The sequence below is a fragment of the Rattus norvegicus genome, chromosome 17 (assembly GCF_021556685.1).
Source record: "Rattus norvegicus strain SHRSP/BbbUtx chromosome 17, alternate assembly SHRSP_T2T, whole genome shotgun sequence".
NCBI lineage: Eukaryota > Metazoa > Chordata > Mammalia > Rodentia > Muridae > Rattus > Rattus norvegicus.
Genome location: NC_141550.1, coordinates 71,483,564 through 71,555,652, shown reverse-complemented (window position 1 = coordinate 71,555,652; position 72,089 = coordinate 71,483,564). Strand labels below are relative to the sequence as shown.

Here is a 72,089-nt window from a genome sequence, read left to right as displayed (position 1 = left end):
CATCTATGTAAATGGTGAGTTTCCTGGAGTATGGCTGACTCAAAGGCAGCTGTAACACTTTGAAGACTATCTCAGTGAGGGGTGACTATATATATATATACACATTTTAAATGTTATCCCCTTTCCCAATTTCCCCTCCAGAAACTGCCATCCCTTTCCCCCTCCCCTTGCTTATATGTTGGTGCTCCCTCACCCACACACACACCCACTTTCTCTCACCACCCCGACCTGACATCCCCCTATACTGGGGCATTGAGCCCTCACAGGACCAAGGGCCTCTCCTCCCACTGATGCTCAACAAGGCCATCCTCTGCACATGTGCGGTTGGAGCCATAGCTCCATTGTGGCTTAGTTCCTGGGAGCTTTGGGAGGGTCTGGTTTGTTGATACTGTGTTCTTCTTATGAGGTTGCAAACCCCTTCAGCTACTTCACTCCTTTCTCTACTTACTCCATTGAGGATGCTGTTCTCAGTTCAATGATGGGATGACTCTTTAATCTCCTTAGTGATAAAATGCTGATGCTTTTTATCTCCTTCAGAGAGGTCTGCTGCATCTTGTCTGATCCTCATCTTCTTAAGCCTCATGAGTTCCAAGAGGTTCCAAGCCATATGTGTTACAGTTAGCTTCCTGAATCTTGTGGGCATCCCATGTCCCCCAAAGAGAAAATGCTATAGTCAGCCATGCAGCTGGGGCAAAATGTCAGGATCTGAATTAATGAAGCAGAACTCATTTCTGAGGCAAAGTCTTCCCATTTTTCATGTAGTATATCCAGATAAGAAGATGCTATTTACCATGGCCACCAGCCATTTGTTTCACGAAGCTTGTCAGTTCACAACTCAGCTCTGACACTGAGGTTTAAAGTCAAGGAAGGAAGGACATAATGTATAAGAATTTTATAAAATATAACAAGACATAACTTAAATAGAAACAAACACTGGTAATAAACCAGCATCCATACTTGCCACAGTGTTCTTAATTTCAATAAACAAACCCAAAGGTACAATTCAACTCCTACACGTTTTCTGTATTATATCTCTAACTGTATAGTGAGAAGATTATTCACTTCAGCCCCAGGAGTCACAAAGCATTTTTCCAGCAATGATTAGTTGAAGTAGAGCATAGACACACACACACACACACACACACACACACACACAGACACACACACACAGACACACACAGACACACACACAATATATATAATGTATATATATATAATTATATATATAATGTATAATATATACACATATTCATACATACATAAATACATAAATTTGTGGATAAATGAATCCCTGTTCATTTTCTGTCTCAAATAGTGACATAAACCACAAGAGGCTCAGAATAAATATTTTCTGACTCTAGAATAGGTTTCTAGAGGGAATGAGAAGTTTGCCTAGCAAGGGTTTATAAGATTCAGCTGTATAGTTGGATAAATCGAATAATAGTTTCTAATTTTAAGAATAATTACAAAGATCTCTATAATTCCTGAGAACACATAATGCTGTGGAATAGCTTCCATAAATGAAAAACCATTAAGCCTTCGCTAGCGACATACTAACAATTGCCAGGGTCAGATGAGAACACCTTGGTTTGGACAACAAAAATGAGGAAAAGAGTGGTAATTGTCTCCATTATCCTTAACTTGGGGAGAATCTGAGGCTGAATGGCTGAAAGAGAAAATTTGAATACTATAGGATTATCATCCAGTCTATTCCAATTCTAGTAACAATAGCAATTACTTTCTAAAGGCAAAAGTGTAAAATGAGGTGGCTTGGCTGAGCATTTCCTGAGGGAGACAAGCTTTCAGGCACACCAGGAGCCACTGCCGATTCTCTCTGTCCCTGAGCCATTGACAGAAGGCATCTTTGTCTTCAGCTCCATATTCATAACCTCAGAGATAAAATATGCTTCTGAAATTACTTAAAGACCTCTAGTAGAAAGGTGAAGAATGCCACTGACATCTTTATGGAGCTATATATCCGAGGAGTAAAGTCTATAGAGGGAAAGAGAGACATTGCTTAGAAATAAATGGCTTTGAATACAACTGCAAATTAAATGTAAATTAACACTAAATGTAATCACCTTATGTCAGACCCTCCTTAAAAAGCACTTCCCTAGGTGCTTGCACGTGAAGTGCACACATTTTCTGAGAATGCACAATACAAATCTAGAGTTCGTTGTGCATCCTTGTATTTATAAGTTATTGACTTGAAATGCTTCGATGTATTCACAGTGGATTAAGTTATGAAATGTGAAACTGTGGAAATCATGGGTGAGTTATGTTCAAAGCACCTGAGGTCATGTTGAAGAACTGATTCTTTTTTTTTTTCATTTTAAAGACCATAAAACAGAATCCTGGACTTGATCCCTAATGTGAATGAAATCATTGAGACTTCAGTTCAATAACTTGATTTTCATGTCTCTGACACGTACTACTTTCACTGGAAAAAATAATATAGTTTGAATTGACGTTCATTAAAGAGTGTACTGTGACTTCTCTATGCTTGGCCATGTTGTGCTCTCAAAGTCTATGTACACTTTAAGTATTTGAATTTTTTAATAGTAGTAGTTTTGAAATAGATTTCCCAGTGTCTTAACAGGAAAAGGTGTGTTCTACGATTTCTCCCTGTTTCTGAGTGCCTAGAGAGCTTCATCAACAGCTGATGACATAAGGCACACATCAGATTCTGAGAGGAAAAAGTTATCATCGACTCTACTCCTTTATTGGAAGAAAGTATATTCACGTCACACAAGCAGATACACCCAAAACAAAAACAGAGCTCTTATCCATGGCTGTGTGCCAAGCAAGCATGTAACAACATGGTGTCCATGTTAGTATGCAGTTTGGGAATGGTCCATGTGAATCAATCTAGCTAATGCTGTCAGTGGTAATAAGCCTTTCCCACCAGGTCTTACCTAGATTTTAAGCCTAGTACTGGGTAAATTGTCTTCCTTGCTTGAAGTCATTAAGATTAATTGGTAAACAATTATGTGTCACTAGAGAGAGAGGGAGCCTGGCTGCTGCTGTAGAAGATAACTGAGGTGTGAGATCATGACTTTGGAATGATACAGAGCCTTGAGAAGAATTTGAGTGGGATTCTGCAGATTGTCAATGGGGATGTTAATGACGACATGGAGGGCCTCCAAGATAGTGTTAGCAGGAATCTCAGGTCTTAGGACAACTATATTTGACAGATTACAGCTCTTAATGAAGTTAGAAGAAAATGAAGTCTGGTTCTGAAGGACCAGAAAGTTTAATATAGAACTAGATCGATGGCTCAGCTGTTATGAGCTCCTCTTTCAGAGGATTTGAGTTCGGTTCCCACTATCCAGGTTGGACAGATTGCAACTGCTTCTAACTTCAGATCCTTGTGATCTGAAACACTCTTTGTCCTCCATAGACAATTACACTACACACACACACACACACACACACACACACACACACACACACAGGCACAGGCACATGCACACACATACACAAATACAGACATATTGAATTTGAAAGATAAAATTAATCTAAAGAAAATTATGCATATGTTCTACTGCCTGAGATGATATAAAATCCCCAATTTTGCTGTTATAACAATATATTCTGAATTAATTAATCATACAATAAATATATTTTCTCACAATTTAGGCTACATAGACACAAGGCTCGGGTGTCTGTGTGTTCCATTTTTGATGAGGTGACCACATGGCTATGAATGTATAAGGGAGGAAAGAAACTTACTTGTTATAATATTAAGAATCCTGTGAATATTTAACAAACAAAGAGAATTACAGACCAATTTCCCTTACAAACATAAATGCAAAAATACTCAATAAAATATTTGCAAACTGATTTCAAGAAAACATCGAGAACCATCCACCATGATCAAGTAGGCTTCATCCAAGAAATGCAGAGATGAATATATGAATATATGAAAATCAGTAAATATAATCCTCCATATAAAACTGAAAGAAAAGGAAGTGCATGATCATCTTTTTGGATGAAGAAAAGGCTTTAAGAAAGTCCAACACCCTTTTATGATAAAAATCCTAGGGAGCATAGGAATACAAAGAACATGCCTAAACATAATAAAGGCAATTTACATGCAATCAACAGCCAACATCAAATTAAACAGAGAGAAACTCAAAGCAATTTCACTAGAATCAGGAACAAGACACAGTTGTCCACTGTTTCAATAGCTATTCAACGTACTTGAAGTTTTGACAACTGAAGGAGATAAAGGAGGTACAAATTGTAAAGGAAAAAGTCAAAGTATCATTATTCGTTGATGATATGGTAGTGTACATAAGTCACCCTAAAAAAAGTCCACCTGAGACATTTTTCAGCCCACAAACACTTTCAGCAAAGTGGCTGGATACAAGAGTAGCTTTAAAAAATCAATAGCAAATATACAAATGGCAAATGGACTGAGAAAGAAATCAAGGAAAGAACACTTTTCAAAAGAGCCTCAAATAATATATAATATCTCGAAGTAATTTTAACCAAGCAAGTCTAAGATTTCACATCTTTGAAGAAATTGAAGAATATATAAAAAGATGGAAAGAACTCCCATATTTATCAGTAGAATTAACATAGTAAAAGTGGTCACCCTACCAAAAGCAATCTACAGACTCAATGCAATCCCCATAAAACTCCTAATACAAATCCTTACAGATCTTGAAAGGCCAATGCTCATCTTTGCCTAGTAAAACAAAAATGGGCTAAGGTAAGCCTAAACAATAAAAGAACTGCTGGAGGTATCGTCATCCCCTGATTTCAAGCTGTAGTTCAGAGCTGTAGTAACAAAACTGCATTGTATTGGCACAAAAGCAGACACAGTGATCAATGAAATCAAATGTGAAGATCTACACGGAAATCCAAACAAGGGTAGATCCCTGATCTTTTTTATATATAAAGAACCTGATAAAGACAGCATCTTCAACAAATGGTGCTGATCTCACTGATTGGCTGGATGTAGAGGAATGCACATAGATTTATATTTATCACCCTGCACAAAGCACAAGTCCAAGTGTAACAAAGACCTCAACATAAAACCCAGATACACCGAACCCAAGAGAAAACAAAGTGGAGAATAGCCTTGAACTCAAGACACAACTTTCTGAACAGAAAACCAATCATGCAGGCACTAAGGTCAAAATTAATAAATGGGACCTCATGAAATTAAAATTTTCTATCCAAATATATAAAGAATGCAATAAACAAAATATCAAAAATCCAATCTAATTTTAAAAATGGGTAACAGATATAAACAGAATTCTCAGTAAAAGAATTCTAGTGGTTGAGAAACACTTAAAGAATTGTTCAACATCCTTAGCCACTCCAACATTGGAACAACCCTGCATTGCTAGTGGGAGTACAAGCTTGTACAATCACTATACAAGCCAATATGGGAGTTCCTCAGAAATTTGGGGACGGATCTACCTCAAGACCTTGCTGTACCACTCTTGGGCTACACCCAAAAGATGTTCCTTCCTACCAAAAAGACACTTGCTTAACTATATTCATTGCAGCTTTATTCATAGTGGCCAAAAGCTGGAAAAAAATATAGATGCCAGTCAACAGAAGAATAGATTAAAGAGTGATACACTTCCACAATGGAGTCCTATTCAGCTGTGTTTTTTAATGACATCTTGTATTTTGCAGCAAATGAATGGACCTAATGGCAATCATCCTCAGTGAGGTAATCTCGACGGAGAAAGATAAATATGGTATATATTCACTTATAAGGAGATATTAACCATAAAGTAAATGATACCTAAGCTAAAATCCGTATACCCAAAGATGTTAGATAAAGAGGAAGAGATAGAATAAACTTTACAAGTAGACTGGAAGAGGGGGAATCAGGTTCGGGTGAGAAAGGGCAGAGAGGGAAAGTACAGCAAGAGACAGCTAGAATGAGGGCAGCTTTCGGCATGGTGATGTGGACACTTAGTGCAGTGGAAACTTCTTGGTACTTATGAAGGTGACCCTAATGAAGAGTTCTAGTAATAGGGGACACAGAGTCTCAACTGGCCATCACTTGTAGGCAGATGTGGCTTCTAGTAGTAGGACTAAACTATATTCAATTGAGTCATTGGTCAACAGGGTCCCATGGAAATCCCCAAATAACCCAGGCTGTGCACTAAGAGTAATGGTTGCTCTCCACAAACTGACAATGGGTCCCATTGCCAAGGATAATACCCACACAACTCATTAAACATGGAGAAGTTGAGCTGGTGCCTGCATGGACCCTCTAACCCTCTGTTCTAGTCTCTTATGTGGGAAGGTACTTTGCAGTACTGAAAGAGAAATGTGTGTACCAACCCAACCAAAAAAACCTTTGACTAACAGTCTGCCTTACCTACAAAATATGCTAGGGCAATGGAGACAAGGACTTGTGGGAGTAGCCAACCAATGTCTGGTTTGACCAAAGGTCAATCTCCCAAGAAGGAACTCATATCTGACCCTGCTTTGGTAAGCAAGAACCAGAGATTAGACAGCCTAGCAACCTAGAGTAAAACCAAACCCTAATGGTCTTTAGAAAAATCAATAAAATAATTCCTAATTATATTATTCTATATTCAATGGGTCAGTGCCTCATCCAGTTGTCGTAAGAGAGGCTTCCCTCAGCAGCAGATGGGAACAGATACAGAGACCCACAGCCAGGTCTTACAGAAAGAGTCTAAACTGGAGATCTCCAATGAATCCCTCCCCTCGGAGCTCAGGGAATTCTGAGAAAGAGGAGGCAGAATGATTGCAAGAACCTGTGGGGATGGAGGAAACCAGGAGAACAAGGCTCTCTGGATCAACTAAACAAGGCACATATGAGGTCACAGAACCTGAAGCAGCAGGCACAGGGCCTAGAAAGATCTGCACCAGATCATCTGAGTATACATGATAGCTTTTAGCTTAGTGTTTTTATGGGACTCCTGAGTGTGAGAATGAGTGGGCCTTTGACTCTTGTGCCTGTTCCTGGTACCCTTTTCCTCCTGTTGGATTCCTAAATCCAACTTTGATACGATAGATTTTCTTTATCTTACTATAGTTTTGTTATGTTTGGATGTTCTTAGAAGTCTAGGTGTTCTCTTAGGAATCTGTTCTTTTCTAATGAGAAACAGAAATGGAGGGGATCTGAAAGGTAAAGAAAGTGTGGAGAAACTGGGAGGAGAAGAGAGAGGGAAAACTATAATTAGGATATTATATGAGAAAAATAATCTGTTTTCAATAAAAGAAAACATGTGTGCTATGTTGTGTGTGGTATATGAGCTTGTTAATGTGGTAGTGTGTACATATGAGTACACATGTGCTTGTGGAGGTACATAAGAGGAACACATATATACCCCTGCATGTGGAGACAAAAAGCTAACTAGCAGTATTATCTTAGATCAATTTCACCCTTATTTTCTAAGTCAAGGTCTCTCTCTTATCCTGAACTTCAGCAATCTAGATAAGACTATCTTCATGGAGTCACCTCTTCCTGCAACCCCAGTGCCAGGGTTGCAGGAGTATGCAGCCATGCGTGGCTGTTCTACATGGGTGCTGGAGCTGAAAACTCAGATCCTCCTTCTACCAATGGGCTTTTACTACAACTGACCTATCTCCCCAAACACCCTTTGAACATCTTTTACTTTTATTATTTTTGAGAGTTTCATCGATGTATACAATACGATCATACCCCCTTCCCTTTTCCCTCTCCAAATCCCCCCGTGTCTCCCCCAGAACATTTCTGTCCCAAACTCATGTCTTCTGCTTTTAATAACCCATTGAATCCAGTTAAGTCATTCATATGTAAATTAGTATATAACAGTCACTAAAGCCCATGAAAACCTTACCAGCCACCATATCCCCAATAAAGAATAATTCTCCCTTTGAAGCAACGGTCAATAGTTCCTCAGTGTGGGGTGGGCCCCTTCTATGTAGGTATTTGGGTGGCTTGGTCTTGGAGAGGTCTTATGCTGGTAAGTAGAGCTGTTGTGAGCTTGTGAATAGTGTGGTCATCTCATTCAGAAATAGCATTCTCCACCCTGAACCTTGGTGGTGGTGAGGTTAATTTATATGCCCCACTTAGACCTGAGCACTCACTCTCTTATGCCTACCACTTTGACCAATTATGCTTCTCTTTATTGACTGATGCCTACTGTAGAAAAAAGGAGCTACTCGGACCAAGGTTGAGAGTAGCACAGGTTTATTGATAAAACAATAAATATTTAGAAAGCATTTTAATAGCATAATCATTTAGTAAAATAACAATAGCACAGCTATGATTGTATACAAACTTAAATTTAGAATATGAGAGATTACTTTTAAGGGCTGGGAAGGATCATAGAGGAAGCTGCTGTTGTATCTGATGACCTGAGCTCAACCCCTGAGACCCACATGGTAGAAAGAGAAAATGATGTTTTGTAATTTGCCCTCTGGCCTCCACATATATGCTGTAGCAAGCCACACCATTCCCTAAACACATAACAAAGAAATGTGATTTTTTTTAAAGAATAGATTCACAAATAAAGGACATGGTTTATCATCTTCAGATGATAAAATGATTCTCAGCAACAGAAATATCTCAGGTCAAATCAATTCTACTGTGGGATGAAAACAACACTTGTGAAGACCTAAGATAGACTGAAGGCAAAACTTCAGACTGCTTTAGGTAGCTATGCATCCTCAGAAGACATTCCAGGTACATCACTCATTAACCCACAGGACAAGGGCAAGAAGGACTCAATGCACATATCTGTGCTTTGGCTTATGTCTGTTGCTATGAATTCACTGGGACAATCACTGCCCCCTGACCCGAACACCATATGGGAAGAGTCTCACTCCTACTCCTGGCTGGAGTCTAGTTATCAGCTATTTTCCACTCTGACCAAGGACTTGGCTCAAAGACGCTTCTTGGATGCATCAAAGATGGACGCATCCTCAAGGAGCCTCAAAGATGGCTCCTGAACCTCACTGGGCGCACACCCATAGAGACCAATCACAGGCAGGGGAACTTCCTTCTCAGATAGGCTATACCTGGTTCCCAGGTAGGAGATTTGTTTATGCATCAAGGGCCTATTGTTTCTGCCTGGAAAGCCACTATTTTTTTCTTCAGGAACAGCTGTTTCTGCTGCAAGCGTCAAGATCCAGCCTTAATGAGACCTGACAGACAGGAGACCTGCTACCTTCCCTCTGAAAATTCTCAGACTCACACTACAGAGTTTGCCCTTCTCTACAGCTGTGACTACAGCAGCCTTTCCTCAGCTGAGCACCCTGAAGCCTACTAAGAACTTAAAGAGTTGTAACACCACCTAACTATTTCAGCTTATTACCATCATGTTTCTACTTAACTTTTCCATTTAAGTTTCCATGCTTCTATTTAAATTGTTCTTACCTGGCAAATAAAAGATTCACTTGTTTTCTTTTTTGCTTCCTTTTCTTTTCTTTTTCTCCTGTCTTCACTCCATTCTTGAATGGAGAGCAAACAAAGAACCCAGTTGGGGAGTCAACTGTCTTACAGGCACATGTGTTCACCAATCCGTTCCGCAGGTTACTTTTTAAGAAAGAGTCTCTAACTGAACAGAAGTACTAATTCATCTACAGTAGCCAGATAAAAACCCCATAGATCCCCATGTCACATTGCCCAAAGTAAGATTATAGGTACTAAGTTTTTTGGGGTTTGTTATATGTGTACTAAGGATTGAACTCACATTCACATGCTAGCCTGGAAAATGTTGTACTAACTGACCCATCTTTTTGCCCCCCAGAATAACTTTAATTCTCTTGGCTAATTATTAAATAAATAATATGTAGGTTGTATATGTATATTCATTTATTGGAAGCTTATCTGTAATAGCAGTATGTATAGAAAGGCGGAGTACAGTAATAACAATGTCAGGTTTTTAGCTTATTAGAATTTATCAACATTGAGCCTAAAGTTATCAATTCTAAGATCAATACTGCTTTTCTGTATATATCATGGCTTCCAATTTTGTGTTTTTATGGATCACTGAATATGTGAATGAGTGGGTCTTTCCATCTATATCTGGTTTTTTGCCTTTTTTATGGAATCTTTTCCTTTGTTTTTCCTATCCTGTTTCGTTTCTTTTTGTTTTATCTTATTGTTGTATTATTATTATCCTTATATGCCTATTTGTTTTGTAATGAAAGACAGAAAGGGAGTAGATCCAGATGAAAGGGGAGATAGGAAGAAACTGGGAGGAGTGTGAGAGGAGACTCTAATCAGAATATATTGTATTAAAAACAATCTATTTTCAATAAAAGGCAAAGATTAAAAGTAAATAGTCTAATCTCACCATGAACAGTATTGATTTGTCGAGTTTGCCATTTGAAAGGTTTGTTCTACATTGCTTGACCCATTTTGGAAAATATTTTTAGTATCTTTACACAAAAATGGATTTGAAAACATTATGACCAAAACTTCCATTTCTGAGAATAGGACTACTGGGCAATGGGTGAAAGGTCAAGTCTGCCTCATTTCTCACTTGTGGTCATAGAATGATACAAAGTCGATCCAGCCGAGGTTTCTGTCTGTTTGTTTCTCCACTGGGGGTTTTAGTGTATGGTTTCTTAATCCCCTTCTTTTGAGCCTGTGATGAAGCAACACAAGATAACAGTTGTGCCTGGCTCAACCATTTACCACATGGCCAGGCTGAACAAGAGACCAAGAGAGACCAAGAGACCAAGGTCTCATAATCTCTTTCAAGGGCAGGCCACCAAGACAGAGATGACCTGTCACTAGGCCTTCTCTCTGGAAGTCTTTTCTACCTGTCAGTGTCTCTGGGCTAGATACAAGCCTTTAAGATATCCGCAGCAGGAGGACAGATAGAAGAGAATAGCATTTGTTGACTCGAGGCTCCTTTTCCTTGAGATAACCACTACAAGTGAACTGAGTCATCGGTCGTTAATATGTGGGTATGTGACAAACTGTCAGAATGTTTACACGCGGTCAGAGTAGAACTAAACTGTCAGAATCATCAGCCATAGGTCAGCTTGGCCTATAGATTAGGTCACCTCTGAAGTAGATGTCTGTGTTAAAGAAGTTTCCTAACCATCTCTACAACCTACCCTGATTCCTGGGTTTGATGATCAGCACTTCCAATTCTTTAGGCTACAACGTCCACCTAAGCCAGTCCACACAGCCTCCATGTTCTTAAATTTTATTTTATTTTTTACTTATTCACTTTACATCCGGCTCACTGTCCCCCATCTTGGTCATCCCCTCCCACAATCCTTCCCCAGCTCCTCCTCTGAGGGGAGAGAGTCTCCCCTGGATATTCCCCACCCTGGCACTTTAAGTCTCTGCAAAGATAGGCACTTTCTCTCCCACTGAGATCAGACAAGGCAGTCCAGCTAAAAGAACATGCCCCACATACAGGCAACAGCTTTTGGAACAACCCCTGCTTCCGTTGTTTGGGACCCACATGTAGACCAAGCTACATATCTGCTTCATAAGTTCGGGGAGCCTAGGCTAGGGTCCAGGTTAATTGACTTTGTTGGTCTTCCTGTGGAGTCCCTATCCTCTTTGCATTCCCTTCTTCCTATTCTTTCATAAGAGTCCCCAAGTTCAGTCCACTATTTGGCAGACTCCATTTTTAAATTGAAGCCTTCTCAAGTACCTCAGACTAGCTTCTAATTCTGAGGAACTACCTCTTCCTCACCAGTGCCAGAATGGCAGGCATGTAACACACAGTCAGTTTATGGGGTCCTGGGGATCTTATCTACCCTAGGCTTCCTGCGTGCTAAGTAAGCACTCTGATGACTGCACTACACCCAGAAGCTGGGAGTCTTTAAGAAAAATAGGGAGAGGAGGGGAGGTAGAACTTGCAGAGAGCATTCTCACTTGTAATAAGATGCATGACTGTTGGAACGAAGCATGGTGGCAACTCCTTTAATTCCATCCTTTAATTCCTTTAAGGTCAGCCTGGTCTATACAGAGAGTTCCAGGCTGTTACACAGAGAAACTCACTCTGTCTCAAAAAGCAAGCAAACAAACAAAAACAAACAAACAAACAAAAAATGTGGGAAATTTCTTTTTTTAAAATAAAACATATAACCATCCCAAGAAAACACAGGGATTGACCTATGGTTCCAGCCACATATCTAGCAGAGGATGGCCTTGTCAAGCATCAATGGGAGAAGAGGTCATTTGTCCTGTGAAGGCTTGATGCTCCAGTGTAGGGGGATGAAATGGCAGGGAGGTGTGTGAGAGTGGGTGGGTGGGTGAGGGAGCACCCTCATAGAAGCAAGGGGAGGGAGGATGGAATAGTAGGTTTCTGGAGAAGAAACTGGGAAAGGGGATAACATTTAAAAATAAATTTTAAAAAATCCAATAAAAGAAAAGAAAACAGAAAGAAAGCCTATTGAAATGCTGTTGTTCATTGTACTTGGCTAGACAGTATCCTTAATTAAACCTGTGTAGTTTTTTTAAAAAATAAAATATATAAAAAAACAACCCAAACCAACAAAAGTTTACAGGAAATCCAGGTATCATATCATACAGATAGTTCATATTAAGAATGATCTTTTCTTCCTCTGACCCAAATCAATTCTATAAGCTTTGTGCCAAATGCACCCCAAAAGAACCACAATTGGTCAGAAGAAGAGAAGAGGGACAGAGGGAAGAGAACCCAAAGCAGAAGAGAAGGGAATCTGGGAAGAGATTGGTGGGGTTCCACAAGAAGGACGAAAGCAATAGTGGGAGGGGAGCCAGATCATGCAGCTACAGGGGTGATGGCAAGAGGCAGGCTGTCCAAAGGCCCCACTTCACAGAGGATGAGTGGACAGCATGACTGGTTCCAGCTCTTAAGGAAGTGATGCAGCCCAGGTGCTCTCAAGCATGCTTCCCCAGCATGCTTCACTCTGCATTTTCTAATAAACAGTTTCACTCCTTTGCACTACAAAGCCCATCACCCTGGGGTCACAGATGTAAGGGAGCTTACTAGCAAGATTTAATGCTACAGCAATGATTCCATCCCTTCCATTGACAAAAGGCTTAGAGGTTGCCTTTTGTTCTAGAAAGACAAACGCATAAGATTACCTTCACAATCCATAAAATGAGAGGCATGACCCATTTGCTTTTTGCTGCTGGCCTTACTTTTTCTCCCTGTATTTCTTGATTTCATCTCTTATCCTACCACCAGTTTCTCTGGGGTTTGTTAGATGTGGTATGTATCCTGTACAGGATAAAACATCGGGGTAGGAAGACTTGTGAGGGCCCACGCTGAAGGGCAAGTTCAGAAGACAATGTAAGTAATGAGATTTCACCCATAATGCCAGGCTCTGAGGAGCCACAAGAACAGAGCTTCGGCTCTCAGAGGTCAAGAGATGCAGAGTTCACACCAATGCTTCACTCTGTGATCTGCTAAAGGAATCAAAGTGTCCTTTTCTGTCTCGCCTTGATTTCAGATTCCTCTCTAAAACTAGAATGCTGTGTGCTGACAGGAAGCTACACTCTCCACCTTTTTCTTCCTTCCTTTTGCTTTCTTTCCTTTCTTTCTTCTTTCCCTTTCTCTTTTTAAAGATATAGAAATAGATTTGGGGAAAGCAGAGATCATAAAATACTATTTTATCCCTTAATCAGAAAGAAATCCCAGTCCCAGCCTGCCAAAGGTCATATATGTGCAATTCCTTCACCATGGTAAAAAAAGAAAAAAATAAATAAAAGAAACAAAAACCAAAACTCCATAAAACCATAATTTGTATTTGGTAAATTATTCCCGGGTATGCCCTCTTAAAACATTTAACAAGAGACGGTCTTTCAAAAAATCCCTACACTGTCTGAAAGAGAGAACAGCTGGAGACTTTGTGTGTGTGTGTGTGTGTGTGTGTGTGTGTGTGTGTGTGTGCAATTTTGTGTTCCAGGAAATTGCAATAACAATTATAAAAGTTATCATCATTTTAGGAAGAAAACATCACAAACAAAGTTACTTTATAACAGTTCCAAGTGTAGGCTACATTGGTTCAACTATTGCTTTGCTGGAAAGCTGCCTTTCAACATTTAAGACAATTTTTTCAAGTGCTTTTCTTTTAGATTGCTAGTTCCCCGAAATGTTTATGGTGTGTTTTCCCATACACTAATTTCCCAAAAGGTGTTCAGACATTGCAAAAGCAGGACTCGCATGTCAGTATGTGAGCTCTCCAATTGGTCACTCCACTCTCCAAGACAGCAGTAAGAAATTGCTTGCGTGGCATGTGCCTCATGACTCTTTCCAAGTGTTTTAACTTGCATCATCTAGTTTATCCTCCACAGCATACCACAAAGGGAGCAGTGTTTTTAACTTGCCCATGTACAGGTGGGGGAGCTAAGACAGAGAATGTGGCAATCACATCTTGCGGATCACAGACCTTGGACGTGGTCACGATCAAGAACTGCAGTCAGATTCCAAGCTCCAGAGATTGTACACCCATCCTACATGTGCCCTGTTCACTACTCTCCCACTTATTCCTCTGTAAGAAAAAAAATGCTTTCTCCATCTCATGGTCAGGTCCTCAGTCTCTCTCTCTCTCTCTCTCTCTCTCTCTCTCTCTCTCTCTCTCTCTCTCTCTCTCTCCCCCTCTCTTCTCCATAGTCCATAGTGAACCCAAAAGAACTCTTTCAAACAGGAACCCTTTGCTTCAAAGTAAAGGAGTATGTGCAGTATCTTAGTCACATTTTGTGGTTGTGACAACACATCTGAGAAAATGACTAAAGGGGATGTAGAGGTTTGGAAAAGAATAGCCCCAGACCCGAATGCTTAGTTGCCGGGGAATAGAACTATTTGAAAGGATTGGGAGGTGTGTCTTTGTTGGAGGAGGTGTATCACTAGGGTGGGCTTTGAGGATTTAAATCCCATGCCACGCCCAGCATCTCTTTCTGCCCGCAGATCAGAATGTAGTTCTCAGCTAGTACTCCAGCACCATACTCTCGGCTAAGCCTCTGAAACTGTAAGCAAGACTCCCATTACTTATTTTTATAAGGGTTTCCTTGGTCATAGTGGCTCTTCACAGCAATAGAACTGTGATTAAGAGAGGAAAAGAGGTTTATTTTGGCTTACTGCTTCAGAGATTTAGATCATCTGGCCTCGTTGTATATGAAACTCTACACAATGTGGCAGAATATCAGGGTGACTGACATCACGGCAGATAGGACACAAAGAGAAAGACAGAAAGGAATAATATTGACCCTTCAAAGGTATCCTTCCTATTTCCCTATTTCCCTGAACTGTGTTCCTCCACCTCAAAGTGCTTGGTTATATGAAGTCATAGACAGATTACTCCAAGGGAACATTCAATAATGAATTCATCAATGGATCTGCCCATAGAATTCTTCAGGGACACTTTTGGATTCAATCCATCAGTCGTTAGACATTACCCATAGCCGAATATCACAGTACAGTTTTTGAGATTCATTATGTTGGTGCAAATGTCAGTGGTCTCTGGAGCAAATACACTAGCAATGCTCGGCTAAGGAGAGATGCAGAGGGTTGACCACAAATTAGCATAAGATCCCTGAGGTGCCTGAGACAGATCTGGGTGTTGAAAGTAACTAGTGGTAGGTTAAATTCACTTATTTGTTTGTTTGTTTCATTACAAACTATTCCTCAGCAAACAGAATGCAGGAAAGGAAATGGAGAGACACAACTGTTACAACATTTATCCAAAATTACTACACCTTCCTCTTCAGCCCCATTTCCCACAGGTTTCCTGGCTTTGTTCATTTTCTTACTCACCTGAAGGGTTTGCTTACCCTCCAGTGTACCAGATTTTCCTTTTTACTACCTGGAGACTATTACTCTTTCTGCCGTTCAGACCACTGATCCACTTGCCTCATGAAAACTGACTTGTTTAGCTTTTATAGAAAAGAATAGGAGTTTGGATCATCAAAATGACAATGTTACTTCAGTAGATCATTCTCTGTGCCAGAGCTCAGCAGGTTTTGTGGTCAGGGCAGGGGTTTTGTTAGTTTGATGTATGTTTTGTTCTTTTACTAGACTGTTTGGCTAAGCAGTTGTGGATTCACAGAAAAATACAAATTGTCACACTTCTCTCTCTCTCTCTCTCTCTCTCTCTCTCTCACACACACACACACACACACACACACACACACACACACACACACACACCGTGTTTATGCACAGCTTTTCCCAGTATCAGCATCCAGCACCCTTATAAACAGTTTACATTATTCAATGCCACTTTTCCTTTCTAATCTCTGACTCCACAGGGGCAGGAACGTGGCCAGCATTTGTTCTAATGCAGCTCTGTCCCATTCTGCAGGGCAGCTGTTTGTTGAGCCGGTATTTGACACTCAGCCCTTTGGGTTCGCAATTCAACCCTCAATCAAATTCACTTTACAGGTCAGTACATTTCATTCGGACACCTAGTATTCAATATGTGAATAGGTGATTTTATTTGCCAGGAAGAAAAATAGCTGCAAACACGAAAGATTGACAAAGGTAGTAAAAAGTAAGACTGGAGAAATAGAAGCTTTGAAACCTAATATGTTTTTTTCTATATAAAAGTTTTTTTGAAGCTATATTTCAAATATTGGGAGGAAGAGAAGGAGTATGAAGAAGGCAGGGTGTGAGGGAGGGGGAGGTGGAGAAGGAATATGGAGAAGGGAAGGAGGGAAAAGGGGGGATTCTAAATTCTCTTATAAAACAGAAGGTTACAAGTAGCTGCTAACTCCAGCCTCCATTCAGGTCTTTAACTATTTACATTATTCATAGATCCCCTCTTACATATATTATTAGTAAAAGTAATAATCCCTCTTATTTTATATTTCTTTTCAAACTCTTCTATTATGTTATGTAATATAATTTGCCTTAACACTTGATACTCTAGTCCATCCTCTTTTAAAAGTCTTCGTAATCCACTAAATTAATTCACCAATTTAGTGAGCCTTTCATGGGAGAACTCACACAATGCTGAGAGTCAGTTTGTTGAAATAAAACCAACTTCGAACAATAAAGGTTGGTTTGTGGACACTAAGGAAATCAAACAGCCTAGTTTTAATTATGTATGTTTCTATTCTTCAGTGACTTCTTTCTTAGGTAGATCTTATTTCTCCCAAGTTAGACACCATGATGGTAATAGAGACTCAAAATAAATTTCATGAGGAAATACCAGTGAAACCTTCCCCAAAAGTTTCTCTGAAGTTTGATGTTAATCAAAGCAGCACAGGATCTCTGACTTCTGCTCGGAGACAAGGGTCCTTTCGCAGGCAGGAGGATTCAATCACTTTAACCTGAATTATGCATCAGCTTAAAAGCTCTACAATAAGGAAAATACAAATCAGATGTCAGATGAACTACATATTTATGTATCTGTTCTGTTCTCTGTGACCCAGAGTCACTTTTTCTCAAAAGCCACCAACACTGTGACACCATCACACAAGGACATGTGGGTGACCCAACCAATTAATTAAAGACCTAGTCTACACATATATTTGGACACATTATTTGTGGGTCTACATTAGATGGCTACAGACACTGAATGTTTGATTTCACCATCAGCTGTTATAGCAATTATTTTCAACAAGACTTTGCAACCATCTGAAGAATGAGGTTGAAATCATCTGTTTAACTAACCTAAGACTTCTCTTAAGGAATAGAAGTGAGGAGTCTCATATTAATTTTGGGAGGGGAATTAATGAAGTATTTAGAACTCCATAAGTTTCTGCAAAGTGGTTGACTGCATGCATGTGTGATGACATTTTTTTTTCAATTTCATCAGATACTTGTGGACAGACATGAATGTCCAATTCCTTCTCTTTTAAAACAAACAGCAACTTTGAAAAAATGGTTCTATATGCAGCCATTTTTCTGGGCTCACAGAAAGTCCTATAAAGGGCCATGAGTCTATTTATTTCAAATAACCTCTGTAGAAGTTAGGTCTTAGTTCATTCTCCCAGCCCCATGCTCCCAGAAATAAGACAGAAAATATATTTATAAATAACTTGACCATATAAATAGACTCTTCTTGGACTAGACCACAACTTAAATTAACCCATTTATTCTATTCTACATTCTTCCACATGGCTAGTTACCTGCACTCAGGTATCCTGCATCTGCCATGTCACAACTTCCCAGGTGCATCTCCTGCCTGGCACTATCCCAGAATCCTTTCTGCCTCCTGGATGTCCCACCTCCTATTTCCTGCCTAAGCTATAGGGCATCAAATTTACTACTGACAGGTGCCATACTCATACGGACATAAGATTTTCTGTCTATAAACCTTCTGGGACTTGGGATGCTGCTGTTGGAGGATCATCGCTTCAAGAATTAGGCTTAAGGACAAAGTAACTCTGATACTGAGCTTTCAGTTAGGCAATGTCTATTGCCACTTGTCATTTCTCAGGCAATTCCTTTTTGTTCTCCTGTTACTGGCTTAATAAATACATGTATGCTTCTCTGACCTAGAGGTTTTCTCAAGGGCCACTTCCAAAGTGAATGAATGCACATACACAACTGACAAACCAGTCTCCCTCCTCTTGAATGAGGAAATGGAAGTGACTGCTTAGGAAGATCTTCCATTGCATCAATCTTTGCTTTTCACTATACTGGATTAATTGGTATTAGCCAAAAGAAAATACAGAATACCCAAGATACAGTCCACAGAACTCAAAAAGTTCAACAAGCTGAAGGGCCCAAGTGAGGATGCCTCACTTGGGAAGAAGAGAAAAGCAGCCACAAGGGGAAGGGAGAGACAGAGGAAGGAAAGGCAACGGAAGTGGGGGAGAGGGGAGCATAACCTGGTATTGGTGGAAGGGAATGAACTGAAGCCCTGAGGACCAGCAGAAAGAATAGGAACAGGTGACCTAAAGAGGTTAGGAGGTTGGAAGGACCCTCCAGAATGTACCAGAGACCTGGGAGGTGAGAGACTCTCAAGACTCAATGTGGGGACCTTAGATGAAATGCCCTAAAAAAAACTGGTTCTGTCTTCTCAAAAGTAAAACCCTTAAGTTATGTTATGGGCTGAAATGGCTTTAATAAACAGCCTTCTCAGCAACTCGCTGAAATTTTATCCCATAAAGAGATAGCAAGTGGGCCCCACCTGGGGATTCAGCCCATACACATACAGTCACCAAACCCAGAAAATATTGCTAAGGCCAAGAAGTGCATGCTGACAGGAGCCTGACATAGCTGTCTCCTGAGAGGCTTTGCCAGATCATGACAAATACAGAAGCAGATACTAGCAGCCAACCATTGAACTGAGAACAAGGTCCCCATTGGAGAAATTAGAGAAAGGACTGAAGGAGCTGAAGGGGTTTGCAACCCCATAAGAACAACAGTACCAACTAACCAGAGCTCCCAGGGATTAAACCACCATCCAAAGAGTACACATGGACAGACCCATGGCTCCAGCTGTATATGTAGCAGAGGATGGCCTTATTGGGCACCAATGGGAGGAGAAGCTAAGGCTTGATCCCCCAGTGTAGGGGAATGTCAGGGTGGGGAGATGTGAAGGGGTGGGTGGGTAGGTGAGCGAACACCCTCATTGAAGCAGGGGAGAGGGAAACTTCGAAAGGGGATAACATTTGAAATGTAAATTTAAAATTCAATTAAAAAATAGAGACAGCAAGTTGTGAGATCAGGTAGAATCTATAAGGTGAGTGAGGCTCTGTTAGAATATGTTGTCTTTAATGGGTTGGGGGTTAATAAGTTAACCTCATGAGAAGAGCTACTACAGGGTCCCAGCACTTGGAGAAGAAAGTGGACGTGCAAACCACCACTAACCAAAAAGCTTTCTACAGTGGTTACCCACTGGGAAAGGAGAGTAATAGCTCTTAATAGCTAGAAACCATATTTCTACCACGAGGACCCTGTACATCTCTGTTCTGAGTTCAGTCTGCTTGACTACAAAAGTTCAGTTCACTTGCCTGCCTCTCTCTTTCTAAATTAATGCACTTACCTATTTATGATGTCTTGAAGGGTTGATTCCAGGGTCGTGTGTGCATCCTACCACTGGGTCCCATCTACAGTGCTTTGCTCACTTTTCTACTGAGTCAAGGCCTCTTCTTGCTATCCTTGAACTCCCTCAGCAGCCCAGGCAAGCCTCAACTAATGATACACCTAGCTCTGCCTCTACAGTAGCTGAGTTCAGAGGCCAGACGCTGTCTCTCCCATAAAGCACTTCTCACTCTGTGAGATTTCACTAATTTGCCTGATCACTCCTTGCTTCCCAGATGTCTTTGCAGTCTTAATTTCTGTAGAACTTTCAGCCAGAGTTTCTTTCTCATCTTTTCCCCACTCTGACTAAAGGTCCACATGACATGGTATTCAACACGATGCTCTCTCACAGTTCTGACCCTCCAGCCATACCCCTCTGCAAGCCTGCAGGTCTCAGGTGGGCTGCACACCTCAGTCATTCCATTTCTTTATGACGCTTTGATTTTCTTCCTTTCTTGGTTTGCAGTCCTAGAAAGTTTATTTCCCTCACCCTCCCTCCCTTCTTCCTCTCCATGGTCAAATTTCACGAAGTCTTATGAATTCCAAAAACATACAGTAAACAAGCCATACATCTTATCTCTAATTTTGGGCTCTACTCTGAATCACTGATATTTCTCTCTGCTAGACACCAGGGCATGGTTTATATCTGTGTGGTTTTCTGCCTACCTACCTGTTCTTTCTGCTGTCCCTTCCCTAGAAGGGAAATACCTCAGGAGGTGGGCAGGCAGCTCTTTCATACACCAACTGTGATCTTTCCAGCATTTTTGCCTGAAGGGAGGACCTGAGTAAGCTCCTGAAGACCAGCAACAAGTCGGTGAACATTCAAAATGCGTCTACTTTCTCTGAATGTAAAATCCTCTACATTTCCTCATCGAGAAGGCTACAAAATAAAAGCTGGGAAATTGGTCCACATTCAGAGCACAGGAAGGATGTCTAGGTATGAGGATCTCTGAGCCTTAGGGAAGTCATGGAGAAAGAGCCAGGCAGTAAGAGCCACGAAGCACAAGCAGCGGAGTGGGGCAAAGTGCCCTCGGCATGGCCAGTCATGTGTGTGCTGTTAGTAAATGAATGCTACGAGGGACAGATACCCAATGCTGGGACCGGGGCCTTAAATTTATTGTCTGCTTTCATGTGCCTTCACGCTATTTGGCATTTGAAATTCATGGGCATTCATTTGTTTTATTTTTATAAACATGTTTATTACATGCACTACCCTTGTAAATGCATTAAGCAGTTTCTATCTTTAGAGTCTAAAGCTTTCAAAACTGTGCTGGGCCTTTTTATGGCTGTGAACTCTGTTCAAAGTCAATATTAGAAAAGAAATCGGCATGAGTTAATCACATTGTCTCTTTTATTTAACTTGTATTTGATGTATGAAATCTCTCCAGATGAATGGTAACATTTTGTTTTATTAGAGATCAGCTTCCACGTCTGTTTTCAGAGAACTTTCCGGCTGGATTCTGTCTGCAGGAACTTGCTTTTAAATCAGCCCCAGAGACTTCAGACTCTGAGGAGCTCAGAAAAGGGCACACGAAGCATCTGTTTGTTGCTGCCGGAATCAGACTTCCCCTTTTGAAGTCCTCCTGTTATTGGACATGGGCAGCAGCCACCCCAGTACCTCCACAGCTGGTTCTAATGGAGCAGAATCATACTGTGAGAAAGAGCAGAAAAAAAAATGGAGAGATCGTTCCTTGTTAAAAACAACAGATCTCCTTGCCAGTGACAGCAGCATCTTTAGGCTTTGAGGACATTCTATCCAACACTCAATCATCTTGGCAAATTTTCTAGCAGTCTTCACACTCCACTGAAGTTAAAGGAGACCAGGCCAGCTTCAAAGTTGCAATTCTCCCGTATCCATCCATCTGATGCTGGGGTTACAAGGTTAAAATATTGACACACCCTGCTCTAAAAGATATTTGTAATTTTTTTTTGTTTTTCTTCATTATTGGGATAAGCGTAATAAAAATTATACACAGTCCAGGTGTGCAATGTGGTGTAAATGTGTATATATACACTCATGAAATGATTGCCACAATCATGCCAATTAATCCATCTCTTGTTTTATATTATTAACTTTGTGCATGTGTGTGTAGAAGAAGACCACTTCAAATCCAGCCTTTAAGCAAACTTCAAGGACATCACACACTATTTCTTAAATTTTTATTAGTAGCAGGGTATGGCGCGTGTGTATGAGTGTGAACATGCTTATGTATGAGTGTGTATGAGTGTGAGGACAACTTTTTTTTTTTTGGTTCTTTTTTTTCGGAGCTGGGGACCGAACCCCGGGCCTTGCGCTTCCTAGGTAAGCGCTCTACCACTGAGCTAAATCCCCAGCCCCTTGAGGACAACTTTTGAGACTATGTTCTCTGTTCCCACTGTGGGATGTGGGGATTGAACTAATGTCGTCATCAGACTTGTACAACAAGAGCTTTACCCACTGAGCCACCTCATTGCCTCCCGCACCACTATTATTAACCAGGGTCAGTATCTCAAACATGATTTCTCTGCAACATACTCGTCCTATAACTGAAGGGTCTACTTCTGACCAACATCTCCCCATCGTGCACCCCCAAGTTTTACCAACCACCATTCTACCTTCTGCATCCATGGATTCAGCTTCTAAAGAGTTAAATTCTCCATACGAGTAAGATCCATTATTGGCCCGTTTCTCTCGAGGGGTATATTCGAGATGCTCCAGAGTTATCAGAGATGACAAACTTCCCTTCATTTGTAAAGCTGAGCAATATTTTACTGTGTGTAGACATGACAATAAGAAAATATTTTTAAGTGTTACCCAAGCATAAACTTCAAAGGTTTTATATGTAAGAATCATTTTGCGTATTAGAAAGGTTGGAAAATAGATGAAAATATTGATTTTTATAGTTTCTGTTATGAGCCTAGCCTTTAGCAACTACACCATTTCTCCAGTCAGAGGATACTGATCAAATAAACAAACAAACAAACAAGGACCAGCATAAATGGAAATTGAATACTTTTCTTTTTACATGTGAGGTTATCTGCTCTCCAGTGACCACTCCATGCTGTGGAATGCCTATGAAATGATTTCTAGGGTTGAAATACTTCACTAATCCCACAGCAGGTCAGAGCCAGCATGGACGTACAAGCTGTCTCAAAGATTCCCTCATTGTGCAGATGAGGAAATTGGAATTCCCAGCAGCGAGTGCTGGGCACTGCACACTTTCCGTAACGACAGCTGTTCTGGTATCTGGGCATTCTCACAACATTTGTCTGCTGGGTTGCCACCTTGCTAATGCCCAGTTCTATTTCGTCTTTATTACAGAACTGCTGGGAAAGTATCCTATAATCTGTCCCTATATTATGTAAACCCCAAGCATTCAAACAGGAAGACTGTCTATCAGTCTGGGCAGAATAAGCAGTGCCATGCCTCTCACAGCTCTCTTGGTCCCTTCACTGTTAGCACTCAAGGGCAAGGCAGTTACTTCCATGACTCTGCAAGGAAGGGCAGTTGAGCTTCCAAATATCAGACCCTTTCTGTTTCATTTTCCTTACACTGTGCCATATTTAACAACAAAGTAGACTGCTCCCACATTCTCACACAGGACACCTGGAGTCCATTCTGCCGATTATGAGTAAGGCTCCAATTTGAACAAGAAGGGTCACCGCACTGGACAGCAGGCATCTTTCAATGAATGTGATGGCTGAATAGTTGAAATTGAAAGGCAAAAGCTGATCCTGTTTTTTCCAGTGTGAAAATCCCCAGGTGGCAAAGAATAAAATGGCCAGGATTTTTTTTCTATGGAGATTAACTGAAGCCTAGAGACATGACCCTATGGTAAGAACTGTGAGTCCAGATGAAGCTGCGAGGAGGAGAAGCCTTAATCTTGGTGGTTGGTGGAGCCTAAAGTAGAGGCAATAGCTTGCTCACGGTATGTGAGGAGAGGCAGCCCACGAAGCCCTGATCAGCCGCTGGAAAGAGCAGAAGAGTGAGCCCGTGCCTCTTGACATATAAGGCTGGAGGCAACATCGAGTTGCACACTATCTGGTATCTGGGACCCAGGACCAGGAACTAGAACCCAAGAACAGCACCCCAAAACAGGGACAGAAACAGGACACTGGGTCAAAAGTATGACCAGAACACAAGGCCAGCATCTGCACCAAGACACAAACCAGAAGCAAGAATGGGACACAAGACAAGGAGCTGAACCAGAATACAGCTCCAAGGATAGGACCAGAACACATGGCCAGGGTCTAGACTAAGATATAGGGCCAGCACCAGCTAGGCCAAGACGAGAGGCCAGGAACAGGAGCTGATGCACGGCCAGGCACAGAACCAGGGTTGAGAACCAGCCAGGTCACTGGACTAGGACACAGGACCAGGCCTCCAAAACAGGCTTTGAATACAGGACCAGGTTATTGTAAACAGGACCAGAGCCACCAACTCAGGAGCTATGAACCAGGTCTCAGGACTTAAAACCCAGGAAGGATTTAGAGATGAAGACTTTACAAAGAGAAGTCGATGTCCCTGCTCAATCCTGGAGGCTGATTAGAAGCCTGGGCCTCACTCCAAGGGAAAAACTACTTATACAGAATCATAAACAAGGTTCCGAGGCAATGAAGCAATCAGTGAGTAGAGTACTTCCCTCAAGCATGAAGACCGGAATTAGATATCCAGAATTCACATAAAAACTCAAGCACAGTGGCTGCTGCACTAGGAACGTCTGCTTCCAGGTCCAGTGAAAGATCTGTCTCCAAAGAGTAAGGGGAACATGGTGAGGGAACACAGCCTTCTAGACACCTAATCTCCACATGCTTACATGGGCAAATGTACTGGCACAAATGTGTGCAAACATCCAAACACACACGCACACACACACACACACACACACACACGCACACACACACACCTATATATATATATATATATATATATATATATATATATATACATATATATATACACACATACACATGGCACTCTCACCCATAAACACATGTACACACAGACACACATACCACACACACACATACACACATATATACACATACACACCACACACTACACACACACACACATGTGTACACACACACACACACATACACACACACACATATATATATATATATACACACACATACACATGGCACTCTCACCCATAAACACATGTACACACAGACACACATACACACATATATACACATACACACCACACACTACACACACACACATGTGTACACACACACACACACACACACACACACACACACACACACAGAATAAATAGAATCCTAACAAGGAAAATGGTGCCTCACCTTATAGCAACTGAATATGTCATCATTTTGGTTGAAATTCCTGGGAGGGGTGCCCTCTTCTAAAGGGAAATGGAGAAGTAGATCTGAAAGAGGGGAAGGAAAGGAAAATTGGAAGGAGAGGAGGGAGGGGAAACTTGAATCAGGATGAAATATATGAGAGAATAGTAATGATAATAGCTAATAATAATAATAATAAAGAAATATTCTCCTTTGGGATTTATAAACAACATGCAGCAGAGCACAGCATACTCAAAGAAAATGTAGGCATGGATGGGTATCTTTGAATTTATTTTAAGAGAGCCTATTGATTCTTTCATAAGCTCTCTGGCCAGTACTTATACCCAGACCATGGGATCTGAAATGTGAAGGCTCTTCTCTCCTCTCCTCCTTAGAGTTTCCATTCAGAAACAAAAACAAACAAACAAACAACAAACCACTGGGCCACACAAAAGCTGGTCCTTTAAATTTAGCACTGGGCTTCTCTGAAGCAGTGCAAAGGAAACCAATAAGATGCCTAAGTGGGGTTAATGGGATGTTAGCAGTCAAACCCATCATTTGTGTTTCCTCCATGTTACAGAGGGTGGAGAGAGCACTTCATAGTTGGCTGATTTTCCCCTTCTGTTCCTGTTAGAATTTTGTTCGTAGAGTAAACTTACTCCCATCCCCTGGTGCCCCAGCTCAGGTTGTCTTGGCCTTTTCCTTACGGGTCATGTTTACCAAAGGTTTACAACTTGGCTGCAAACACCAGTTGGCACCAAACCTGGGAAGTTGGGCAGGAGGAGTTTGGCATAAACATTGCCCGGAAGCACTTTTTTCTTTCTAAATCTGAGAAAAACAGGCTAGGGTCATTTTCCAGCTATTTATGTTATTCATGCATAAATAAGACCAAGGCCTGACAGCATCAAACAGTTGCTGGCTTTTGCATGCCTCAAAAATAGATTTGATCCAAGAAAAGTAACATTTGGTAAACAAATACGCAGTGACAGGCTGTTAAAAAAAATGAAGGGGGGGGGAAGGTGGCATGGGATGGATTAAATAGAAAGGCAAGAGAGAATGTTTCAAGAATCATTTTTTATATCAGAGAGCAGAGCCAAGAAAGTTATTGTTAAATGACTACAAACATTTAGAAATTTCTACAGACTCAAGATTATAAATAAGCAAAATGCAAGCTTTCCAGTAGATTTTTATTAAGATCTAGAAGGCACCTCAATCAAGCACTCAAAGAAAAGAATATAGAATGATCTCGGGAGGATAGGAACAAATGATGTGTTCTGAAAACAATGGTGTTTAAAGCATTTTAAAACTCGAGGAGAGAAGGAGGGGGAGCGAGTCATGAATTAACACATGTTGATGTTATAGGTCTTTTAAAATAGTTGTCAGTGTTCAAAGCCTCCCCTTGTCTCCCCTCTTATTAAATTGTTTAGAAACGCAGTTTGTAAACTGTAAACATCGGCAGCCTGTGGCTGTATTCTAAAGAGAGAAAGTGATGGTGTCAACTGTTCCCTAAAGAACGTCTTTCTGGCAAACTTAAAAGTCAGCCTTGACGTCAAGTGACTCTGGACAAGAGTCCGCATTGAGTTCTACGGAAGAGTGGGCAGAAAGGACTTTCACTCTGGAAACCCTACCAGGGAGGAAGCACTGAGAGACCAGTTTAGAGAAAAATAAAAGCAAGCCAACTCAAACAGAAAGTAAAAATAAGTCAGTGGGGAAAGAATGTCAACTGCAGAAGAATGTAGCTTGTCTGCCACAGCTCGCGTTCTGGAACACGTGCTCTTCAGGCAAGAAAGGGTTTTCCTAAGCTTGTTTTGTTTGCTCTTTTCAAAGGAGGTTTGAGCTATTGTTAACTGCTCAAGTCAGGGGCAGTTACATCTGGTGGCCAAAAATGTATGCTACCTTCTACATTTTTTTTCTTTTTTTTCAGAGCTGGGGACCGAACCCAGGGCCTTGTGCTTGCTAGGCAAGCGCTCTACCACTGAGCTAAATCCCCAAACCCTCCCTTCTACATCTTAGCCACACCAGGCAGAGAAATAGAATTGTGCCAGTCGATGAGAAAATTAACCTGATTGAAAGACCGTAGACATAATCCAAGGCATCTAATCAGTATACTCCAATGCCGATTCGAGCTTTTCAGGGACTCGTTTCAAATGTTTGGCTCCCTGGAACTACCTAGGTCAACTTCATCTACAACTGGGTCTAGAATATGATACATGTTCCTGGTGTGCGCTACTTCAGACAGAGTCTATAAATCAGTCTATTTACCCTACTATCAAAACTGTTGCCATGACGATGTTGTGGCTCTGAGGATAGCAAATCACATGGTCTGCAGATAAATGTTTACATCACAGAGCCACAGAGTGCCTTTGCCGACACTGAAAAGCACAAATATACACACAGGATAATCCCTTGGAGACTGTTACTGTCTGTGAAGAAAAAGCCCTAGAGAATGTGGTCTGGACACCAGAGACCAGAGAAGAAACATGCTCATCAGATAACAGGCTTCTTGGAAAGTGGCCTAGGCAGCCTTCAGTATTCTCAGAACTGGCAATTAGTTCTTATTATATTTGAAAGACATATATTTTACCTCAACTGACTAATCATGTGGCTTCTTCAAGAACCTGAATAGATTTTTTTTTTTTTTGATTCTCAATTCCTAGCACTCTGCCTGATATTTTCCAGAGCTTCAGCAGGCATCTGTCAAAGGAATAGTCAACATGAGAAGCTAGGATATAACATCCTTAGTCACACACTGATGCTATGAAATTGCAAGTGTCTGCACACTAAGAGAGGGGTCCTTGATTTGGCTTTGTTTAAGGTTTTTGTTGGTTTTGTGTGATTTGTTTTTATTATTTTAAAGGGGTCTTACATGGCCCTTTGAACTTGATAGTCTAGGATCACCTTGAATGTCTGATTCTTCCAACTACTAGAATCAGGTCTGTGCCACAATGCTTGGCTTTCTAGAGTCCTAGGGTTTGAACTCAGGACTGTATGCATGCTAGGCAAGTACTCTACCAACCAAGCTATGTTCTTTGCCTCTTGGCTTTTAATTTTGGCAGACTTTGGAGAAGTGGTTAGAGACTAAAAGGAAACTTACACCAATCATAAATAAATACGTTGTTTTAAAATGCTCTTTTGTTATATCATTTTCATACAAATCAATATGAACATATAAATATGAATGCACTGATTGATGATGAGTAAAAACTGATAAATGATAGATCAATTTATCAATATATGTTGATAGATGTGAGGATAGATCTATTGATTAATCAGTAGATAATAGTTGACAGATGATTGGTACATAATAAAATGATTGGTAAATAGATGAGAAACAATGATGATAAATAGATATATAATAAAAGATAGAGAATAAATGCTTGGTAGATAGGTGACTGGTAGAGAGTAAAGAGAGGGTAGATAATAGATGTTTGATAGGCAAGTAGATGATAGATAATAGGCAGACAAACTGAAAGACAGACAAATGCATAAATAGTCCTCAATTTGCTTAATGAAGAAATTTTTGGAAATCATTATTAGACAACACTAGTAATTTGACTACTTCTAAGGCAGTGTGCTTCCCAACTAAACATTTTAAAACCACAAATAATTCTGCCTGCTTCAGTGCTGATATGGTGAGGGTGTCCATTTGAAGCTGAACTCTAAGAATGTAAAGTTGAGCAAAAGCGAAGCAAGGTCTGTAGAACATCAAAGGCTAGAGCGTGGCATCTGGAAGTAGCCTGCAGGATGCAGTCTGTGATTTGTTCCCCTAAGCTACGGGCCTGCAAGCACGTGTCTTGACTCTGGTACCTATATTTATATTCGCTGTGTCTAACTCCAGAGCAAGGAACCACAGAGAATTTGGCTGGCCCAAGATCAAAGATACAAAGGGATGGTTTAGCACTTTTCTTAGTGGTTCCTCAGTGTTACACAGCATGTCTTGGGAAATGAAAGAGAAAGCTCTCTGCAATGTAAGAATTGAGACAAACCTGAAAATGAAGAGAAGTTCCACCGAGACAGAGCTTAGATTTGGGAATCTGAGAAGCCTGGGTTCATGTACTTCTATATTTGCAAGACATTACTTTGAGCAGATTGCAAAGTCCATGTGACCCTCCAAAATCTCAGCTGTCAAATGAGCCTCTTTATACCAACTCCTAGACAATTCACACAATACCTGTAGTCTAAAATTTGTCATGAGTCCCCATGTCTTTTATACTACCTATCCAACCCATTTGTAAATGTGTCAGGTTCTATTTCCCAATATATCTAGACTCTGTGTTACACAACAACCCTTGTTCTTCCTTCTAACAGTTGTTTCTTGCCTTGACTGGGTTCCTAGCCCTTCCCCCTACTTCCTCTCTTGCTTCTCTACAAGACCAATGTGAGTACTGAGATCATTGTGTGTGTGTGTGTGTGTGTGTGTGTGTGTGTGTGTGTGTGGTGCGTTCACATTTGTGTGAGGGTGCTCTAGCTCATGTGTGCACATGAAAAGGCCAATCAATGTTCACTACCTTCTTTCATCATGCTCAACCTTACAGCCTTCACACCGTACATGGAGCTTGACATTTTAGCTAAAATGACTTGCTCAGATGACCCCCCAGGCTCTTCTGTTACCTCTCTCTCCTCACCAAGCTCCAGGACTACAGATGTATGCTTCCATGCTCTGCTTTTACATGGATCCTGGTGACCCAAACATTAGATCTCACATTAATACCGCACATATTCTTTCCACAGAGTCACAGCCCTACTTTCTTAAACTTTCAGGAATGCTGGTTACTTTTTCTTTCTGTAAGAGAGCAGAACCTCACAGGTTTCTGGAACCTTACCTTCCCAGGCAAGTGGGCCTGTCTTAGCTTTTGTCTGTAGGTTAGTGCTGAGGGCTATGAAACTTCTGGAAAACCATTTGATCTGTGAGCTTGTAATTTCAAAATAGTCATATCCTTCTACTGTAAATTATAATAGCATGCTAGCTTAGACAGAGGAAAGATGTGGAGTAAAGAATGAGCTCTTGAGTTCAACAGTAGCTCCAATGTTAGGCTTAGATCATTGTAAGGCAGGGACCAGCACAAACCAATGACAGTGATTTGTGGACAGTTTCAGCAAGGCTCCAGCGAGGCTGTATTTTCACAGCTTTATAAATTACTTTCTTCCTTTTGGATAAAAGCATTAATGATGTGAAGAGGTCACTTACATTTTATTGCATTTTAGGTGGAAATTATATATTACAATTGAATTTGCAAAGTTGGGTATTTTCAAAGGTCATAGAATGCATGCCAACAGATGTGAGAGAGCATTATGAAGCAGGTGTTTTATTGGCTGTCTAAAGGATGAATTTTTGTCTATTATCTACCTTTGATTTAATTCCCAGACTTCATATGTAGCCTGCCTCCCTTCCTCTTATTGCCTTTACGGCCTTTGATAAAGATGGAGACAATGAACATTTCAAAAGTACAATCTCAGTTGCAACGTGCCACCTCGACCTGAGCAGGAGGCCAGAGAACAATACTGACCCTTCAGGAGTGACTCACTTTCATACGATAAAATACAAGAGGGGAAAGAAGTGTGCACTGAGCTGGAACCAATGTCCCAGGGATTCAATCTGTTGCATACAGAACCCCTTAAATCTTGTTTCCTGGCAACCTGGTCAAGTCTTAGTTTCCAGTGGATACCTATTATATAATGGCTACCTTTCCAGAGAGGTCCTGTTGATATGCACCCAGTTTCCCAATAGTCTATGAGGGCATAGTTTCCTTTAAATAGATCAAGGAAATTCCAGCTCATAGAGTAGTTATGGTAAGTCTCAAGGCAGGCCTACAATTATCTATGTCAGTGATGTATTGATAAAAAAAGTTAATGGATATTCACTGGACACTGTCTATATACCCTTGACACATGAGTCAAAACATCAGCACTATAGGGTAGACACAATTGTTATACCAATTGTACAGTGAAATGCTACCACTTGCAGAGTTTAAATTCAGTGTACTTACTTCAAGTCTAAATCCTGGGCAGTTCCGGGTAGCAGATAACTCCAGAGTCACAGCATTGCCACCATGGGCCAGATCCAATTCCTCAGGATGCTGGAAAAAAAGAAAAAAGCATGAAAATGACTCTAATTAAGGTTTTTGTATAGAAGAGAGTATAACCTCCATCTCAGAGAAGAATTTCTTAAGATAGGAGCTTGTTGGCCTTTTGCTAAGAGCTGAGCCAATGAAAAACAGGTATGCTCAGCCATACCTTTCTTTTTCTAAAGAAAAAGTTCTGAATGGGTTATTGAAATGTCTCTACTGTTAAACCCAAGATCTTCCCCACCTCATCTCCCAGCAGCAATGTCTATGTCTGCTTCATAATTCACGCCTCCATTGACTTCAGATAGCTTCTCATCAATCTTCAGCAAAGCATAATTTTGAACCCTTAATCTTTTCTTCTACTTCTCTCTCCAGTTTTTGGGATTTCAGCTGTGTGTTATCAGCATGGCCTGCCCCTTCCCTCAGAGTACCGATGACCTTCACTTGTTGTAAATTCTAAGATACCACTCAAACTTTGGGACTCCAGGGGAGCACATCAGGTTCAACCCAATCCTTCCCAGGCTTTTCTGTGGTGAACGTCTTAATTGACAGGCAAGGGATTTTGACAATATTTGTTCAGTGGTCATTTTTGTCTAATGGCATATATAGCTAGCTACCTTTGGTCCGCATTTTTCTGGTCCGCATTCTCAGGAATAGGAAGTCTTAAGAGTTGTCCCTGGTGCTAAACACTCACCTCATCCCTAGTGTCATAAGACCTGCTTTTCTTCCTTGATTTCTGCAATCATTACCCTTTACCTCGGATATGGTTCACTTGTCTCCTGTCTACTCAGTCATAACTCCTCTGAGGATCAAAATAACCCTTCCCCTTTTCACACTGGGTCCAATGCTGACATTTGGTGCATGAGACTATTCAATGGAAGCTAGCTGAGAAAACATAAAATCAAGTTTGGAAAAACCTCATCCCTTTTCAGATAAAATGATGATGTCTTTCCTGCTTCAAAATGGAAGGATGGTGATAAAATCATCACAACATCAATTGATCAGATATTCAAACATGATAACATATATGTCCCAGATTAAACAAATCAAGTAAGTTTTTTTTTTCATTTTTCAGACACAGTTCCCGCTGTTCTTCTGAAACCTAAAGGGACAATCACACCCTTCAAGGAAAACACATCCACACATGTTGTGGTTTGCCCTGAAGTTACTGTATTTTGATGCCAATTCCACTGCCCCAAGGACAGTGACTAGCTGCCTAGTCAAGGACTCAGAACTCAGGTGACTTCACCAGAACCACCTCTCCATTGAATTTGTAAAGTACTGGTGATGGGCAGGTACAGGATAGAAGGAGGCCTGTCATTGGAGGAGAAGGAAGGATGGGTGGGAGAGAAGTTTGAAGGAAGAGGAGGAGACTAGGGGAGAGAGGAAGAGACAGGAGGGAGAGAGGGATAGAAGCGGTGGTAGGACAAGATGGCAGGTGATGTTAAGATTCTGTTCTGTGTATTTACAGGTCGTTATTAATGTTCTCAAGGGATGGATGGTACTGGGCTTTGTATGTTTAAGTGGGCAATTATATCTTACCAATTGGATCTAATATTATTGTGTTGTGTATTCTTCTATGTGAGGGTTTGAGTGTAGGAAAGTGTGCGGCTGGGATGTGTTTCCGCCAAGATATCTAGCAGATACCTTGGGCACCACGGTACAGACCTAGTGGGGCAAAAGACAACTACTCCTTTTTACACTTATAATTTTACTACAACACACACATCATTTAAAAAATATACCTCTTCCTTGGCTCCCCCTGTTCTTTATTCCAGCATGCTCCCACCTAGCCACTTCGCATGCTAGCAAGCAATCTGTGTACTTTGAAGTCACTTGAAGGAAAGCAGGTCTTTCATATTTATTTGTGAACCTACGGATTGTAAAAACTTATTTTGATGGCTAGCAAGGCGCTCTCGGGATTTATTATTCATGACGGCTATTTTTCTGCAGGTAGCTTTTTATCCACTTAGAATAACATCCTTGAGAATCACAATTTTTTTTTATGTTTAGTCCACAGGACACCTTGCAGAGAAAGCATGAAGAAACAGCAATTGCATTCATTTATTTGGAAGACACTGTAAAAATATCTTTAAAGCATGTGTAATTAGGTGTGACATACATAAGGAGTCTAATTACATTCAAGTCTCTAGGCTGTTATAGAGATAAATTATTAAAAATTGGAAATATGCATGTAGTTATCCTGGTTTTTTTTTTCCTGTCAGGTACTTTGTTAGCTTCTTTCTGACATTTTAAAAACGTAATCACTACTTTAGTCCTTAAAAATGCTGTAAGTTTTACTTATGCTCCCACACATTACTATTCCTTTCATTTTTAACTTATTCAAAAGCATAAAAGAGTTCGGTTTGCCAAAGTAAAATAAACTTTCTGCATTGAATGCAAATAAATAGGTAATGAGAACTAAGGGATAAAAAGGTACCTTGTATGTACCTATTGTATTCCCAGAACTAAATAATTTAAGAATTTTCTACTGGTTTCAGTCACAAGAACTTAGTTTGTCTCATGATATCTTGTCTTCAAACGAGTACTTAAGAAACGTAAAACAGGAGAAGGAAGAGATCCTTTGAATTTCTTAAAAGATTTATGCATATTGTATATATGTATGTATGTATGTATGTATGTATGTATGTATGTACGTACGTATAGGTATGTACACAAGAATGCAGATGACCAAAGAGGCCAGAAGAGGGTATCAGATCCCTGGATCTAGAGTTACAGATGTTTTTGTGAGTACGCAGGGTGTTGGAACTGAGCTCTAATCCTGAATGAGAGCATGCGTACTCACATCTGCTGAGCTGTATCTCCAGCCCCGAGGGTTTGATATTTCTGTTATGTGTTATGCTTTAAAAAAAAAATAAAAACACAGCACACAAATATATCGGGATGTTAACATTTTCAATTTTTCTTAATTTAAACTTACTGATGATCCTTTAGCTATCTGACCTCTTGAGACCCCTTTCTGTGGTTAAGAGGAAGGGCAGTGAACCATCTCATTAATACAGAGTATGGAATTTTGAGATAAAAATTAGAATCTTATACAGCAGCAGAGCCATCCTCTACTCATAGTTCAACCCATAATTCACCTCCCTGAGACACTTGGGCATCAAAACTAGAGAATTCAAGTAGTTCACATAGCAGTCTGAGAGGAAAAACAAAACAGTATTTCCTACAGAGAGCAATAGGCATAATACTAATCTCTTTGCTTCATAATCTGAGACTTAACAGGACTTGAGGGCAGAAGAGACAGTTGTAGGAACAAGTGCAGACAATTCAGACATATTCTGCTACCACATGGTGCTTTGTATGTTCATATTTACAATCATTTCAAACACTTCCTATATTTCTTTTCATTCATGAAGTTTACCAGAAAATCACCTATAGAGATAAGTAAGGGTCAAAAAGCCAGAACAAGAACTTACACCCACTCATAGATAAGAAAAACAAATAAAATATAGTGATGAGTAATTAAAATATATAAAACACCCACTTCATAGGAGAACTACTTGTACAAATTATGATTCAGTTATGATTAGTATTCTAATTCTGAGCACTAAAAAAGCCCTGGAGATATGTAAATGGCCTCAGAATCACTTTTTGCTGTCCTCCTCCTCCACAGAACTCTCTCCCTTCTTTCTCTGCACCACAGCTGTCTGGCTCTGTGTCCCCAGCTCCTGAGTGGCAAGGACCCAGGGCATTCCAGGCACCCTGCTGGGTCCTAACCACCTCCACCCCCACCCTCATCTTAGGTATGAAGACCTTTGTGACTTCTTAAGTATGTGGCCCATCTGGATGCCACATTCTGGAAACTGAAAGCCCCTCTTACTCCTCTGGCTGAGTCCCACCCGGCTCCACGCCCAGATTCTTACAATTCCTTTGGTGTCCACTTCTCAGAGACCCCTATTTATTGTATTTTGTCTCAAAATCTGAAATTGTAGGCCATTTGCACATTCAACAGTGGGAATTAGATTACCGAAAAGCTAATGCTACAATGCTTAGAAGGGAGAATAATTCACACTAAAGAGGAAAATATGAAGGTCAATTTACCCCATCCAATTTCACATTAAAATGTTTCTATTTGGCATTTAGGTCATGCCACTAAGAAAATATGATGCATTCACAGTATTATAGTTTAATATATGACATTAAGAATGTATTTCTGAATAATGTCATGTATTTTACACACACACACACACAGAGAGAGAGAGAGAGAGAGAGAGAGAGAGAATGTCTTGCAGACGAAGACCTTACGAGTTTATTTATAAGATTCATTTCAAAGGATACATATTAATACATTTTTTTTCTTTTTCTAACACCTTAAAATAGACCTATGGCTGGGCATAACAGCACGAATATGTTATGAACCTATAAATCAATAACAACCTTGGGACTTCAAAGTCTTCGCTCCACAGAAAGACAGTTTATTTATAAATTAGCCTTGGTAGATATGCACAATCATCACCGCTGGCGATGGGCGAAGAGATACCTTGTTGGCGGTGGTGTTCTTCTAGCAGTCAGGGCAGAGCAGACATCATTTCTTTGTTCATCCTAGATTGATGCCTGGCTTGGTGTCCAAAGCTATTTTATGACTAGGACATATAAAAATCAAATAGATCAAATCCAGGCAGCGCAGCATGGGAGAAGGAAGTCAGGGAACTGTGTTTTACTGTGGCACACGTTACAAGTGGGAAAAACGTCCACAGACCTGCCCTCAGACCCACAGAGCACTGATCTTTGGATGAATAATTTTGTCTCTTTGTCACGCCTGAGCTGGGTCCTTTTAGAGGCACAATCCTATCTAGATGAAATCTAGTCCATCTGCTTTTTATCTCTTGCTTCAGAAGAAAGAAGAATACAGGGAAGCTAGTGAAGCCAATGTAGTTAGAGGTGGCATGCTCCTTCCTGCTAACACTGGCTGAAGAAGCACGACAAAATGGATTTCTTGGAGGAACAATTGTTGACAATTTATCATTAATATCTGAAGATCAAAAATGGACTATAAGAAGGAAAACAGGCAAAAACAAGACAAAACAAGTATTTACTTGAGCATAGTACAACTCATCAGAGGACAAACATGGGCCTGAGTCCAATGTGCTAAGCAGAAAGAATACACATTCCCAGTAGTCTCTTTCTATATGTTCCTCAAGAACCCAGGATGGATGACTTTGCTGTCTTGAATCTTGGCCAATGCTATCAACTTCTCTTTTTCCTGCTTAGATACAACTCAAAGAGTCCGTAATGGCTGTGTTCTCGCTAAATCCTGAATGAGCAAGCAGAGCAGGGTGATATCAGGGATAAGGTCTATACAAACTGTCACCATGCCAGGTCCCATCTCAGAACAACAATTTCAAGTCACTCCTATAAACAAGTAACAGAACAAAGATGGATGCTAAGTTCCCACGACCTTTAAAACTGACCACTTGTCAACATCTGGGACCTAATCATCTTCTACTTGTTTTAGTAAAAATGGGAAGCAGCTTTGGGTAGATAAAATAAGCTTATGAATCACCATGGCCAGTCACGTGTGTCCTACCCATCTTTCCGTATGGTTATTCAGCCATAACTTCACCTATGACCCACCGTGATGGGATATTAGCTCTACAAGGAGTCAGAATTGGCAAGAAAGTATAAAATACCTTTTTCCTTAAGCATTGGAAGCACAAAGCAATAATCCTTTTAAACTGGTGGAGAAATCCCATTTAACACATATAGTCAGTGTTATGTGGAGTAGCATTCCGTGATTCATACAGATTAAGTCCCAGTAACAGAGCTGACCCTCTGCAGTTTGCTCACTGACTCTGAAGACGGTCCACTGCTAGAATCACCCCATTACAAAGCCCAAACACTTCTCCTTTTGATCTATTCTGGATTAAGTTGCATTTCTATCACAAAGCTCCAAGACCCCCAATTAGCATCCTGTGATTTTTTTTTTTTTATGAAACAGCATGTTGTAGAAATCACATAATAACAAAAACTGCAGGCGATTTTCACAGAAGGTCAATATCAGTCATGCAAAACGGACTTATCCATTTACCACTTCTTAAATTCATGTGCACAGGAAATGAGTAGAGCTCTGTTTTCTGAAACATCTTTGAGTTCTTGTGTAGGTGGGGGGGTCTTCTAATTAAATCATTATACAGTTTAATTAAAATGCCAGAAACACATTGATTTGTCAAGAAGTCAATATGCATTTTAAAGCATTAATTTTTTTAATTAGACTGAAATTCTAGAGAGTTTCCTTTTCTTAATTAAAAAAACTTACCATGGGATCTCCATATTTCTATGGTGGAACTATCGTGTTCTGTGAGTCATGGGTGTCATCTAGACACTTGAATACCATGAGATCCAGAATGGTGTCTGAGGTTTTATTGTTTGTTTATTTGGTGGTTGGTTGTGTTATTTTTATTTTGTTTGGTTGGGTTTTGCTGCTGATGTTTTCATGTTCTGTTTTCATTTTGAGACAGATCTTATGTATGCCCGGCTGGCTTCCAGGTAACTCTGAAACTGACAGTGACACAGAAGCTCAGACACTGAGCCCCTTGCCTGCACCAGCACCAGAGAAATGGCCTCAAGTGTGTGTCCCACCAGGCCCAGGCTCATGTCAACTTTGTGGAGCAGTTTAGCATCACAGAAACAGAAGGTTGTTCCATATAGAAGGGACTTTCAACCAAGTTCAAGTGAAGGTTTGTAAAGTGACATCCCCGAAGGTAAAATCTATTTGGAAGCCCCTAGGAACATCTGGGTAGAAAAGGCTCTGAGCAAAGCTGAAAGATCTCTCACATAGAAGCTAACAAATAGACAGGTAGAGTCAGGAAAGCAAAATGCAGGGATTATGTTAACAGAGGAAAGCAAGGTCTTACATAGATAAGAGAGATGAAAGAGTGTACACATGTGCGCACACACTCACACACATACACACATACACACACACAATGTGTATATATATACATTGTATATATATATATATATCACACATAATATATATACATTGTATATATATACATATATATACACACACACATTGTGTATGTGTGTACGTATGTATGTATGTATGTATGTATGTATGTATGTATGTATGTATGTATGTGTATGGCAGGGTTAGTTAGTTAAAACCATTAGGATTAAATTGTCTATAAATATTGTTCATTGTTGGGCCATTTCATACATCAAGCATGACTCAGTAACCACAACAGATAATTAAGCACATGGAGATATACATATGACCCAGATTCCAAAGAGCGTAAGATGCCTGGAGAAAGGGGAATGGTTACATCTAAAATAGCTCACTGTACAGGGAAGTGTCCAACAAGACAAAAACGGCAAGAAAGGATACAAGAAGGACATTAATTTTGCTTTGTAATCATCTCAGGTAGTAATAAGGAAGTGATTTACTACTTGTTATTAAAACAAAGTAGAATATTGCCACAGGCAATGTCAGGAGACAGAGCTGCATTGCACTTCATAAATACTTTCTTGCCTTCAGAATTCTTTGAGATGAGAAGCCATCTGTGAAAGTGCTTGCAGCTAAGTGGGAGTCTTTAAACAGCTTATCTTTTGATAAGCTTATCCTTTATATTATATATGTATATATGTATCTGTATGTGTGTATATATATGTACATATTCTTGCATATTTAGTTTGAGACGCATAGGATTATAAACAGCATTTCAAAAGAAGAAATGCCGTAATATCTTTGATTAATACACAGTTTCCTTTTCCTAGAACCCCTGAAAAGAATTGAGTTTTGACCAGGAATGGTAGTACACACCTGTAATCCTAGCACTTAGTAAAAAAGGTAGGAGGATCGCTATGCATTTGAGGCCATTCTGAGCGACACTGTAAAACCCAGTGTCAAAACCAAAACATCAGAGGATTAAGTTATGTGCTGTTCCCTATGCCTATTTTCTAATATGTGCATACAGATACGGATAAGCACATGTATTCAGAAAGTTCCTGCCTCACATGTATGCAAAGCAGATTGGTAAGCAGGGTGACTACAAATGTCATTTACATATTCTGTGTGAAACTCCATTCTGGCAGCCTAATAATAGCCGAGCTTCCACAGCTTAAGTATATTCTCGGAGTGACCCAGTTCACTCAATCACTCCCCAGATACAATGAGAGGCTACCGAAGGGTCCCAGACTAGAGCGGATTTGAAGTCTTTGTCCTTATTTCAGGATACCTTTGTTCCAATAACAATAGGTGACATCCCACATAATACAGCGCCATTTGTACAACTGCCGGCTGAAACTTCCTGTTTAGAACGAGGCAGAGGGATTTCTGAAAAGCCCAGGGGAGGTTAGTGAGAAAGAAAGACAAACAATGCTGCTATTTCCAGGATTTTCTCTCGTTGGAAATGAAACTAAATGTTTGGAAGTCGAGGGAAAGGACAGCATTTTCAAAGAAGAAACCAACATTATTAGGACTAAATTTATATAAGTGTGAATTAAGCAGGCTACTCAGAAGATAGTCATGCACACTGAGACAAATTCATCCAAGGAGTCTATGGAGATCACATAGCATCCTGCTTAGTTCTCTTGAGATTGAAAGCTAGGAATAAAAGTGATAGTTTTCCAAAGATCATCATGTATAAAAATAAAAGACAATGTTACCTCAATATTTTGCTGTTCCCCCTGTCCCTCTTTCCCTCCTCCTCTCCCTTCAAAACAGTCCAAGCTGGTTCCTAACTTACTGTATAGTCAAGATTGACATTGAACTCCTGATCTTTCTGTCTATTGCTGAGATGATGGGTGTGTCCCATCCCACCCAGTAGGAGTGCTGCTGGGGTAGCTAAACCCCCAGACAAAATTTTTGAAAATCTAATTTTATACCTTATTTTTAGCTTTTTGAAACTTGTTAGTTAAAGACAGCAAAGCAAATTAAAGTTGTGTGTGTGTGTGTGTGTGTGTGTGAGAGAGAGAGAGAAAGAGAGAGAGAGAGAGAGAGAGAGAGAGAGAGAGAGAGATTTTCTATGTGAATATACAGAAGACTTCACAAATCAGAATAGGAGTATAGGTCCTCTGGAGCTAAAGTTTCAGGTAGTTATGAGCTCTCCAAGGCATTGTGGGTATTGGGAACCAAGTTTAAGTTTTCTGATAGAGGAATAGGTACTGTAAAGAGTGGTTCATTCCTCTAGCCACAATATAGTTTCTTAACAAGTATTGTTAAAGAATAATGCACCAGATCCCAAGAGAGATACAATATACCTAATGATTCCTTAGTCTTTTAGTCTCCTGTCAGGAGGGAACTCAACAGATAATTCCAGGAGATGGATCCAAACAATAACAATTGTTTCATTATTGTATATCCATGAGACACTAAACATGGGATTTTGCTTCATTTTGCTTCCTAATTGGTAGATGGAAGATGGCGTTAGTTGGTAGCTGGTACTTGGAATGTAGAAAGAGGTTAATATATAGGGTATATTATGGTCTGGCCCCTTAAAAGTGAGCAACAGGGGCCAAAGAGTTTTAAGTGTTCACTGAAAGCTGATAAGTTAGTCCTCAAAGCAACAGTGTTTAGGGAATGTGATCTTATTGTGAGGATTTTTCTAACATGGACAGATTAATCCATTTATGGACTCATAACTTAATGGGCATTCATTCTTGGTCTTTTGACTAATATAAAAATATAATTTAATAAACTACTGGTGATGATAGAAACTGAGAAAGTAAAAACTAGTTGGAAAATTTGTATTGATACGGCATACCCTGGATGGTTATATATCGCCTGATTTTCTGGCCTTTTTTCTCTATATCCCTCTCACAGTCCCTTTCTCTTCTGGTTGTCTTGAGATAAACTTCTAAGATATTCAGCCCAACAAAGGCCCAGAAGCAATGAAGTCAGGTGACTTTGGGCTGAAATATGTGAAGGTGACCCAGTTGCATTTTTTTTTCTTCCAACACTTTACATTTTTAAAGCATTTTGTAGTGAAAGTTTGCTAACATGCCCATTTTTATTCTCTTTGGAATCTTGGGTTTTGGTTAAACTTGAAAATACTGGAGTACTTCCGAGATAATTTTCCAGCAGAATCAACAGAATTTTCGAACGGATAAATACTTGTGGATGATAACATGTATCCTACAGCAAAAAAAATGTGACTCTGACGTGGGTCTTGGTTTTATATGGAAAGCAAACAAACCTCAATTGTGGTTAGTTGGTGCAATATAAATAAGTAAAACCATTAATCTGCATCAATTTTATTGTAGGAGAAAATACAGTTAAGATAGTGGCCTAAAAAGACGCCACAGTTACAAAATATGCCCCATCACTCTCTTTAAAAGCTTACATTTATTGAGCAGTTAGTATATGACAATTATTGTCAATATAATTGATCGTTCCCATTCCAGTCCTTGAAGAGACAAACCAACATTATTTTTGTATAGTGAAGGAGAAAGAATGGAAGCTGTCTAGTGGCTGAAATGCTTGCCCCAAACCACTCAGTATAGAATGGAAAATCAGTAATAAAGCACAGACAAGAAAGTCTAACTCTTCCATGCCTTCTTACCATGCTAGACTGCTTCCCAAGAAGGAATTTTCCTCTCAATTGGGATTTCATAAACTGTGGATTCAGAACTTGGAATTAAATCACAGAGCTTACAGGTAAGAGTGAGGATTACATGGATGGCATCTAGGTTTTTCATGAAAGTTCAAAAATCTACGATCTAGACCTATATCAAAGAAAACCAAGTATCATCCCTGGCAACTGCATGGAGATGTACATGTAGGGTTACTCTCTGAATCACAGAATCTCACCTATCAAATTAGAATAATATATTGAAATCCTCTCATGCCTGAGAAGATGAAAATTACCAGTATATAAACTGCTTAATGAATTGCATCAAAAATATAAAATGTTGGGGCTAGAGAGATGGCTCAGCAGTTAAGAGCACCGACTGCTCTTCCAGAGGTCCTGAGTTCAATTCCCAGCAACCACGTGGTGGCTCACAACCATCTGTAATGGGATCCGATGTCCTCTTCTGGTGTATCTGAAGACAGCTGCAGTGTACTTATATATAATAAATGAATAAATCTTTTAAAAATATATATAAAATGTTTGGTACAGATGGTACTCTTGTACCCTCTATATTTCCTAAGTTCCAATAGTGTGGCAATGTTGGATAGCTCAATATATTAGTAACTTTTTACTCATGTAATAGTCTCTAACTATAAAAATGAAATACTTCTTTATGGCATTGGCCATGTTGTGTGGTGTAAACTCTCTTATCAGAACCCACTTGATGCTGCCAATGGCTATTATGGGACAATTAGCACAAGAGAAAGTGGTGAATCATACCAAGTAGAGTTTTCTTATGTTTTTATTCAATGAACCCCTCCATCTATTATTTTTGAGCTAGAAACTCTTCAACCAGTTCATCCATTCATTTGTTTTTAAGTCTACTCCTTATTAGGTGAAAAACACCATTGTTGGCCTTGAGGCTAGACTAGTGTACTAGATAATTGTCCGCCTAAATGAAGTTTCAATTTTGATGGAAGTTCTACGGCTTAAATATAACCCTCCCACCACGCATATGCATGCACGGCACACATTTAAATCGTAGGCCTCAAGTTGAGGGTATATTTGAAGACTGGGGAACCTTTAGGAGATGGAATGAGGCTAGTGGAAGAAGGCACAATGGGCATCTGCAGTTCCCTTCATGTTTCCAGATCTGTTTCATCTCATGGCCACTCTTGCTCTTTCCATCAAGGATCGAGTCTTTCTATTATCCCTTCCCCACTATAAGGCGCTTAAATCCCTGTGAAACCAAAGATCAAGATAAAGCTTTCCCATTTAAGCTGCTATTGTCAGGCATCCGGGCACAGTTCCACAAAAGTCTTAATAGGGTCATAAATAAGCAGATCATGTATAAGTGAACAAATGAATGAATGAATGAATGAATGAATGAATGAATGAATACCAAAGCATTTGCTCATAGAAATGAATCTTGTATTATAGCCTACTTTTAGACTATAAAAGTGAAGTAGACTTTCCTTTAAATTCTACATTTTTAACTAATTATTTTTCAAGTATATGGGTCTTTTGCCATGTAGGCGTGCATGCTAGTTGCCTGTAAATGATAGAAGGGGGTAGGAGGTTAGATTCCAACAGATTGTAGTTCCTGATGGTTGAGAGATACTATCTGGGTGCGAGGAATTGAACCTGGGTCTTCTGAAAGAACATCAATTGCTCCCAGTGATCTTAACTGCTGATCCATGCCTCAAGTCCCCCAGCTTCTGTATTTTTTTTTTGGTTCTTTTTTTTTTTTCGGAGCTGGGGACCGAACCCAGGGCTTTGCGCTTCCTAGGTAAGCGCTCTACCACTGAGCTAAATCCCCAGCCCCGCTTCTGTATTTTTTAAGGCACATATTTTTTTTTATTAACTTGAGTATTTCTTATATACATTTCGAGTGTTATTCCCTTTCCCGGTGTCCGGGCAAACATCCCCCTCCCCCCTCCCCTTCCTTATGGGTGTTCCCCTCCCAACCCTCCCCCCATTGCCGCCCTCCCCCCATAGTCTAGTTCACTGGGGGTTCAGTCTTAGCAGGACCCAGGGCTTCCCCTTCCACTGGTACTCTTACTAGGATATTCATTGCTACCTATGGGGTCAGAGTCCAGGGTCAGTCCATGTATTAAGGCACATATTTTTAAACTTCCTTCTACTCTAATGTGTCTTTCCATTAAACCCAAATCAGGGAATTCATATCTTTCCCCAACAAAATAATATATAAAAACTACAGCATAGTAACCCCACATAAGAAGCTAAGACAAAAGATCTCCTGAGCCTCCATAAATTTCACTGGTGGTTCTGTAGTCAATTAGAAGTAAGTTTATCAACATTTTTATTGTTAGGAATTTGGCTTTCCTGAATGTGTCAGGTCGATTCATTGCTGGAAAAAATCAAAATCAAGCTCATCGGAGGAGTCAGAGAGGCCAGGTTCCTCAGGACTCAGCAGAGGGCAGTAAATGGGCCCATGTTGCATACAATAATGACTGCCCATGTCCAGAGTGTATATCTATATGAAGGAGAAGAAGAGAGGCTACCACGCAGATACTACAGAGTGAGTTGAACCACAGATCAGAAGAGATTGATCATTCCGTTGATTGAGGCTCATTGTTGACTTTAAATTGCAACCAGGGGCCAAACAATAAAGCAATGGTTTATCCCAGTAAGTGACAGAAATTATTTCTGTATGTCTTAGAGAAAGCCCCTTTTATGGACTTCTGGAACCAAACAGCAGACAAAAACAATTTAAGGAAAAGCGAGTTTATTGTGGTTCACAGTCTTAGAATACATGGCCAGCAATGCATAGTGTCAAAGTGAAATAACTGAGCACATTACACCAACAGTCAAAGAGCATGGAAAGACAAATGCTGGTGCTTAGCTCCCTTTCTCCCTTGTATTCAGTCTAGGGCCCCAAATGATTCCATGATGCAAAGAACATTTAGAGTAGGTCCTCCCAACTCAAATAACCTAATCCATGAAATCTCTCACAGACATGCACAGAAGTTTTTTCCACAGTGATCCTGAAGGAATATCATTAAACTGATAGTCAAGATTAACCATCCCTTCCAGGAGACAAAAGTGACAGGGAATCAACTCCAGGAATAGTTAGAGGTCATCAAGTTTCAGAAGAACCTAGTACACAGAAAAGCTCTAAGATAACAATGGATACCATCTAAACAAGAAAAGAAGCCAATACAACAAAACAAAGTAGATTCAAGGCATGACTGTGTGATGAGGTTTATCAGTCAGTAATGAAAATAAAGCTGGACTGAACCATAAAAGTCATGTTTGTGCCTTGTCAGAGCCCATCTGCAGATTCTTCTCAGGGGCTCAATAGGAAAGAAGTCAGAGAGACAGAAGACTTCTCAACATGAGCCTGATTAGAACCATTGTTCTCACATGTGAGAAACTTCTCTGTATTCTTATCCTTAACCTTTTGACTCAGGAACATTGCTCTAGGGGGGAAATCAGTAAAGATTGTCCTTGTGACCGAGGAAACTAAAATCTGAATCAAAAGTTACCAGACACTAGATATTGTCTTAGACAAAAGATGTTGGCTTTGTGCTACCTGTAAGCATTCTAATACACTATTTTAAATATTCTTATTCATATTCAAATTGATATTAGCATTATGCTAACATCACATTCCTAACTTGATAGATAAGGAGCAAACCAATAGTATATATACATTATATAAGCTATATGTGTGTAACAGGTGGATAGAAGTCGAGCTATAGACAGTAAGCTGTAATGGGACTACTTATTTCTTTCTGTTCTTGCAATATCATCACTGTATTTTATATTCTTGTGTAATTACTACAATAATACATCTACATGTGACCTTGAAAAAGTCCTCTGATCTTGACTTTTCTCACTTTTTTTCATATGTATGATGGGATCAATCACCATCATCATAATTATATACATACATACATACATATTAGAACTTTCATTAAGAAGATAAATTAATAAAGATGGTATTTTATACACTTCAGTCAGTATCTGACAGCTGTGTTAAATTCTAGTTAATATACTTATTATGGCATATCACTCCTTATTTTTTATGGCACTCTCTTTTAGGATAAATAATCCCAGACTTTGAGATCTTAAATATACCCAACTCCTGCCCAATTCAAACTTCTGCCCCTAAGGAATTGTTTAGCCAAATGCTCCAGTAGAAACAGTTAAAGATTCCATCTAGAAGCTGTCTAACAATGTTTTCCTGTATGTCTTGCTTCCTGTTGGTTGGTCCTTGATAGAGAGGCAAAGGTCACAGACAATTTAGTCAGCTCAAGGGCAGGATAATCTGACGCTCAAGCTACCCAGCTCTTGTAGTTTATTGCTCAACCACTGTTTGTCATTTTTGCAGATCGCCTTGGGAAAACTCAAGTTTCTGTCCATCTTTCTAGTGGTTAAGAAAGATCAACATCGTATAGTCTTTCTGACTAAGGGAACCTGTTGGGAAAGTCCCACCACTGAGTCTGTGACTGTCTCTTTGGCTCCACCCACATGTGCATTTCTTCCACAAGGCACTTCGTGTCCAACTCCGCTAGCTTCTCCTTTGACCCCCAGTTCTTCTCCCAAGATTTACACCAAGCAAGTTCTTTTCTTGCATTTGCATTTTCGAATATTGACCCAGAGTTCATGTATGCTTATTTCAATGACTTAATCTTTTCCCTTAAAGACAATAAGCCCTCTAAATACTAGAGTGGCTAACGTGATTGACGCTGGGAATACGAACATAAGTCAAATAAAAATCCCTCAGGTTGGTGTGCTCCCTGTGGTAGAGAAATCTTGTAGGCTTGAACAGATCAGGAAAGAGAAAAAAGTCCGAGAAACAGAAAGTACCGTGTAGGAAGCTCTCTTTCTGTGATATAACTGGAGGCACCCACTCTTTTCCCAGAAATCCATGCCTGTCCATGTCTGCCATTGTTCAGGCAAGAAATGGCCCAAATAACATCTCTGTGTTCTCTCTCTGTGTGTGTCTCTGTCTCTGTCCCTGTCTCTGTCTCTGTCTCTGTCTCTCTCTCTCTCTCTCTCTCTCTCTCTCTCTCCCTGTCTCCCTCCCTCCCTTCTTCCCTCCTTCCCTTTCAGCTCTCTCCCTTTTTTTTTCTCTTTAACTTACTTTTATTTCTATTTCTCTCTTCTCTTCTTCTTTTCCTTCCAAGAACTATGGGTTCTTGAGAGGAATGGTAAAGGTATGGGAGGAAAAGTGGATAGAATAAACACATTGCAGGGGAAGCCTTTGGGTACAGCTTCTCCCTGCAGCCAAAGAACCCTGAGAATAAAAGCCAGCTGCAAGCCTTGTCTGGCCTCAGTGGGAAAGGATGTGCCCAGCCTTGCACCGACTTGATGTGCCATGATCGGTGGGGGAGGGGGGGAGGAGGCGTGTGGTGGTGGGGGTGGATACCCACAGGCCTGCTGCCGGCTCAGAGAAGAAGTGGATGGGGGAATGGGGGAGGGATTTGTAGGAGGGGGTCACTGGGGGAGGGGCAGTGAGTGGGACAGACAGTGAATAAGTTTTTTTTTCTTTTTTAAAGCTAGCAGCAGACCTCCAGTTGTGATACTCTCCATTGAAAGTCAAGAAATAAAGAAGCGAGTGCTTTCAACCAAGAGAAGTCAGCTGAGGATCTCCCTGAACTGACACTCAACCCCATCAGACTTCACTCCAATATCTGTTGCCCATATACATAGGCAACAGTGGCAACAACAGAACCCTTAACTCGGATCATCGTCTTTGGTGAGTTAATCGGGAACATTCAGAACCTTTAGGGAAAATAATAGGCAAGATGACCCAGGTCCCCATCTGGATTCCTTTTCTCACTCACAGAAAGAAGGTCATGAATTCACAAGGAGATGCCATGGGTTAATACGGCTTATCTCTTTCAGTTTGAAGCAGTTCTCAGAGTTGGCTGAGAGATTAAAGGCAAACATCATATCACCTGTAAAATATGCTCACTCGTCTTCCTTGCAGCATTTTGTCACAGGCTCTTTGGAAAACAAGGCAATGATAAGGTAGATAATTTTGAAGCAATGGAGATCAAATGAGCTATGAAAATAAAGCTCCAAACAAAGGATGAGACTTACGAATTCAAGAGTTTGTTGAACACAGACACACAGGCTAAATGAAGGGGCTACAACACAAAATGAATAAAATAAAATGCAAGGAAGTACTACTGAATTTTAAAGCCTTTTTTACATTTAGATATTTATCCTTTATGAGAGTGAGGATGGGCGTCTTCATTCCATGAGATAATTCTAAAGATCAAAGGTCAGCTTAGAGGAATTGAGTCTCTCTTGGTATCTTTTCTTCTTGCAGCTTCTAGGGTTTGGCAGAAAGTACCTTTACCCACTGATCTGTCACTCTGATTTTAGAATTAAGCCAGGAGCTGGTCATTCTCCATTTTTGAGCTGGACAAAATTAACCTCAATTGCAACAACTCATTTCCAGTCCTGAAATACACACATGGCTCATTATCACTTATGGGTGTCTCTCTGTCCACAGATAAACTACTCTCTTGGCATCACCCATGCAAAGATCTCATCAGCACGTGGAGGGCATGTGATATAAAGCACGTCCACAAGGGAAGAATTATCTTTTACTGGCAATCTGTGAACACTACGGAAAAAGACTCTTCCGTGATAGAATTATAAATGCTGGCCCATCAAACAAATACCTCATGTCTAAACCCTGGGCGAATATTGAATGCCATTTTTTTTGCTTGGCATTTTGATGTAACTATGCAATAATATCAAATAATTTTGTGTTTACATATGCCAGGTGACAAACTGCATATGCACAATTACAGCGTTTAGTAAGGAATTTTACAGGCGTCTAATGCATAATGAAAATTCTGTATTGAAATATACATTTTCTCCTACAGTTTTATGTGTATAAGACACAGAGTAGACAGGAAAGAGTCTTGCAATATTGGAAGCGCTCGCCAATTCAATTCTTTCATAACTCACTACTGTGCATGAAGCCAAAGGTGGAAGAAATCAGCAGAATATAGAAGGGAAAGCAAGTTTCAAAAAAGAATTATAATAAATACTATTGAAGTGATTTCTGCAGGTGTGAAAATTAATATTTTGGTTAGGGGCTACATTGGATAACAATTTTATATCAATCTGACTACTCAGAAATAAGCTGATTGCCATTTAGAACAAGGTGATAGAACATGACCCAGGGTGTTTAGCCTTTGCCTCCAAAAGTAAAATGAAAATAAGCCGTGGTGTCAAGGAGTCTACTCCGCACCTTGGAACATTGAGAACTAAAGAACAGCTTCGAAATACCAGGTTTGTATCTTACAATTATCCGGATAATTGTCACAGACATCTGAATACCGCATGGTTGATTAATCCTCTTCCTGGGGAGATTTAATTTAATTTATTTGTTGAATATCGACATATGCCTACCACTAAAGGAGGCTTTCTGATAATCAAAAAAAAAATCTCTCCTATCTAATTTTACAAGCACCTAATCTAAGATATCCTTTTCAAAAAAAAAAAAAAAAAGGATCTGTAAACCAATGTAATGTAGTTTTTTTTTATTAACTTGAGTATTTCTTTTTTTTTACAAGACTTAAAAAATCCGTTTAATGAGCTTTTTCCCTGTTTACCAACTCTTTTTTTTTTTTTATTAACTTGAGTATTTCTTATATACATTTCGAGTGTTATTCCCTTTCCCGGTTTCCGGGCAAACATCCCCCTCCCCCCTCCCCTTCCTTATGGGTGTTCCCCTCCCAACCCTCCCCCCATTGCCGCCCTCCCCCCATAGACTAGTTCACTGGGGGTTCAGTCTTAGCAGGACCCAGGGCTTCCCCTTCCACTGGTGCTCTTACTAGGATATTCATTGCTACCTATGGGGTGAGAATCCAGGATCAGTCCATGTATAGTCTTTAGGTAGTGGCTTAGTCCCTGGAAGCTCTGGTTGCTTGGCATTGTTGTACTTTTGGGGTCTCGAGCCCCTTCAAGCTCTTCCAGTTCTTTCTCTGATTCCTTCAATAGAGGACCTATTCTCAGTTCAGTGGTTTGCTGCTGGCATTCGCCTCTGTATTTGCTGTATTCTGGCTGTGTCTCTCAGGAGCGATCTACATCCGGCTCCTGTCGGTCTGCACTTCTTTGCTTCATCCATCTTGTCTAATTGGGTGGCTGTATATGTATGGGCCACATGTGGGGCAGGCTCTGAATGGGTGTTCCTTAAGTCTCTGTTTTAATCTTTGCCTCTCCCTTCCCTGCCAAGGGTATTCATTTTCCTCATTTAAAGAAGGAGTGAAGCATTCACATTTTGATCATCCGTCTTGAGTTTCGTTTGTTCTAGGGATCTAGGGTAATTCAAGCATTTGGGCTAATAGCCACTTATCAATGAGTGCATACCATGTATGTCTTTCTGTGATTGGGTTAGCTCACTCAGGATGATATTTTCCAGTTCCAACCATTTGCCTACGAATTTCATAAACTCGTTGTTTTTGATAGCTGAGTAATATTCCATTGTGTAGATGTACCACATTTTCTGTATCCATTCCTCTGTTGAAGGGCATCTGGGTTCTTTCCATTTTCTGGCTATTATAAATAAGGCTGCGATGAACATAGTGGAGCACTTGTCTCTTTTATATGTTGAGGCATCTTTTGGGTATATGCCCAAGAGAGGTACAGCTGGATCCTCAGGCAGTTCAATGTCCAATTTTCTGAGGAACCTCCAGACTGATTTCCAGAATGGTTTTACCAGTCTGCAATCCCACCAACAATGGAGGAGTGTTCCTCTTTCTCCACATCCTCGCCAGCATCTGCTGTCACCTGAGTTTTTGATCTTAGCCAATCGCACTGGTGTGAGGTGAAATCTCAGGGTTGTTTTGATTTGCATTTCCCTTATGACTAAAGATGTTGAACATTTCTTTAGGTGTTTCTCAGCCATTCGGCATTCCTCAGCTGTGAATTCTTTGTTTAGCTCTGAACCCCATTTTTTAATAGGGTTATTTGTTTCCCTGCGGTCTAACTTCTTGAGTTCTTTGTATATTTTGGATATAAGGCCTCTATCTGTTGTAGGATTGGTAAAGATCTTTTCCCAATCTGTTGGTTGCCGATTTGTCCTAACCACAGTGTCCTTTGCCTTACAGAAGCTTTGCAGTTTTATGAGATCCCATTTGTCGATTCTTGATCTTAGAGCATAAGCCATTGGTGTTTTGTTCAGGAATTTTTTTCCAGTGCCCATGTGTTCCAGATGCTTCCCTAGTTTTTCTTCTATTAGTTTGAGTGTGTCTGGTTTGATGTGGAGGTCCTTGATCCACTTGGACTTAAGCTTTTTACAGGGTGATAAGCATGGATCGATCTGCATTCTTCTACATGTTGCTCTCCAGTTGAACCAGCACCATTTGCTGAAAATGCTATCTTTTTTCCATTGGATGGTTTTGGCTCCTTTGTCAAAAATCAAGTGACCATAGGTGTGTGGGTTCATTTCTGGGTCTTCAATTCTATTCCATTGGTCTATCTGTCTGTCTCTGTACCAATACCATGCAGTTTTTATCACTATTGCTCTGTAATACTGCTTGAGTTCAGGGATAGTGATTCCCCCTGAAGTCCTTTTATTGTTGAGGATAGCTTTAGCTATCCTGGGTTTTTTGTTATTCCAGATGAATTTGCAAATTGTTCTGTCTAACTCTTTGAAGAATTGGATTGGTATTTTGATGGGGATTGCATTGAATCTGTAGATTGCTTTTGGTAAAATGGCCATTTTTACCATATTAATCCTGCCAATCCATGAGCATGGGAGATCTTTCCATCTTCTGAGGTCTTCTTCAATTTCTTTCCTCAGTGTCTTGAAGTTCTTATTGTACAGATCTTTTACTTGCTTGGTTAAAGTCACACCGAGGTACTTTATATTATTTGAGTCTATTATGAAGGGTGTCGTTTCCCTGATTTCTTTCTCGGCTTGTTTCTCTTTTGTATAGAGGAAGGCAACTGATTTATTTGAGTTAATTTTATACCCAGCCACTTTGCTGAAGTTGTTTATCAGCTTTAGTAGTTCTCTGGTGGAACTTTTGGGATCACTTAAATATACTATCATGTCATCTGCAAATAGTGATATTTTGACCTCTTCTTTTCCGATCTGTATCCCTTTGATCTCCTTTTGTTGTCTGATTGCTCTGGCTAGAACATCAAGAACTATATTGAATAAGTAGGGAGAGAGTGGGCAGCCTTGTCTAGTCCCTGATTTTAGTGGGATTGCTTCAAGTTTCTCTCCATTTAGTTTAATGTTAGCAACTGGTTTGCTGTATATGGCTTTTACTATGTTTAGGTATGGGCCTTGAATTCCTATTCTTTCCAGGACTTTTATCATGAAGGGGTGTTGAATTTTGTCAAATGCTTTCTCAGCATCTAATGAAATGATCATGTGGTTCTGTTCTTTCAGTTTATTTATATAATGGATCACGTTGATGGTTTTCCGTATATTAAACCATCCCTGCATGCCTGGGATGAAGCCTACTTGATCATGGTGGATGATTGTTTTGATGTGCTCTTGAATTCGGTTTGCCAGAATTTTATTGAGTATTTTTGCGTCGATATTCATAAGGGAAATTGGTCTGAAGTTCTCTTTCTTTGTTGTGTCTTTGTGTGGTTTAGGTATAAGAGTAATTGTGGCTTCGTAGAAGGAATTTGGTAGGGCTCCATCTGTTTCAATTTTGTGGAATAGTTTGGATAATATTGGTATGAGGTCTTCTATGAAGGTTTGATAGAATTCTGCACTAAACCCGTCTGGACCTGGGCTCTTTTTGGTTGGGAGACCTTTAATGACTGCTTCTATTTCCTTAGGAGTTATGGGGTTGTTTAACTGGTTTATCTGTTCCTGATTTAACTTCGATACCTGGTATCTGTCTAGGAAATTGTCCATTTCCTGAAGATTTTCAAATTTTGTTGAATATAGGTTTTTATAGTAAGATCTGATGATTTTTTGAATTTCCTCTGAATCTGTAGTTATGCCTCCCTTTTCATTTCTGATTTTGTTAATTTGGACGCACTCTCTGTGTCCTCTCGTTAGTCTGGCTAAGGGTTTATCTATCTTGTTGATTTTCTCAAAGAACCAACTTTTGGTTCTGTTGATTCTTTCTATGGTCCTTTTTGTTTCTACTTGGTTGATTTCAGCTCTGAGTTTGATTATTTCCTGCCTTCTACTCCTCCTGGGTGTATTTGCTTCTTTTTGTTCTAGAGCTTTCAGGTGTGCTGTCAAGCTGCTGACATATGCTCTTTCCTGTTTCTTTCTGCAGGCACTCAGCGCTATGAGTTTTCCTCTTAGCACAGCTTTCATTGTGTCCCATAAGTTTGAGTATGTTGTATCTTCATTTTCATTAAATTCTAAAAAGTTTTTAATTTCTTTCTTTATTTCTTCCTTGACCAGGTTATCATTGAGTAGAGCATTGTTCAATTTCCACGTATATGTGGGCATTCTTCCCTTATCGTTATTGAAGACCAGTTTTAGGCCGTGGTGGTCCGATAGCACGCATGGGATTATTTCTATCTTTCTGTACCTGTTGAGGCCCGTTTTTTGACCAATTATATGGTCAATTTTGGAGAAAGTACCATGAGGAGCTGAGAAGAAGGTATATCCTTTTGCTTTAGGATAGAATGTTCTATAAATATCCGTTAAGTCCATTTGGCTCATGACTTCTCTTAGTCTGTCGACATCACTGTTTCATTTCTGTTTCCATGATCTGTCCATTGATGAGAGTGGGGTGTTGAAATCTCCCACTATTATTGTGTGAGGTGCAATGTGTGTTTTGAGCTTTAGTAAGGTTTCTTTTACGTATGTAGGTGCCCTTGTATTTAGGGCATAGATATTTAGGATTGAGAGTTCATCTTGGTGGATTTTTCCTTTGATGAATATGAAGTGTCCTTCCTTATCTTTTTTGATGACTTTTAGTTGGAAATTGATTTTATTTGATATTAGAATGGCTACTCCAGCTTGCTTCTTCTGACCATTTGCTTGGAAAGTTGTTTTCCAGCCTTTCACTCTGAGGTAGTGTCTGTCTTTGTCTCTGAGGTGTGTTTCCTGTAGGCAGCAGAATGCAGGGTCCTCATTGCGTATCCAGTTTGTTAATCTATGTCTTTTTATTGGGGAGTTGAGGCCATTGATATTGAGAGATATTAAGGAATAGTGATTATTGCTTCCCTTTATATTCATATTTGGATGTGAGGTTATGTTTTTTGCTTTCATTCTCTTTGTTTTGTTGCCAAGACGATTAGTTTCTTGCTTCTTCTAGGGTATAGCTCGCCTCCTTATGTTGGGCTTTACCATTTATTATCCTTTGTAGTGCTGGATTTGTAGAAAGATATTGTGTAAATTTGGTTTTGTCATGGAATATCTTGGTTTCTCCATCAATGTTAATTGAGAGTTTTGCTGGATACAGTAACCTGGGCTGGCATTTGTGTTCTCTTAGGGTCTGTATGACATCAGTCCAGGATCTTCTGGCCTTCATAGTTTCTGGCGAGAAGTCTGGTGTGATTCTGATAGGTCTCCCTTTATATGTTACTTGACCTTTTTCCCTTACTGCTTTTAATATTCTTTCTTTATTTTGTGCGTTTGGTGTTTTGACAATTATGTGACGGGAGGTGTTTCTTTTCTGGTCCAATCTATTTGGAGTTCTGTAGGCTTCTTGTATGCCTATGGGTATCTCTTTTTTTAGGTTAGGGAAGTTTTCTTCTATGATTTTGTTGAAGATATTTACTGGTCCTTTGAGCTGGGAGTCTTCACTCTCTTCTATACCTATTATCCTTAGGTTTGATCTTCTCATTGAGTCCTGGATTTCCTGTATGTTTTGGACCAGTAGCTTTTTCCGCTTTACATTATCTTTGACAGTTGAGTCAATGATTTCTATGGAATCTTCTGCTCCTGAGATTCTCTCTTCCATCTCTTGTATTCTGTTGGTGAAGCTTGTATCTACAGCTCCTTGTCTCTTCTTTTGGTTTTCTATATCCAGGGTTGTTTCCATGTGTTCTTTCTTGATTGCTTCTATTTCCATTTTTAATTCCTTCAACTGTTTGATTGTGTTTTCCTGGAATTCTTTCAGGGATTTTTGCGATTCCTCTCTGTAGGCTTCTACTTGTTTATTAATGTTTTCCTGTGTTTCCCTAAGTGTGTTCATGTCTTTTTTGAAGTCCTCCAGCATCATGATCAAATATGATTTTGAAACTAGATCTTGCTTTTCTGGTGTGTTTGGATATTCCATGTTTGTTTTGGTGGGAGAATTGGGCTCCGATGATGGCATGTAGTCTTGGTTTCTGTTGCTTGGGTTCCTGCGCTTGCCTCTCGCCATCAGATTATCTCTAGTGTTACTTTGTTCTGCTATTTCTGACAGTGGCTAGACTGTCCTATAAGCCTGTGTGTCAGGAGAGCTGTAGACCCGTTTTCCTCTCTTTCAGTCAGTTATGGGGACAGAGTGTTCTGCTTTCGGGCGTGTAGTTTTTCCTCTCTACAGGTCTTCAGCTGTTCCTGTGGGCCTGTGTCTTGAGTTCACCAGGCAGCTTTCTTGCAGCAGAAAATTTTGTCTTACCTGTGGTCCCGAGGCTCAAGTTCGCTCGTGGGGTGCTGCCCAGGGGCTCTCTGCAGCGGCAGCAACCAGGAAGACCTGTGCCGCCCCTTCCGGGAGCTTCAGTGCACCAGGGTTCCAGATGGTCTTTGGCTTTTTCCTCTGGCGTCCGAGATGTGTGTGCAGGGAGCAGTCTCTTCTGGTTTCCCAGGCTTGTCTGCCTCTCTGAAGGTTTAGCTCTCCCTCCCACGGGATTTGGGTGCAGAGAACTGTTTATCCGGTCTGTTTCCTTCAGGGTCCGGCGGTGTCTCTGGCAGGTGTCCTGCTGCTCCTGGGCCCTCCCCCACGGGAGCCCAGAGGCCTTATACAGTTTCCTCTTGGGCCAGGGATGTGGGCAGGGGTGAGCAGTGTTGGTGGTCTCTTCCGCTCTGCAGCCTCAGGAGTGCCCACCTGACCAGGCGGTTGGGTCTCTCTCTCACCGGGTCTGGGAGCAGAGAGCGGCTGCGGGCCGGGATCCGCGGGTCTATTAAGCTCATTAAATATTATCATGCTATTTATTTATTATTACATTCCTTTTTCACTATGTGGGTCTCAGAAAGCAAAATCAGGTCATTCAGTTTGGTCACAAGCACCTTTACTCTACGAGCTATCTTGTCAACCTATACAACGTGTCCAAAATCCTTGACAGCTCAAGTGCACTGTGGCTTTTTTCATGACTTATCTAATAGAGTTAATTTAGGGTTAATATTTGAAAGTGGGTTTAAAGAATGGTGTGTTTTCATTTGCTCATGCTATTCCCCAAAGGATTTCAGGCTTGATCAAAACTGGCCAGTGAGTCTATATTGCCTTCATTCGTCTTGATTACCATTGAGATTTATATCTGTTCATTTTCAGTCCTCAATTTATGGAATTAAAGAAAATCAGAAGATAGAAATTGTTTAACATAGTAATCAGAAAATATACGAAGGGAAAACCGCACTAACCTTCTAGATTCTAATGAAAACAGCAAAGTCAAGGTATAAGTGAACTTTCATATTCCACGTCTTCAGATGATTATAATCTATGTTATCTTTTTTAATTTTTTATTCATTCTGTGTGAATTTCACACCATGCACCCAATCCCACTCCTCTCCCCTTCCTCTCATATCCGCCAACCACCCTTGCAACTTCCCCTTCCAAAAGACAACATTGCTGTGGAAGCTGTAGTATTGCAGTATCGTCCACAGTATCCCGCTTTGTCCACACTTCCTTGTTTGCAATGTTCATTGTAATAAGGCACTGGTCTGGTATGAGGACTCTGGCTTCTGCTAGTCTATCAATAATGGACCCTTACTGGGATACCTCCTGGATATCCTATTGTTTCCCTGTGTCATGGGCAGCTTGAAGTTCTGGACCTGTAGGACCAGCCCGTTTATGTGCTCCAGTAGTTCATCAATGGAGTAGATGTTGGGATGGGCCAATTCCGAACCCTGGATCTGGAGATGAGAGATATCTGAGCTGGTCATCTCACTGACTCTCCTGTGTTCAGGACCAGCTCTTCCCTGCTACCCAAACGAGGTGCAGGACCCACTCCAAATGTTTCAGCTGGTAAGGGACATGGCCAGTTCTCTGACTTTCGCAACACTCAGCCCACTGTCCTGCCTGCCATAGATGTTGAGGGACAAGGGAAGGCATCACCCCTGCCCTATCTTTGCCACAGCCCAGCAGACAAGAGTTAGGGCCAGCTCTCCTGTGTTCTCACCCTCAGGCCAATTTACCTGCAACCGGCACATCCAGGGCCAGCTCTCCTGTGCTGCCCAGGCAAAGAGAAGGGCCTGCTCTCCTGTTCTGATGACTTCAGGGTCAGCTCTCCAGCACAGCAGAAGGCAAAAGATGGGACTTCTCTCCCTCACCCAAGTCACCACACTGCAGACAAGTGATGGGGCCCAGGGTCTCCCTTGCTCAGACCCTCGAGGCTGACCAACCTGCAACTCTCACAAGGTAGGAAGGTGGGGGCTCTCCCAAGTACTAAAGTTGGCTAGGGTCAGCTCTCCTGTTCTCAGGCTCCCAGGGCCAGCTCACCCATGATTCCCAAGTGAGAAGTGGGAACAGTTCTGTACAACCCTTAAACACCAAGATGTTTCCAGCAACAGTCCAGACCAGAAACATCCATGGTAACAGACCCTGCTACTGCAGCGCCATGGACCAAACAAGGCCCCTGTGGTGCACAGCCCAGTTTCCTACCGTGGTCCTAGGAGGCATTACCGGCTATTTACACCAGGCTGTTCCTCACTACCCTCAAGTCTCCAGTTTGCCTCTCTCCATTGTGCCCACGTCCTTCTGTTGCTCTGTCTTCCATTTCTTCGCCACTAACTTGCTCTTCTTAGTGATGCTCAGTATCTATGAGTGCCTGGGTCTCAGGAGTGCATTGCCCAGCTCTTGCATTATGGCACTGGATAGGGGTCATCTCAGTCATAGTCAGTCCCCCACCACACCCCAGGCCTGCATATCACTGGACTGGAGGTCATCTCAGGCTAGCTCCCTCTCCAGGCTCCATGGAGCTGGTCTGGTGGCTGTCTCAGCTCACTCACTTGGGCTGCCTGAGTAACCCCGTGAGAGTTTTCTATTTCAGGCTCACTCCTGCCCATGCGCTTTCAGTCCCAGGGAGGTTTCTTCTAGTTCCCTCCTTGCTCCCCATTCTGAGAGCCCTCCTGGGCACCAGACTGGTAGCCATCTAATGCCAGCTGCCCTGGCATCAGCTAGTCATCTTTGGCTCTCTTTTTTCTGGGAAAATCAGGCTGCTAGTCATTCAGACGGTCACAAGTCTGGACACAGACATAGTCTCTTCTCTCTGCCACTTACTCATGTGCATATGACACAGTAGCCACACCTACAAGGTCTCAAGGAGCAGGTATAAATTTTCTTAAGCAGGGAATTCATGAGTGATGGTTACTAGGAGTAAGAGGGTGACACTGAAGGAAATTTATGAGGTGGTAGAAGTGTCCCATTTTAATCGTGAATGGTTATACTACATATGCCTTTGAAGGTCATAGGCCTTCACAACTGATGAATACTATTATGCTTGAAGTATGCCCCAATAAAGATAAAATTACTGCTACTATAAAACAAATTATACCTATATAGGGATGTTGAACAGTGGTATTAAGTAAAGGATTAAATTAAAATGATATGTTAATTTGATTAGTGGTGATCCTTTTGACAAAACAAGTGCTGTCTCTGAGTCCCATCACTTTCTAGAGAATTCCACCGTTCTGCCGTTTCCTGTTACGTTGTTTTTTACTGTTGCTAGAAAGCATTGCTGTATGAAAATGCAAACCTATTCCTGGATTTAGGAACTATGATGCTTTCTTTACAGGCGCTTCTGTCCCTGTAGATTGAAGTCTCTACAAGACCTTAGTTGCATTATGAAACTACCATAAATATAGTCTAAGGAAAACCTGGGAAAGAACTCTCTCATGGGATGTCCCTCTTCTCTGTAAAATATTGATGATAGAAGTTTTCATAATAAAGTTACTTTCCATTGCATGTTTTACTCTTATAAAGTATTTCTTTGAAAAAAAACAGTTTCTTTTAAAGTACTTTATACTGAACAAATACAAGAAAATGTATTTGAACCAGTTGACAAATGGAACTGTCTTTCTGAAGTTGACCAGATAGCTCGATATTATCTGTACCTCTGGGATTTGCCCCTTTGTTGAGGTAGCATGACTTTTCTTGTCTTCAAGGACCCTGATTTATCTTAAAAAATGCACAGAATTTGAACAACCAAGCAAAATGCTATGTAATTTGGGGAGGGGGTAGAAAACATGCCACTACTTGGAGAAAAACTTGAGGCACAAACCAGGATCACTACAAAATTGTTATTGGAGAAAAATGGTTGGAGAAAGCCCAGAGTGTTTCTACACACTGGCTATACTTGATAAAAATCGACCAAAGGGAATTCCTTAGAAGAATAGCAAGCATTCTCTTATGATCTTGCTCTGCTACTGGGCGCTCACACTCACGCCTTTCTGAAAAGAATAAATCTGAATGCGCATGTGTTCATCAAAAGCCAAGCCGTGGAAATGTAGCTTATAATATCTCCTGGCTTTCGTCTTCCTCTCTCCGAAATTATCTTTTAATAAATGGTGCCCACTTTTTTGTGTTTTATCCAACAAGGACTGTAGGAGTGTACTCACGTACAAACACTGAGCTTTGACCTGCGACATCAGCTTCAGATACCTAAAACTCTACCTCCCGTGGACAGGGTCATATTCTCCCTTTCTTTTTCCCCTGTCTGACTCAGTTTTAACCCCATTGTAGATCATGATGAATGAATTCAACAGACCTTATTTGTTTGTGATCACATAAAATTAAAAACAGTCAGACAGAACCTGGAAAAGAAAGTTTACTTTAGATATAGTTTTCATGAGCTACTATGAGGTTTCTATTTACTGAATTCCTATTAGATGTCTACAAATTGCTGAGCTGAGGATATGGCTCAGTGGGTAAGGGGGCTACTACCGAGGCAGAGGGTCCTGCGTTCAAATCTCCAGAATATATGTCAAATCTGGGCATGACAAGCGTACCTGAGTCTCCATTGTTGAGCTGTGGAGACAAGCTAGCCTATCTAGACAAACCAGAGAGCTACAGTTCAGTAAGCAAACCTCTGTTAAGGGAGTATGGGGTTTCCCAAGGTTATTGCTTACCTGAAACCTATGTATCCACTCATTAGAATATGTTTTTGGCTTGTGTCTTTCAGCTATGACTTCAATGGTTTTCTCATCTTGACGAAACACTTGAACTGTGGTGGTGCACTATGATTGCACTTTTTGTACTTTTAGGTGTAAGAAAAAAACTAAGTTACTTCCTCCTTCTTGACAGTTTCGTGACAGTGGATCAGTTTTTGCTGGAGAGACTAGGCACCTCAGAATATGATCACTTTTACTTTCTTATTTCATGGAAAACTTACACATTATGCTTTATAGCTTCTCATCAGCATGTCTAAGTTGATTTTCAGGGCCATGATGTAAAATTAGAATTACAAGTACTAGGGTATCATAGCAGTCAATCTGATGGTTGTTCACTAACTAGTAGAGATATTGTATAGAGAGTTTGGATACACTGGACAAAGCCTAGCTGGGGTTAGCCAAGAGAACACAAGATTTAAGTATGCTATTCAAAAATGGCAAAAAAAAATCAAATGCAATCTCTAGTTTATTTATGGAAATGTGTAATAAGTATTTTCAAACTATAGTTAACTTCAGAAAGCAAAACTATAACTTACATAGAAGAGGTGCTACTGTAAATAGCACCACTTTATAAAGAAAATGTCTGAGAGATTCTTAAGATAATGTTGTACTTTATATAATTATCAAAGGCATGAACTAAGTTAACAAGGGGACAAACTGTTCTAATGAATTAGGCACTAATACTTCTATTCTAAAAGATACTTATGGGATGACTTTATAGATGCCCTTCATAATGATTTTGAACTTATTCAACATTCGCAAATGCCTCTTGTGACTTGTACAAATTCCTCTAGGTACCAATTTCCGCCATCAAGATCCTTATGGTACTTCCTTCAAATATATCTTTTTATATGCCCTCTCTTTTTTCCCTCTTCTTCCCTACTTAATAGGGTTTGATAAAGACCAGTTTTTAAAAGAAAGAAAGAGAAATTATCCTATTGTGGCCATTTGAGCCAGTCAACAGACTCTAAAGCTGTGAGGGTCTAATGACAATGTCTTTTTTTTCCAAGTAGATGGTCTTTTAAATCACTTCTGTTCACAGGGGGGCATACTTGACAAAGACAGGCAATTTGGAAGAATGGATGAGAGTACCAAATTGGATCTATTCCTACCTAGATGCAATTGTGTGCAATGTTTAGCTGACATAAAGCAAAAGGAATGAAAAAGGGTAGCTGCAAAAGGTTAGTGTCTCACCTAGTGTCAATAAGCTTGAGGATATTTGTGTAGTTATATTCTCTCTTCTCTCAAGTACGATGCTATGCTATGGTGTCAACATGTGTTCCTTTGTATAATGGTCTTGGACCCATCACAAGAGAGATGAATAAAAACAAGGTTGAATTCTATTCACTATGACTTCCTCAAATATTCTCTCTCCAACACATCTCAGAGAACAGGCGTCTCCCTGTTCCATGGGGTTTCTTTGTCTCCTCTTTCCTCACCATCATACATGTGTCATCATGTTACCGTGACTTCCTTCAGGATTCTTTACTCACACAAAGCTCATGGCTTTATTGTGAACTCCCAACCTGAAACTGTCTTCCTTCTTTCCTGTTTGTGAATCAGATAAAGATAAAGAATGTCTCTTTTATGGTCCACATTATTTGTTAGTAACTGTCTGTGTGAGATCAGGCCACTATATCCAATGTATTCCATGCACTGTCTTGCTTTCTCCATTAATATTCTGAAACTATAATCTAATCATGGCATAAATTTTCTTGGTTTAATCTTTAAATCCAAATGAAATTCAAATATTAAAGCTAAAGTCTTTATCTGAGACACTAGTGTAATTATTTGCTCTCAACTTTGTCCTCCTGAATTCTCTATGGCTGCATATGCTCAGGTCCTGCTTGGCTGCTTTATGGTTCACCTGCCTTTCCTGAAGCATACCCTGAGGTATTAAAGGGACTGTGCTTGCAAGAGCCTGTCCTTTAACCTAACTAGCTCCCTGGCTTGTTCCAGTAATACCTTAGGAGCTCTTTTCTGATTCTGCCTTGCCATCATCATAAACTGTACCTTAGTATGCTGGCTACCACAGTTGTTTACATGTGTCTCACACACACACACACACACACACACACACACACACAATGTGCTCTATTTATGTTCAATAGAATGTTTTGAGAACACTGAGTAGAAAACCAGTAAACACTCGTTGACCACATTCTAATCTCATGACTGAGTGTAACACTGCCCGGATTGGCAATTGATCTGACTTCAAGTTTACTCTTATATGCATGCTTTATTCTCAACCAACACTTAAACTAACGATGATATTTGTAAACAAATGCTCACAAGTCACCTCTGCTTGTGAACCTGATAGCGAGCTCAAATATCAACTGTCATCAGCAAACTCTTGCTACAGACTTACAAGGCTCCTTCTTCAGTCTCTCCACCTCCAGAACCCTTCCATTAACCTAGTTGCTGAGGTCATGCGTGACTAGCCTTCTCTCCCCCCCACAATCTCACTAGCCAGCACTCTCAATCCTGAATCGCATTACTTCTCACTTCCTTCCTGTTACCATTTGATGTGTAGCCTCCATAGTTTTTTGTGTTTTTTTTTTTAACTAAGCCCACCATGGTAGTGACCAAAACTGAAAGTTGGGCTTCTATTCAAGCCTTACAATCCGTTCAGTATGGCAGCAACTGAGACTGAAATGAATACAGACATGATCACAAGTCCTGGCCATTATTATCTGAGCATGTTCACAACTCACACACTCTTGTCTTTCTTTATTTAGTTTGTGCCTCTCATCTGCTTTCTGTGGAAACTTATTCCTCTCAAGACAAAAGGAATTTTTATATGGTGTGCTCACTGCTTCAACCAGTAGTCACCTAGTGATGTTTCTTAGATCTGTGGCTTAATTCTGTTTCTTTTAACCGAAGTGTGCTTTTGCGACCCCTCAATTCTCTGCTCCAACCCTTAGCCCTAACAGCGTGTCTGATATGCCATGTATATTATGGGTGACCAACGTGTGTGCATTGCCTTCTGCCTTCTGTCTCTGCACTTGTTTGTGTAATTGCTTCTCTAGAAAATTGACTTCTCTCCCACCCTTCTAGTTACAGCTCCAATGTACTTCTCTGATAGAACTCTTCCCGACAATGCCAGGTCAAAGTCATCTCTGAATGTCTTGTCTGCTTGGTTAAAACCCCTTTGTTTTCATTTATGAATCATGTGTTCTTTGATCTCAATGTTCTCTCTAAGTTGTATTCAACTGTTTGAATTGTCAGCACCAGTTGGATCAGAAGCTGGAGGCCATTCAACCATTGCTAAGAAATCCTGGAAGTAAAAAAAAATATTTACTGAGAATTGTCACTAATTATTTTAAACTGGCAGAAATTCATGTTCTGCCTTTTAAATATTTAAAAGTTAGCTGGCGACCAGGGAGCTGCCATTATGGAAAGGTCTGTGAGGCAGCATGCTACCATGGTCATTAAAGCCTTTCTTTCTGCTTCTCTCTTACTAAGAAACAAAAGAGCAAAAAGAAAACATGGGAAATGAGCAGACAGGGAATTTCCATGAGAGGACTTTTCAGAGAAACTTCATGGAATCCTGGCTGTACTTGTCTAATGACTACAGTAGCCTGAGAAGCCTCCTGGAAGGCTCTCAGGGTTTCTGCAGTAAACTTACAGAGAGAATGATTTTCAATATACAGATGATTAACCCAAGGGGAAAATGTTCAATTATTCTTGAGAGAGCTTTTGGAGCTCTTCATAACTTTTCTAGTTCAAAACACAGAAACAAATGGGGAGTCAAGACAGAAAAGAAATGAACAAACAGAAAATTAGGTTTAAAACCACAGAAACTATAACCTAATTAACCGACAATAAAATAAGTCATCGATATGTTGCAAACAGTTTATTCCAAATTGGTATAGATTCTGCACAGCAATTCTATTCAGCATTGAGATGCTTAGAATATGGCGAACATTATGAGCAGTGTTAATAAAACTGCTGTTGTTCTTCACTGGGTCTTGGTATGGATCATGCTCTACTACTTCAAATTTTGTCTAGGGGTAGCAAGAAGGTTCAGTGGAGTGAGGTGCTTCTCCTAAGCCAACTGAGTGACTATTCTGATCTCCATATATAAGTGTTTCAGTTTTATTTCTGTTTCTGTGATAAACAACCCTGGCCAAATTTTTAAAAGAGAGGAAGAGAGAGAGAGAGACCAAATTTTTAAAAGAGAGGAAGAGAGAGAGAGAGAGAGAGTGTGTGTGTGTGTGAGAGAGAGAGAGAGAGAGAGAGAGGGAGGGAGGGAGGGAGGGAGAGAGAGAGAGAGAGAGAGAGAGAGAGAGAGAGAGAGAGAGAGAGAGAGAGACTTAGGGGAGAGAAAAGGTTAGTTTTAGCCCACAATTCCAGGTTACAGTCCATCAGAGCACAGAAAATTAAAGTGCCAGGAATGTCAGCAGCTGATCACATTTCCCTAATCAGAAGGGAGAAGAAGTGAATACACACGTGTTCACTTACTTGTTTCATTTACATTCAGCTCATCTCTTTCACTCATATAATTCAGGATGCTCTTCATAGGGAATTGTGACCTCTACAGTGGGCTTGTTCTTCCCACATTAATTAATGTAATCAAGATAACCTCCCCCAACACACACACACACACACACACACACACACACACACACACTGAGAGAGAGAGAGAGAGACAGAGAGAGAGACAGAGAGAGAGAGAGAGAGAGAGAGAGAGAGAGAGAGAGAGAGAGAGAAGACATGCTCACAATCCAAGCCGCTGAAGACAATGCCTCATTGAAATTCTTTGCTTAGGTGTTCTAGGCTGTATCAAGCTGACAATTCATCACAGCACATAAAGAGCCCAGTTGTAGAAACATGTACTTATAACTTCAGCACTGGAGGTAAAGACTGAAAGATCATGGGGATTTGCTGGCCAGCAAATCAACACATCACATATAGCTACCTGAGCAAGCACAACTTCACAAAATGCCATTTACACCAATAAAATAACGCTATCCAAAATTATGAGTAGAAGATGATAGTTAGTATCTATCATGCATGCACCTGAGATAGTAATGTAAGATGCCAGTAGTTTGAGGCAACACAAGGCTACATGGTGAGTTCAAGACCAACCTGAGCTACACAATGAGACCTTGGCTAGAAAAACTAAAACACTAGTTGTGTTGAAGATGTTTGCTAATCATATCTACTCATCATTTTAAAGTCAGTTATGGAGAGAAAATAATAAACTTGAGGTAGACTTCTCACAATATCTATAGGACAAAGCTGACTGTTGAACTTTGATTTCAAAACCAAAGTGCAACTGGCAATCAGCATACTTGACTCCTGTGTTCCCAGTAGGAACCAAGACAGATGACATGCTCAGACATCTATGATCACATTCATGAGTGAATGGATTCATTTTGGAAATCTAGATTGACTATAAAATGTATGTATTAAATGTTAGCTAGATTAATCAATCAAATAAAAGAATTTATGCTTTCCATATAACTTTCATACTTCAATTACTCTTTAGGACTATGTAGTTTTTTTATATATTGTCTCAGATGTATTCATGGAAGAAAGCTCCATAAAATATATTTCTTTAATTCTCAATGTAGAAAGTAGTACATCTTTTACAATAATTTAACTTGCTTTTAATTCATAATAATTTTGACACAACTTAGTCACTAAATTCATCTTATATTACAAAATGTGCTGACTTGACATAGGTGAATTTTTAATAATAGTCATTTAAAATTTTAGATATTCAGTTCAGAATTTCAAGTAAAATTATAATTCTTTATATTTACAAATGCCAGACTTTATGTTCATGTAGGAATCGATTATATGACAATGTTTCCACATTCTTTTCTCAGGTGATCACCTTTGTGAAGTAAGTCTTTTGACAGATAAGGAACATAAGTTCATTAGAGGAAATGACAAACTGCAAAATTGTACAGCTTGCATGGGGACAGAGGTAACCCTTATGCTGTGGATACCAAATCTTCCTTCGACAGTCTTTATGCTTCATCTTAATTATACTTTTGACTATGGATAAGCTACTCCAATTCAATTTTACAGTTGCCTTTTTAATTTTGTCATTATTATTCCTAGTCCCCAAGTGAAGTTTCTTCAGCAATGAAATGCAGACGTCTTCTCCTTGCATTCCAGAGAGCAGAGTGGAAAGTCACAGGAGAACCACTGAGACGACAACACATATTAACCTGGTGTCATTACCACATCCCGAAAGTATAAGCCTCGTTTATTCTCTGAACCTCACGTCTCACATGTGTAAAAGAAGGAAAAATGATGAAAATAAAAAACTGGCTTCATGGGTTTAAAGAGGTGATGGAGTAAAATATTTATGCACAAAAGCAAGTTAAAACATGTAATTTCACATATTTAGAAATGGGGCATTATTCAAGAGCTCTAAAAGAAGCCAAAACAGTAGGTCTGTCTCAAACACCAAACAAATATACTACATGCCTCTTCTGTGCAAGGTTCTGAACAGGCAGGAAATGAATTTCACATCCCCATTTTACTATTGATAATAAGAAAAGCTTGTGGGATGCCACACTCTGTCCTATGACATCGACTATGTGCCCTGGATGCAAATAATGTGTTCAGAGGCAGGCAGAAAAGGGAGCGAATATGTGCAGGAGTCTTGAAGGGATAAATGCTCAGAGATGGGCAAGTCCTCAAGAAGAAATAGAGTAAGGGGGCATTTCACCAGAAGATAAAATTTAAGAAATAAAGAGACAGGATCAGGTGAGAATACTCTCATACACAGAGGGCTCTTGGACTGTTGAAGTTTTGAGTGAAATGGGACAAACTTCTGAGGATTTTCCACTATGTAAAATTTTATTTGATTACATTTTTTGTGATATAATACTGATCTCTTAATATATGGCCCTATCTCTTGGTGTTCAGACTTGTCTTGAGTGATATCATCTCCTTGGGTGTATGCTGGAGTCACTGACTTGTTTTTAACCAACTGAACTCTGAGGCATGATGGGAGCTCATAGCTGAGAACAGGGTGCACAAGACTGCTTCTATCTAGGGTGATTTTGACATCTCTTGTTACTTTGCTCTCTTGGCTCTGACAAAACACAGCCACATACAACTGACAACAAAGAGCTTGGGGGAAACGCAAAGCCCTCAGTCTATCAATCTGCAAGGGTAATAACTGACATATCAACCTTGAAGACAAAATTTAAAGGAAAATTCGCCTGTTGAAAACTCAACTGTCAGATATCTTCTGTGTGATGTTATATGGTACCTCATATTTTGTTCAGATGAACTTAGATTTATATCCACATAGACTATGAGATAGTAAATGTATGTTGCCTTACAGCACTAAGTTTTGGATAGTTGTTATGAGGCAGTAAGAAACTATTGCACAGTACAGCAGTTGGAAATTAAAAGATTGGTGGTTGTAGGAAGCCGGAAGTTTCCATGGCTTGACCACTTTAAATATAGGAAAAGTGACAGGATTCTAGATCTGTTTCTGACTGGTTTTACTTTTAAAAGCGGTTTTCTATTTAACATGTCTGTATAGTAAAATGCTTGGGAAGATAGCTGCATGTGGAAACTCAAGAATTCAGTAGGCAAAACATGAACAGACTTAAAAACATGGGGCTACAAGCAATTTGTAACATCTATAGTTAGAGGGGTGAATGGTCCTAAAACACACTGGTGTCTCAATGCTAGAGAAAAGGCAGAGAGTTCCCATAACAAAGCTATGGCCTCATAAAACATGTTGTCCCCTTGATTATCTGCCTTCTTCATAGAAATGAGTCTTGGAATGGAAAGACCTAGAAAATATTTTTATAATGAATAGTCTGCATCAATAGGGAATTTAAATTTTGTTGGAATTCACCAACTTCAGGCTCATTATGAGGTGAGTGACTATTGTTTTACAATGATAGGGCTGTGAGAAAAGAGCATTTCCTGTATGTCACATGAGTAAATCAAGTCAACGGCAGGAAAGGAAGTCAGTGAAAGCATCCACAGAAACCACAGAAACTTGAACATGATATATGAATGTGAGCAAGAATCTCGCTCAAGCTAACCTTTCAAAAAGAAATAGTGCCTATGCTCCCTCATCATGATTAAGCCATTGCTTACCTGCAAAGCACTTGAGTAAATGCATAAAAAAATTCTACTCTTAGAAGGCAAAGACTTCCATTGGAAACAGCCTTATGGTACAGGGTCTTGTGAGTTAACCTACTAATTAAGACCTGAGCTTCAACAACAGCCACCATATTCTAGATAGACTACACTTAAACTCTGCCACGAAAGGTAGTCACTCACCTTATGAGCTTGAAGTTGGTGAGTTCCACCAAAATTTAAATTCCCTATTGATGCAGACTATTCGTTATAAAAATATTTTCTAGGCCTTCCCATCCCAAGACTCATTTCTGTGAAGTAGGCAGATGATCAAGGAACAACATGTTTTGTGAGGCCATAGCTTTGTTATTGCTACTGGTGATCCTTTAAATCAATATTTGTAGCCCTATAATCTATTCATTGTTTTAAATATATGCCAACCTAATTTTCCTATGTCACCCTCACTACTCGCTTCCTTCCTTGAATGTTACTAGCCTCTAAATATTTAGTTAACAGGGATAAAGGTGGAAATCTTTACAAGAGGACTGTAAGTTATTTTCTTCTAGAAGCTTAAATAAAAATGAGCAATTCGTTAACTGCTGCCTGTAGTGTCATCTTTCAAGTTTATGGGTATTAGCACATTAAAACACAGATGTTAGAAATCTGAAGTAGAGTAAGCAAGTAAAATAATTACATAACGAGTGCTGGGTCTAAGATTTGTAGGTCACACTTTTTAAGCAGTAATACAATATACAAATAGGAAAGTCAAGGTCCATTGGGAAAGAGAAATAAAAATAAATTATAAATATTATAAAGCTGACAAATGCCATATGCATTATAAACCTTGGGAGAATTATATGACATTTGATTACCTGTTTGATGTTTCCTTTGTTCTAGTATCATTTCTGTTACTTTGATAAAAATTCTCTGACAAAAAGCAGCACTGGGAAGAAGTTCCAAGTTCTCAGTTCCAAGGTATAGTCCATCACTGTGGAAAAATCAAGACAGAAATTAGTCCCATCACATCAATAGTCAAGGGGAAAGGGAAGCAAAAAGTACATCCTTGTTTACATATGTTTCTCTCCACCAGCTTTCTCCTTTCTTATACTCTTTAGAACTTACTTCGTCAATGAATAGTGCCATCCACAATAAGCTAGCTGTGTCTTCGTACACCAATTATCAATCGAGCCAACCCCTGATATCCATGCCCATAGTCCATCTGAAGCTATGTACTTCCTCATTAAGGTTTTTTAAGAAGTGACTGTAGGTTTTGTCAAATTGAGAGTAGCCTTACACTAGGTCTGGTGCAGTACAGGGCTATGATCCTAGCACTCCAGAGGCAGAGGTAACTTGATCTCTGTGAGTTCAAACCCAGCCTGGCCTGCATAATAAGTTTCAGGACTGCCAGGGTTACATGGAGACCCTGTCTCAAAACAAAACCAAATGAAACAAAGCTCTAATTGATTGGCCTTATTATATGATTTCTAGTTTTTGTTTTTGTTGTTTTGTTTGCTTCCTCGTGGAAATGATTTTGTAACACAATTGTCTAGAGATAATAGAGTTTAATGCTTGCCACGCAAATTATCAGTCTGTGTGTGTGTGTGTGTGTGTGTGTGTGTGTGTGTGTGTGTGTCCATAGAGGAAAATCTTTCTGCTTCAATTATTGTTGATAACCAAATATTTTCCAAGTTTCTAATCATATTTGTTAAAACATTTCTTATACATATAAGCTTTAAATTTCTCACAAAATCTTGAGTTTTCTTATTGTATAATCAGCAATAAATTTATGCTTAATATTTTTCTTAAGAAACATCTGTTACAGTAAACTACTATTTTAGTGGAGTCTAAACCTTGGTTATACAATCTATTTGCCATGCTAAAATAATTTATTTTGAGGTAATTTGTGGTTCTTATTATATTTCCTTTATATTATATTCATTTTTATTTGATTTTCATTTTCTACTGTTACAAATTATGTGAAGATAAAAAGAATAAGTAGCATGTACATTTACAAAATCAGAAGTTCAGAATTTTTGACTTTGTTGAAACATTCCAAAAATGACCTTTAAAGTTGCCTTTACAGTGCATGACATTGATGTTACTTTTCCTAAGACAGAATTCAAAAAGCCCCATAGTTTCCACCACCAGTTGCCACAGGACACCTTGAGGACGATAAAGTAAGTTATATCTCACTATTTAAGGTTGTGCCCTTTGGTGAAAGATATACACACACAACACACAACTATGTGCATTCTCACAGAGGCAACCCAAGAAGTCCCTCTTTCATGGAAAATCCAACTCTATTTAAATGAGTACAAAATACAGGAAAATTTAAATTATAAATTTCATGCTCCACAATCTAGAGATGAAGAAAGAAATAAGACAAGTCTTTCCATTAGAATTCCAGATCTTTGCAACATCTCTTTTAAATTCATGGTTAATCAAGTAAAGATGACCCATTAGCCGCTGGTAAAGGGTTATTTATATGGTTATAGAAGCATCTCAGAAGCGTTTGGCCTCAAATCCTTTCCAACTTTGCATTATTTGTGGTTTAAGGCAAACATATAATTCACTCATCTGCTGACTCATCTCTTCTGTTTTTCTCCTTCTCTATAAAACCCTGTGTGAGCACTTCACCCTGGCAGATGGAGACAGAAGATACATGCTGCCCCTCCAGGGGTCACACTCTAATCACAGGGACAGGAAAGTCAATGAAGGACAAAAAGCACATTGAAATATGTGCTGGGAAAGAACTAAGCATGGTTCTAGAAACCAAATGGAGACGAGTCAGAGGTGCTTCACTTGAAAGAGATAATCAGAAAGCAATGTGCCCAAGACACCTGCTGGAAGATAAGACGAGTAAATGTAATCAAAGCAAGACAGATGAGAACATGAGTAGAGGAAAGAATTTATACAAAGAATGAAGGTGTTCACAGCTAGCACCTATTCAATAGTTAACTTTATAAGTAAGTTTCTCATGTTACTTCATGACGGAATTGGGATTAAAAACAAGACAGGATGACTAGAAAGCCATTTCCCATTCCTTAAAAATAATAATGAAAATAATCATAACAGAATAATAATACATATAATTACATACCTTTATAATATATAGAGTAGTAAGGAGCATGTCCCTTCCTATATAAGACAGTCCCCACTTTATTTCTTTTCCTTTTTTTCTAGAATTATCTATCAAACACATTCATTTCGCTAGACTCTCTCTTTTGTAGAAATTTAAAATGCTATTTCAATGCCTAACAATATTTATTTTCCTTAAGGATACATTATCACATGGAAAGTAAACCATGATAATTCTGGGGAAAAAAACTATAGTATCAGATTATGTTGTTTTCTTATAAATAAGACATAAAATGCATGGGAAGAAGAGCCTTTGTACCAGATCACAACAGGAAGAGCACTTCCAGGTTCCCAAGTATCTCTGTTAGGACTTCAAACTTATTGATATGGACATCTCTTGCCTTCAAAATGACCCAACCCTCAGCAGCTGAAAAAACCATGTGACTTTGGGGCACTTAGTTTTGAAGCATGTGGGTGGCCGTAGCTATTCCCTCATTTACTGCCATCAGGTGATGGATGAAACAAGATCCTTTGAAGAGCAGTAGAGGACTGAGAAGATCCCCTCAGATCTTCTCTGCAACTTTCTCTCTCTCTCTCTCTCTCTCTCTCTCTCTCTCTCTCTCTCTCTCTCTCTCTGTGTGTGTGTGTGTGTGTGTGTGTGTACATTTCTTGCCATGGTTGACTGAACCCTCTGAAACCACGAGCAAAAATAAATCCTTCCTCTTTAAGATTTTCCTGACTAGGATGTTGATCAAGCAAGGCAAAAGGACCTGAGACACACCTCTCACATAGTTTCTCAGTATATGCTAAGTTGGGCTGTCTTCTAAGACCGTGGTATTAAGACAGTGGGATAATAATAATTAATCCTGCTCAGGATTCTGGCCCAAGTATT

At 40.0% G+C, this 72,089-nt stretch overlaps 1 long non-coding RNA gene, 1 other non-coding gene and 1 pseudogene across 3 annotated transcripts; 1 reads left to right on the top strand and 2 right to left on the bottom strand.

Annotated features, from left to right (window-relative positions):
- Positions 1 to 21,251: 21,251 nt before the first annotated feature.
- Positions 21,252 to 69,378, bottom strand: LOC148000260 (uncharacterized). 2 transcript variants are annotated; one of them, XR_015641323.1, is made up of 6 exons: positions 69,242 to 69,345; positions 68,992 to 69,107; positions 31,199 to 31,288; positions 25,215 to 25,297; positions 22,518 to 24,646; positions 21,252 to 21,573 (listed from the first exon to the last, which is right to left on the bottom strand). It is a non-coding gene; the product is annotated as an uncharacterized LOC148000260 (long non-coding RNA). The 2 variants fall into 2 exon arrangements; XR_015641324.1 differs by lacking the exon at positions 25,215 to 25,297 and having other exon boundaries at positions 22,518 to 22,673; positions 69,242 to 69,378.
- Positions 35,754 to 35,896, top strand: LOC120097984 (small nucleolar RNA SNORA48). The gene has a single exon (XR_015642064.1). It is a non-coding gene; the product is annotated as a small nucleolar RNA SNORA48 (small nucleolar RNA).
- Positions 58,088 to 58,210, bottom strand: LOC120098005 (small nucleolar RNA SNORA17; annotated as a pseudogene).
- Positions 69,379 to 72,089: the final 2,711 nt, after the last annotated feature.